The sequence below is a fragment of the Coptis chinensis genome, chromosome 4 (genome assembly GCF_015680905.1).
Source record: "Coptis chinensis isolate HL-2020 chromosome 4, ASM1568090v1, whole genome shotgun sequence".
NCBI lineage: Eukaryota > Viridiplantae > Streptophyta > Magnoliopsida > Ranunculales > Ranunculaceae > Coptis > Coptis chinensis.
In genome coordinates, this window is record NC_141459.1 from 78,598,953 (window position 1) to 78,669,481 (window position 70,529).

A 70,529-nucleotide genomic window follows, 5' to 3' on the forward strand; every position below is an offset into this window, starting at 1 on the left:
TCTTAGGATAAGAGTTGCCTACGTATCAAGTTTCTTGGGGTAAACTTGAATCAAGCCTTACGTAGTTCATCTCTCTCTACTTATAGATGTTTGAGCTGACCTTCCTTATTTGCTCAAGGCCGTTATGAAATGTAGATCCACTTTGTGTGTTATCTTGGAGACTCGCCATTACTCTGATGTTACAAAGTAAATATCTCCTTGATTGTTGCGTTAACTGAGCTCCAAGATTGCACTAGCTGATTTGCTTCCATAAATGGCTGTAACTGATGTTGGGGACGTTCTAGGTTTGGGTCGCTGGTATGCTCTGATGAATTGGTACGAGCTGATAGATTACGACCTGGTGTGTGGACATGTGTACTGTAGTGTATAACGGAGGGTACTTACAATATGCAAAACTGCATAAGGACGTAGATTGTGATTGAATTACAAGAGAGAAAATTTTAATGTGACACTGGAGCAAGTGAATGCGTAAATTGGTGTGGATTTGGAATTGCATTGCATTCAACTGCTATCGAAAATTAATGAGAGCCCAAAATAAAATCCACATAATAATGAAAATAAATGGAAGATATAAGAATATAATATTATTCTAGAATGGTAGATTAGGACATTCTAGAATAGTGGAGATCATAAATTGATTTGATAATAATCTTGTTATTCTAGTTTCCTTATTAAGTTTATTGGCTATCTATATAAACCCATTTAAAGGAAGGGAGGGGTTCTAAGGACATATTTTATCTTGACACGTAAACAAACTCAAAATCGCTAGGGCATTTATAAGTTTCGGATTAGGTCATAATATTTTGTAGATACGATCTCCTAACTATTCTAAATATTGTCACAAATAATAATAAAAATCCAAAATTTCTAAACTTGCCAAATATAGTATCAAAAATAGTGAAAATAAACTGTCTAGAATTAGCTAAATTTTGTAAATTGTTAACTACATTTGGTAAGTTTTGATTTTTTTTTTTTTAATTTTTTTGATTATTTGTGACAATGTTTAGAATAGTTAGGAGATCATATCTACAAAATATTATCTAATCCGAAACTTATAAATGTCTTAACAATTTTGAATTTGTTTATGTGTCAAAAAAAATGAAATATGTTTGATGTAACATTGTAATCATCCTAATTACAATAATAAAATCCTATTCTTATTTTCATTACAGAAGTGATCGATCCTTTACAAAGGAGTCTATAGATTCTAGAAATTTATGGGTTTCAATCAATGTTTTGGAAATCAAAATTGAACCACCCTAAACAATGAGGGAAAGATGGACGATTCATCCATGGACCACGGCATCATTCTATCAGCACCTAATCAAACTTTTGTCAAGTCCTGGTTTTGCACTTTTGCTACGTGCCTACGCTGCTTACTGGTCGTATAATGGGCCGAAATTAAAAATGTCTGATCCACTGGTAACTGTTAAATTAAAAATGTCTGATCCACTGGTAACTGGTAACAGCAGATATCCTGGGCAGCCTACCTTATGGGCTTCTGACCATCATTCAAGATCACAAGATACTGAATTCCAAGGAACACTAAATAAGTAAGGAATAAAATGTTGTATATATAACATATTGACATCTTAGAATCGAAAATAAGTTGTTTTATTTCATTCCAAATCAAATGCCATAATTATATTAAATAACTGTCTTGACAACATTAGATTCATAAACTCAGATTTCCTCAGTATGTTGGCTATTCCAAAATGTCCTAACTAATTTCTTGACAACATTCGGCAGATCACCCATACCAATAGCATCCAACATGGCCCTGCCCGCTTTATCGACTTCAATCACCTCCAAGTTCAATGCTGATATATCAGGAACCACGTCCATTCGTCTCTCCCTCTCCTCTTCTTGCAACTTCAATGAGATACCGCGAATGCGTCCCCCACGTTGAATACGCTTCAATGGCTTCATCAAATGTGTAGTATATCCGGCAATCTTATTCCTAAGACGCTTAGAAGGAATGACTGCTACCTCTTCCAAAATCTTCTTGTTTGTATGGAAATCTAGTGTCATTCTAGAGTAATACCTCTCTATCACTTGTTTTGACGATTTTTTCACTGTTTTAGTCCTCACTCTCCCCATTTGTAATCTCTCCGGCCTTCTTTCACAAATGATGCTACTTTGTCCCCATATATACAGGGAAAATTCATGGGCTTTTCTTGCATCCCAAGCAAATCCACGGATCAAAACTAAATCTTTTTGGCCCAGTACGTGGCAAGCAAAGGATTATGGGAGTTGGCTTCCTACTATAGTACAGATAACAGTAGATAAAAACCTGAAAAATATATAGAGAATCTAAAGAAAGATTTTTTCTTCAAGTAATGAAAAGTTTATAAAAGCTACTCATTGTTCATCAAAACTAGACTTTATAAATTTTTTTGCAGCATGTCATCAGAAGCAAAACTCATTTGTTGTTAACAATCAATCCATGGTGAGTTTTGCTTCTCCTTATTATTTTGTCTTGTTGAGAAGACCAATTAAGTAGAGACTGAGAATAAGAAAAAATGACTAAGAAGAGGAAATCTGAAGCTAGTGCTTTGAATGAAATAGATAGGCCTATTTATTCAAGTTTTAGTACTGCAGCAAGTGGTCTATCTCAATTATACTCACAGTCAGTTAATCAACACAAGTTGGCTTTCCAAGCTGGAGAAAAACATGCTTTGGTAAGAAATGACTTTTTCAGCAGTTGTTTTTTTGTTTGATTTGCTTGTGTTATTGATATTTGCATTAAAGTTTAGATTTTTAACAATTTAGATTTGATTCTAGTTGAATTGGTTCGTTTCCCATTTGAGGATAACTGTTTTTATATGAAATTGTGTGTTATTGGTCTAACTGCAGTTTGTGTGAGGTTGGAATAGAGATTGCTTGTGTAAACCCCCATTGTAGAACAAGTTTGCTTCTGTAATTTGTTATTACATTCACTGTTCAAGTTGAGATTTAAGATGTAAGGAGGCTTTTGTGTACAGACTCTAATTTCAAGTCTGATTGAGTTGAATCAATGCCCATTGGAAAATCGATGTTCTTTGGGTAAATTTTTATATGGAATTTCGAGGAGTTTTGCATTTTAACTTGTATCTGTAGACATATCCATTCTTTAGCCTTGTTTACTGGTTTTGGTTTTTAGATGATGCAATTATAGTACTGGATGAGTATGTAATACTGTTTTGTATACATACTATATCTTTGTAGTTTATCTTGTTTCTACCTGACTGCTTGTAGATTGCACATGACCAAAATTTATTGGTACACATCTAATTACGAATGCTAGAAATATGTAGACTATCTAGGGGTAATTACTGGTCAGAGCGATTGGAGATTGCAACATGTTTACACCCAGAAATAAAGTGAAAGTTAAGTATAAAATAAATTTGAGGAAGAAGAAAGAAAGTTATATGTTGGTGACTGATGCTTATTGACTTTTTTCTTCTTAAATCTCTAAATAAGCACCACAGTGGTGCCTGTGGCTCCGTGAGCATCCTCCCAGTGCTGGAAGTTGGCACTCCAAATCCCACTACTGAAAATACAGTAGTCTATTTCTTTAAGTTAAAGCCTATCAACTGTGAGTAAAGAAACCAGCGAGATACGAGTATATGACACTTGAACTTTTCGTTTTCACTTAAGCTTCACTCAGGGGCGCTTGTAAATATTTACCCAAGCCTTGACATTAAAGAACTGTCCAGATATTCCATGAGCCGTCTACAAGGTGAAAAGTTGTGGAGTATTAAACAACTTCACAACACGCAATGTCGAGATATCTATTAGGGAAAAAGCCTTCATCAATTGGAGTATATGGATCTTTCTTGGCGTCATGGTGCTCAACTTGCCATGGCCATGTCATTTAAAATAACATGTTCTTTCCATTTGTTATTCAGGGCATTGGGTGATGACGGGGTCAACCAGTCTTTACACCCTAGAGCATTGCTTGCCCTGAATGTCCCAAATTGGAAATAAATACCCATCTCATTATTTCACGCACATGGACTTTCCAGAATTCCCTAACAATAGGTTAACTTGTATGTTGTATCCTATATTGTATTTTCTTCAGGAACAACTGTATAGCTGGATGATGACAAAGGAAAGGGAGGGGGCAGGAGTATCAGCAACAGATGTGTGTGTATATCTTCAGGTTAGGCTTGTAGTTAAAATCCCTCGGTAATTCAGAAATATTAACAGCTGATTTTGCTTTAAAATGCATTTTTTCTTCTAGCAGGTTCAAACATAAACATTACTCATTTTTTCATAATAGCTTCTTTTATGCTTCCATACTTTGTTCACAAGAGATCAAACAATTTTTTAAGTGTTAAACAGTGTTAAAGAATAAATGGTTAACAATTCATGTTATATATACTTTTGTATGTCTGATTTCAAGTTACATAAAAACCGTGGTCATTGGTATGTGTTTGACATGATAAACTTGCACCATTTATGCTTATGGTCGTACTTGAAGCCCACCTATTTATACAAATAGATAGTTGAATAAGCAGTCATGTAATTAGAATTAGGCAGAGCGCATTGGCAAAGGACAATCCTCTGATTTCAAGTTTCCATTGAAGAGTAATTGTGTGTGCCAACATTGACTTGTCACGTCAGATCTCAGAAATGACTGCTATGCCAGACTGGTTGGGAACTTCAGATTAAATTCATTGGTAAATTTTTTTGACAGATTATGGAAGTGGTTATGGACAATTAAGAGGTCCAGAACTCTAGATTGATGCAGCCATTATCCTTTTTTTGGTATCATATGAAAGAGGACATCAAAAGGTCTACTACATTTTACTATGGTTGCTTGGAGCCTTGGAACATAAAAAAATCCCAGATGAAATGAAGGTTCAATTAGCTGTCATGTTAAACAAATGACATAAAACTATCAAATGAACTCGCCATGTTCTGCTTTATAATTTACATTTGTTGCCTCTTTAAGGAAGTGACCTTTAGTAGTAACAGTTTATACCTCTTTACGGAATACTATTTTTATATCATTGCTGAAGTCCAGTTTCAATGCAGAGCTTTCCCCGTGGCTCTGAGGCAATGACTGAGATCGGATCACAGAATGAAAAGAACTTTGCAAGTCCTATTCCGCAGGAATATAGTGAACGTCAAAAAGGAGCAGCAAATTTGGTTTGTCCTCTTGCGTCAGAAATGGACATTAGTTAAAGCTGACAACACGGTGGTGAAGAGAGCAATGGTTCACCACCCGCATTCATTCCATGTCAATATTGTTTTTTTTTTCTTATTATTTTTATATTTATTTTGTGGTTGAATTTCTTATATGGATTAAGGAATGCTATTAGTCGTGAATGAAATTCCATAATTTACAGTGGTTTACATAGTATCTGCATATACTGAAGGGTTCGTTATCTTATATATGTGAACTTACATCTGCGTTGTATTAGTTGTATCAATATGCTATATTGATGTTGGGGAACAAAAGAAATTAGCTGGTAATTGGTAGAAAGACTAGAAACTGCGGTGAGATCAACTGGGAGTTGGTTGTTGACACTCCAATGGTTACAACAGCTTGCACCTCGCTAGTGCAAAAAGTACAACTCTTAGGACGCTGCTTCAGTGAATCACTTGAGCCCTAATACATTTTCGGTGCTGTGGAGCTAGACCACGTATTTTTGCATTGGCCAGCGTTGACTTTTGGCCCTCATTGAGTAATCGCCACTTCGGCACTATCAAGATAATTTTCAGTTAAATGTATTGGGGAAAGGATCTATTGCGTTAACACACAAAAAGACCTACGCAAATGAAAGTTTAAATGGCCACATTGTACGTTCACAATTCAATGCCAATTGACAAAACACCCATCAAATAGCATAAAGTAAAGCGAATAGTACCAAGCCTTTTACCCTTATAATACTATAGATTACATGGAACTTCCTATACATAATACAAGATCACACAGAAGTTCGAACTGAGACAAAGTTGCTTCTGAAGGAGTACAAATCCGGTGTGAATTCCAACTTACCTAACTTGTTGATCACTTTCAAGTTTCGTGTACTAATGTTGTACGAGGATATCTTCCAGTAGCCTCTCACCTTAAAAGACAACACCACTACGTCTCCACCTTCAAACGGCAATGGTATTGGCCGTTTCTTACCAATCTTCAGAGCATTGTTGTTGTTGTTGTTGTTCTCAACTATCTCCTTCAAGCTCAAACTGTGTTTTTTATCCCATATAAACTCATTATCTTTATTTCTCAAAACCCATATATCTACAGTCGTCCATGTTATCTTCGTATAACTAAGCTCACCGTTGTCGTTTCCAATCTCAAAAGGTTGGTCATGCACTCCATCTGGAGCAGCAACAATGCCTGCATTGTCTCCCTTTACGTCAAACCACAATACATCCTTAAAAAGTTTCCAATAGAACTTCCCACCAATAAAAACTGATCGACTTGTCCTACTTGAACTTTCTAACGAGAACTCACTCCGACATATATAAACATTTGCATTCGAATTGCTCCATGCTCCCACGTTTTGTGATGAAGATACTTTGAAACCAATTTCAACTTGATCATCAATGCGTTCAGAAATATATGGGCATACTATTGTATAACCACTCGAAGGATCAAAATCCAATCCAACAGCTGCATACACTTCAGGCTTAGGAAGAAATATCCACTCTTTAGTTATAGGGTTAGTCAGGTAAAAGAAGACGCGCACAAAGTTCCTATAAAGGCCGCAAAGAATGCCATTGCTAGAAGCATATACCTCGTGAAAGTGAAAATTAAAAGAAGAATCACTGCTAGGAGCGAAAATATAATTTAGTGATAGAGTACCCACTGAGTATTTGTCACCTTCGGTGGAGAATAAGCTTAATTTTTTATTTCTTTTTTCATGCATCATTATTACATGTGGAACTTCTAAGCTTCTTTGGTATTGAGAAGCTTTGAAGAAGACATCTGATGATATTAACTTGTTCCAATCTTGACAAACCACCTTGAACCTAATTAAACTTTTAAGAGGTACCCTAGGTAGGATATTGTATTTAATTATCTCTTCAAGAAGAACACATTCTGCAAATTTAATCTTTTTCCTCGCCATCTCGATCTTAGAAGAAATATTTTTAGTTTTCCTTAGTAGTAAGTAATTCTATATATCACTGGTGGCTGGTTTTTCACTTATATAGCGAAGTAAACGTGTTTTTGTTTTAGGAAACACCTATAGATTTGAATTAGGAAACCTACTCTTTCGTTTTACATGGGTACTTAATTAGGAAACTGACTCTCGAACAGATTTGAATTAGGAAACCGAATCTTTAAAATTCAATATAACAAGCCCGACAAAATATACAACTTTCATTCAAAATTCATAAACTAACAACCGTAAAATTTTGTTCTAATCTAATTTATCATTTTCTTTTCTTTTTTTTCCCCTCAATTCACCCATTAATGGACTTGGTTAAAAAAGATAGAAATCTACGGCGATCAGAAATTCAGAATGAATCACCTGAGAAAATGGAAATATCAAGTATCATCAAGAAAGACCATTCTTTTATTTGATTTGATTTTATCTTTTCTTATCAATCATCGATTATCTACAGGAATACAGGATTGCATGAAGGTATAACCCTTTACCAATATGTTGTGTGTTCTGACCAAAAATTCAAAAAATATGTTGTATGTTTCGTTTTAATAATCATGAATATATACACCAATGTCCTGGCAATATGCACATTTCCCTTCTAATATAATAAACAAAATAAGGGGGAACAACTACAACTCAATTAAATAAAAGGAAAAATGATATACTCCGCGTAGAAGAGATTCCAAATAAACCGATAGAACCCCAAGATGGCATCCTGCAACATAAAATGATAAACAATATCAGTGACAGAATGTAAAAGGTGTCGTCTATATTTACCAGTCAAAAGATTGTTTCGCAAGGCATTTGACAGAGGCAGGTTCTCGGAAATATTTACTCCACGAGTTCATTACCACTTATTCTCACTTCATTTTTATTCAATGCTAGTACGTCCTATCTTGTATAGTCCAATTGCCAAGTTTACTAGTAAAGAATATAATTGCAAACGAGGACTGTCTCAAGGCGAGTGACGGTTCAAGGGTCCTACTTTGGAGGATAAATAGGTCTCCAAAGACTATATATAGTGACTTATGTCCCTGAACATATAGTGCGGACAGATGGTAGGCAATCTTCCTGAGTTCTGAGAGTCGATTGCTAATTGTGGTATGAATGACGAGCAGGACACAGAATGTGGAGGACTCACTTTACTCTGCAGTCAATGTATTTATGTACGAGGGTTTTGGAACTAGGAGTGAAGAGGTTGGAAGAAATGCAGCTGGAAAATTAAAACTTTCAAAGAACTCTGACCAACTGGAAAGGGGGCAAGATTAGGTGAAAACATATGAGCGGTGCTAACGAGGAGAAAAACATTCAGCACTTGTTTTGGGATTATTCATTTATGAAATAAGGTTGGAACTGGTTCCTTGGATCTTTAAATATAAACAATCTATGTGGCCAGTATAGCTGACGTTCTAAGCTGTTGGACTATTCTAACTTCTCAGCTTTTCGGTATCTGTTCTGGAAGGTTTTGTTTCGTTATATTTGCTGGTCAGTGTGGGTAGGCAGAAACTAGAAAACCTTTAATGACCTTCAGTCGAGCAACTTTGCAACCTAAAAAGGGTACGATACGGAGATGGATACTCACCATCCGCCTGTGAGGCGTCTAAGATTTGAATATTTTACTATCCCATGGCAAGATGTGATCCTACCTTATTGTAACTTTTATGTACATGAAGCCTGTAGACCCTCTTCATGAGATAAGTCTGTCTTATCTCATATAATCAATAATGCCCAGTGTTTTTTCTGAAACAAGATAGTCTACTAAACAGCTAAATAAAGACCCACTTACAATAAAGGATTTCAGAATATTAGCTTGTTAAAAATCATTGAACATGAGTATTACCTTGCTATAATTTGTTTGTTCCAATACCCATGTCTGCCAAGAGATATATGTTAGATAAATAGAATCTGATAAATGAACTTTAAAAAAAACAATCATCTCTTATTATTTTTATACCAAAAAAATTTAAATAAATAAATGAAATAGAAACATTAAAACACAACAATAAGAACACTATGACGACAAGATTATGAATGTAAGAACTAAGATATCATGCAGTATTGAACTTACTACAAGAAAACAGTAGAAATGTCACTTTGTAAGCAGAAACCTTTTCGCAATTAAGATTAATCTATTCTCAAATTTTTAACTTATATTTCATTCATCATCCTGTCTCTAAAGGTTTATACTTTTCTGTTGATCAGATCAAAAGTAAATTACTGCAACAGCTACATCACATTTTTCAGTAGAGAAAATAAATAAATAAATCATGGGGCACCTTACTGCGAAGGAAAGAAAGACCAAGTTTTGTGGCCCGCATCTTCCCTTTACAAGTTAAACCTTGCTACATGGGTATGCGTGGGATACACAGGTAGCTATGCATTGTTTGCAGTAGCTATCATATAGGATCAGTTATGTAACATTTGCAAGGAGTCTATATAACTAGTTTTGAAATCAGAACAAAAGGGACGAGAATTATATAAAATTTGTAAGTGTTGTTAACCTAAAGGGGTTTTTGGGTTCCCCTCGAAGTGAACTAAAATGGGAGGAGTTTCTGGATTTCCCCTGAAGTAAATTAAACACTAGATACAGGCTTGTGTCATATACTACTACTACCTAGTAGCATCTAGTACATTCATTCCAGAACCATTGCTGTATTTTGCATGTTATTACATCCTACTATCGAATAAATCTGTGACATACGCCTCAATTGCCTAGAAGGTGACACCTTGCCTTACATGATCATTATGCTTGAAGTGTGTCTTATTTTCTTGAAGTTGAGCTCCTTGCAATACGCAAAATATTCATTTCTTCAACATATGTACTTGGCCGATAGGACGTTGGTAAAATAATTATGTCCGCGCATACAAAGCATCAAATCTTTGGAATAGGAATTAATTGTGACTCTTGAATGTCTCCGAGTTAAACAATCATGAGACAGCAATATTGTATTTCCAAAAAGACAGACTTTCACAAAGATTTATGAAGAAGTAAAAACAGAACGGTAAACTTTTATATTATGCTTTTCCCCTTATCAAAAACACTTGCAACATCCACAGCATGACGTCAATATAGATTTTAAAATAAACAGATGCAAGTATGCAAGCAGTTCATATGACATATTTTTTTCGATAATTAAAGCAGTTCGTATGATATTTTTTATTTTTCTGGTGTTAAGAGAATAGCAAGTCCTCAGAACAGAACCTGGAAAATTAATCCCAAAGCTAAGAGGGTATGTGCAGGTATCATTAAACTCCTTCTAAAAGCCTGCACATAATATGCATTGCGGAGTTAGTATTTGAAACAATCTCCGTGAAACATATATGGACTATACAAAGAACTGAAGTTTGAGCGACAACTTAAAACAGTTAAACTTAGTACAGGCTAATTTAGATGCATTTTGGAACTGAAAGGAACATAACATCCACCAAAACCACCTGTACCTGAGGCAGGTATATTGCTGCAGAGATGGCACCAAGATAATTTACCAGCAGAAGCCCAGAACCAAGTAATGCAATATTTCTAACACCAAGCTTTGTGGCTAATGTTGATATCTGAAACCTGTAAACATAGTAACAATCAAACATTAAAAAAAATAAAAAAAAATGTTTTGTATGGGAGGAAAAAGAAATGAGGAACATTCTGGTTCTTTTTCAAGAGAATTCAATTATCTTTACATAGGTTTCAGTTCTTAGAGAATCCAAGGGATTTCTCCTGAGGATTTTGTGCTTAGGTACAACATACTTAGCTTCTTCTTCTTTAAGGTATATCGACCTAGCTTCAGCATTCTACCGGTGTACCTTTATCTAATTCTATATACATTGTTCTCAAGGGAGAACAGAACACTACACTAGGGAATATTTATTGGCATGAATGCATGATGATTTCATGTCTGTCTCAGTATCAAACTACAAATTTAAAATAATAGCTCACAACATATATTACACAAACAAAAGAAGCTTCCATGCTATGCACCCGAATTTGGATCGATGTTTTGGTACTTACTTGCGATCTCCCTCTACATCAGGAAGGTCTTTTGTTATGGCGATGACTAATGCAAACATGGTCACAAAGGTTGTGATGAAAGCCACAGGTGAACTGCAGGTAAAATTAGGTTGTGGCATTAGATATTAGAGCAAGCTTGATGTGTCTTTTAAAGTAGGAAGCTTTATGCAATCAACCTTCAATATTAAGTAGTTAATGACAAATGGTAAGTCACCTCCACTCAAATGTCAGCCCAAGTGCAGCTCTTGTGGCATGATATACTCCAAAATTTAGAAGGAAACCACGCACCTGAAAACGTTTAATTTAACTTGAAACCCATATTACATCAAAAGATCACTATTTTAAGGTTTTCATGTATTGCTGTTTCTGATAAAGATTCAAGTCCAAAAAAGGAGTCCAAATTCCAGTTCAAGTAAGTTGATAATATCACATATTGTGGTAGACATAGTAGCATTATAAGATAGTCGGACTTATGTGAAAAGAAGTATATCCTAAAATAACAAATAATCAGTTAGAATAGTAGTCTCCTCAGCTTAGGGAGCTACCTATCTGAATTGGCGGTGTGCAGTGCTAAATCTTGTAAGTTTGGCTTACAAAGCATGATCAAATTGCACACTGTTTCTATCATGGTAATGACAATATTATCAGCCTCCAACTAAAATATAATAATAGTATCTAGATGACGCTATTTGCTCCTTAAGATAATGATCGTTCAATTAGAATTACAAATCATACTGATAAAGTGATAATCAAGAAATTCAGATGATTAACACTTTTATCCGAATAGAAAATACGAGAAAATATATTTAAAATAAAAAAAGGTAGGGAGAAGAAGAACTAAAAGCCATTAACTTACAGTTGCAATGATAAGAAATGCTGCAACGGGATATTTCTTCATTCTAAAAGGAGGAATAGAATATATGGTCCCAAGAAAAAGTCCAAGGCAGTACAGGGAAGTAATGAATGGACCAAAGTTGAAGCTAACGATCGAAACACCTGCAACCGCAAAAAATAAGACCAAGGACCATGCTGATTGAACTGAGAGATCCCCTGCGGCTATAGGTAAATAAGGCTTGTTTACCCTGAAAACAACAAAATGCATCGAACCTAAAAATAATAAGAACTATGTAATATATGCTTATATCATATAAGGTTGCGCATCATTAAATGATTAAGACGAAGTAAAACAGGAACGCGGATCATTCTGTATTTGCTTACTTGTCAATACCAACATCATAGATCTGATTAATGCCCACTATATAACCATTACCACATATAAGAGCAAAAACACCACATAGTGCCCTGAACAGCAATGACCACTTAATTAGATCCGTATTTTCAATCAAAGCTCTTGATACCAAAGCACTGCAATAAAAACAAACAGATGAACAACAATCATTACTCTGGGGACTAACATAAACAGTAAGCAAGGCCCAAATATATGTTTGACAGACAAGTTATTAGCAAAGCACTAGCATGATTACTACTTACATAGAACCCAACGCAGTCCCCCGTATTGTATGTGGCCTTAAGAATCTCCAGAATGCATCTTTGAACACTAAAATCTTTTTTAATAATGGATCATCAGATCCAGCATCTCCAACTTGAGTAGAGGCCTGCACATGATATCTTCCACATAAGCTTTATGTCTATATTACAAGCATAGCCATATAGAGTACATATCAAAATGTGCAAAATTAAACCCGAGCTTAAAAAAATGATTATGAAAAAAACAAAAGCATACCCAAACAGAGAAATGCCTCGTCCTTCGCCTTGGTATCGACTTAGTGAAGTTTCTACTGCTAAAACTGGATGAATTCTTGGTGGAATTTGTGGAAAAATGACTAGTTTTCAAGGTAGTAGACTTTATCCGTATCTTATGATGATGATGAGAAGTAGTGATGCAATGGGGTGGAGCTATAGTTGAAGGAGTGTATAAGCAGAGTTCCATTGAGGGAGTGGAAGTTGAAGACTTTTGAGGACATACTTCAGTTCGTTCATTGTTTTTGCTATTTATGGGTTCAGTGGATATCGAACTTGAGGCTAAAAGAGTAAAAGCATTGTGTCTACAGATCCTATGCTCCCGAGAGTTATGTGTGTCTTTTCTTTTATTTTTTGGAAATAACAATGCTAAAAATTGAAAAATATAAACGAATGACTTTAGCCTATTAGGTAGGGGTGGCAATGGATTAAAGGGTTACATATCGACCTAAATTAATCCATAATTCAATTACATATCAATGAAAATTAAATATTGAAATATATTTTTATCGAATGGACCAATATAAAAATTAATATTTTTCTTTTAGTCGTTTATTTTAAGTAGTTGAGATGATAAGATTTTAAAAAATAAAAAAATATATCTTAAAACAGATTAAAAATGTCACAAGTTGATGACCTAATCCATTAACTGGTTATTTAACATATGTGACTATAATCCAACCCATTCATTTAGTGGGTTCGACGAGTCAACCCTTAAATGACCCAAAAATTTTTTTTTCAATCCGAACCGCTAATTTCATGTTGGATTCGGGTCGGGGTTAACAAGTCATGTACAAAACTATCACCCCTACTCTTAGGACAAATCGGGGGAAAAAGTAATTTTCATAATCATTTTTTTAACCACTTACAAAGATGGGGTAGATGAAATATCAAATATAATATATCCTTGATGCGAAATTTAAAAATGGCTCGGGGTAGATGAAATATCAAATATACCCCTAGCATGAAATAATAAACAACTCAGCCCAACCGAAACGACCCAATGCATATAGCATGAACAATCATTGTCATTGTTTGTACCTCAACATAATACATAATTAGTAATAACACATATTGGAATATGAACAATCATTGTTTATACCTCAACATGAGCTATGAACAATCATAATCATTGTTTATACATCAACATATTGTATGAAGTATGTTCATCTATTTTAGTATAATTATTGTTTATACATCAACATAAAGTATATCCATACCAAAGTGACATAAAGGGTAAAATCAGAAAACAATTATTACGATTTATTTTCACTCAAAAATTGGTTTTCCAAAGTAATTTCCACTCGAGAATTGTCATTGAGCGTGATTTAAAAAAAAAACATTGTTTCTAAGAGTGATTTGCATCCGAAAATGGGCCTTGGGACCAATTTTTTGAAATATAAATTTAAATTTTTAATTCGAATGTGAATGTTGAAAATCTAGTTTTTGGAACTGGTCAGAAATCCAGATTTCTAAATCCTAGACTATTGTTACAACTTACAACTTATAATTTGTGGGTAATAGGAAAAAGTGGGAAAAACCATACCAGTCCCAAAGGACCATAGAAGTATTCTAGTACTCCCAACCCTATCTCCTAAAAATCAACTAAAATTCCCATCCGTTAATCTCTACCAAACTTTTAAATTACCCACCAAAAAAACACAAACACCAATTTGAATGAATGGCTTTCTTACTCTCCCCACCACCCTTTCACATACTCCATCTAAAAACTCCACCCAAACTATCATTCCTTCTCACAACTCATTCTCAACACTTATCCATCTTCCCATCCCCACTCCATCGTATAACCAAATCCCAACACGTGGCAAGAAACAATTGGTCATTTGAACAAAGAATGGAAGAAGCACTAGATGTACTAGACCTTATGGAAACTCAAGGAATGAAACTTGACCCCAGATTAATCTGCATTCTACTCAAAAGTTGCACCCAAGAACAAAACCTCGACTTCGGTAAAACGATACATTCTAAAATAGTTGGAACTGAATTGGAAACAGATGTTTACGTTGTCAATAATTTAATCAATTTTTATGCAAAATGTGGCTGTTTAAAAACTGCCAGAAATTTGTTTGATGAAATGCCTAATAAGAATGAAGTAACTTGGACTAGTATAATTTCGATATATAGTCAATCGGGTTTTGTTAAACATGCACTTGGGTTGTATAAGTTGATGAGGTTGGAGTCTTGTGTTAGGCCCAATGCGTTTACTTATACTATAGCTTTGAATTTATGCGCCAAGTTGAGGAATTTGAGAGTGGGGATTGAGATTCATGAAGATATTGTTAAGGATGGGTGTGAAGGGGATGAGTTTATTATTACTGCATTGATTGATATGTATTCAAAGTGTGGAAGAATTGATAATGCATGTCGAGTTTTTAGTAAAGTAAGTGAACCTACGATTGCGGCTTGTACGACAATGATAGATGGTTATAACAATAATAATCAAGCTAAGGAGGCAATGAGTTTGATTAGGAGGATTTTGCATTTGGGCTTGGATATTAAGGTTGTTAGAGAATTGGGTTTTACATGCATGATTCGGTCTTGTACTATGGAAGGGGCATGTCGGCAAGGGCAGGAGATTCACGCCCACATTATTAAATTTGGATATGAGCTAGGTGCGCAAACATTGAGTTCTCTTATACTTTTATATGATAAATGTAATAGAATGGTGCTTGCTCGATGCCTCTTTGACAAGTTGGTAGTGAAGAATGAGGGATTATGGCAGAAAATGATTTCGGGCTATGTGAGGAATGGGATGAACCATGAAGCTTTAGAGCTATATGTTGAGATGGTGTATGCAGATGTTGAACCAAGCTCATTTGCGCTTTCTTGTGCTCTTAAGGCTTGTGTAGGCATATCAGGTTTGAAAGAAGGGAAGGAGATACATGGGCAAGCGATTAAAGTTGGTTATGGTTTATCTGATGATTCTGTGGTTGATATTCTTGCTAAGCTGTACAGTGTGTGTAGGCTTCCTGAGGAAGTGCAGAAGGTTACCAAATGCGAGAAGAGTTGAAGGTAAGGATATTCTTCGAGGTACTGAAAAGTTGTCTGTAAATTGTAGCATGAACAACTTTTCTTTGTTTTAGGTTTTCTTCTTCCCCTTATTTACTAATCATTGCTTGAAAGCTCAATGTGTATGACTGTATCTAACCTAATGAGCACATAATAACTTTGAGCTCATGGATAATTTCTCCCCTTGGTTTTTGTTGTTATGTTTCTGTGTTTATTCACTTCTTACACAATCTATACTGGTATTTCTCATGGTATGAACAAGATTTGAGGATTTCAACTTAATGTGATGTATGTCTAGAGTTTATATTGATCTGCTTTTATGCTTACATAATGAATTTGCAACATGGAAAATATCTTGTCCCATAAGCATTTATCATTGTTTTCTTATTAGAATTTTCCTGACCAGCCCATCTTTTGAGCAAGCACGTAAGTTAGAGTTGAGACAATTCATCCTGCAGGCCTGAATATTCTCTAGCAGAGTAAATCTTGATAAGAACTTAAAATCTGTTTGGACAGTCTGACCATGAAATCAGGCCCAAACCTAGCCAGAGATTCATTCATTTGAGTCCATTGTGCTAAGCTGGGACTGCACAAATTCTGCCTAGCTATTTGTTTAACTATTTAAGTAGTTATACTTTATGTGACCAAAACTTGGGAGACAAAGGTTGGTGACAAGGTCAGACTATGAAAAAAATAATCACATATATATGTTTCCATGGCTACTCAATGCCATTTGGCTATTTCCATTGGTTGACATAGCATACAATTATGCGGATTCTCCTCACAATTGGATAGCAGGTTATAGGAGAAAATCCAAATGGATCATCATCATTATAATCAATCTAGCTGCAATAGATCTTTAGTTTAAAATCATGTATCCAAATAAGACAAACAGAAACCGCCCTAACATGGCAACTTTTATGTACTTAGATCTTGTGTTTGAAATAGTCTTCTATTAGTTTATTACACTGCAGTTTGAAGTAGATTTGGAATAATTAAGATGGCCATTTCAGCATATTAGACGGCAACCTTAAGTTAGTCCCTCCTCTTACATGTAATGAGTGTGAGCCGCTTCTCCTCACTCTATATATACAACTCAATACTAGCTTGTTTTATTCACTACTCAACCCAGATTTTCCATAACCTAGGACCCAATTTATATCCTGAATATGACGGCAACCCCTATTATCTTGTGTGGGATTCTTGCTCTTATTTTTTCTGTTGCTCTAGCAGCTGATCATAGTCCACTCCAGGATTTCTGTGTCGCTGACCTTAAAGCCCCAGGTAATAGATCTGTCTTTTAACTCTGTTAATGTACTATGCAGAATATATTCATTTATCCAGCATTTCACTCGGGTTCTGACCCATCTTAAAACCATGATGTTTATGTGGTACAGTCATAGATACACATTTAATACATTATTCATAAGCTTCAAAACACTTCATACTTTCATTGGGCACGTCTCATATCATCATTTGGAAGAGAACCCTTTTTTCCTTTAGGGTGATTTTTTCTTGAGATGATTGAGTCAATGTTTAGATATTCCATAAAAACGTATCAGGTCAGTATGCTTCTTGCCCCATCAATGTACTCTTGCATTCCTATCCTGTTCCTTTTTGTTGTGGAGTCCATGATCAAATTTGGTGGGGCTGGAACGTTCAGGGCAATCTCATATTGTGTGAAGACAATTTGTTTTAGTGATCATCCCGATTATCACAAGCCTATTCTAACGTTTGTTGGCTCCCCTGACTTTGACCCTAGTGTTTCATGAAGTCTACCATACACTTCTACCCTGATTCTTTATCTGATTAGGTGTGTTTTTCTTTTTGGTCTGGCAGTCTTAGTGAACGGTAGAGCATGCAAGGACCCCAAACTTGCTCAAGCAGATGATTTTTTCTTCAGTGGATTCCACAGGGCAGGTCTCACAACAAATCCAGTTGGCTCTGTTGTCACCCCAGCGACTGTGGCACAAATACCTGGACTCAACACTCTAGGCATTGCCATGGCTCGTGTGGACTTCGCTCCATGGGGCATTAATCCACCACACTTCCACCCTCGAGCCACTGAAATCTTCACTGTCCTCGAAGGCACACTGTATGTCGGCTTTGTGACATCAAACCCTGAGAATCTTCTATTTAGCAAGGTCCTTCAGAAGGGTGATGCATTTGTGTTTCCGGTTGGTCTCATCCACTTCGAACGTAATATCGGAAATGGTAACGCTGTTGCAATAGCATCTCTTAGTAGCCAGAACCCAGGTGTCGTTACAATTGCAAATGCAGTCTTTGGGTCGAAGCCTGATATTTCCAATGACATTCTTGCACCTGCATTTCAAGTTGGGAAGAATGTAACAAATAGAATCAAGGCGCGTTTCTAGATGAGCAAGTGTAATGGCAGGGTTCGATCGATTCCCTTAATTGTTTTGGCGTTTCCTATTGTTTATTTTACTAAGGTCTCTGCTTTATGTTGCTTTGTTGTTTTGATTCAATTTATTATTCTTCTCTGCCCAAATCAAATTATTCTATTCATTCATGCCCTTCATACTCGGCAATGATATAAAAACATAGTCCTTTTTCTTATTCCTTGTGGTCTGGTGTGGCAAATGCTTTGAAGTATAAACTATGACGATGTTGGAGTTGGAGTAAAATATCATATTATATGTCGTTTGAACTTTGGAGTGAGGTTTTGGGAATCATGAAATATAGAAATAAGATTATTATTATTTTATGATAATTAGAATTTAATTTATTGATGAAATTTGAAAATACGATGAGACTACTTAAATGTGAAGATTACACATTTGGCATTGAGATGAAATCTTCAGTAATTAGAAGAGATGTTTCATTCTCATTATTTTGATGGAAAAATAGTATTACATATCCGACCCCTGTTTAAAGGTAAATCCTGAAGAGCTAAATGATATACTCAGATCGGATGTTTTCATTAAATAAAACCTAATTTGGTATTGCACACAGAGCGCCTGTAGCTCAGTGGATAGAGCGTCTGTTTCCTAAGCAGAAAGTCGTAGGTTCGACCCCTACCTGGCGCGTTTACCTATCAATTTTTTTTTTTTTTTTTTTCCAATCTAACTATATTCCCTTTTTTTTCTTGCTTGCAATTAAGATCGTATCTTTAGCAGAGCTACCAAAAAAACACTAAAATTTTGAACTAAAAAAACACCAAACAACTTTAGGAGTAACATCAAATTTTCACCATCAAACTACGCGGTTTTGGATAAACCGCGCCATATAACCCACGCAGTTTTTCCAAAACTGCGCCACTAAAACCCAACTGATAGGCCGAAGCTCAAAGCCCACGCAAAATTTTGAAACCCAACTCGATAGGTTGGTCACGTTTTGAACACCGCGTGCTACTTCTATATAATCAGGACCAAAGCCGCGCACTTCAATCACTTTCAACTCTTCTCTCAATTATAAACCCTCTCTTTATTAAAAAAAAAAAACAAAAATCTACCTAAACTCTTGAAATTTGATATGGATTATTTTAAACCTTTCGAGGGTGATGATTGGCAGTACACAAACGACATTAGCGATGAGGGAGAAGAACCCGATAAAATAGAATACGGTATGGGAGAAGATAGTAGGGGAGAGAACCCGATGATGTCGCGCCGACTGATATACATCCCTATGCACTGGAGTATCAAATGAACGACTTCAATTGACAATTTGCATCCGGTGAAGTACTGGATATGGAAGTTGTGTCTTCTACACGTGATACAAAACACGTGTCGAGTGCAGTGGCTAATACTCATGTAATTAATTAGTTTTGATTAAATATTTTGAATATTATGCATTAATTAGTTGAGTTTGACCAATTAATTATTTATCTTATATGTATTATTTTTTTTCCATAATATCAGCATGTTATTGACTACCGAGTTAGATCGGTTTTACATGGTGTTAGAGAGTAGTGGAAGGTTATTAAAAGTTTTGATGAATTTGTACATATTAGAGATATTATTTTGTATACACATTTGGGTCTTTTGGGTTTTGATTGGTTTATGTAGATTATGATAAGGCTAATTTCATTTTCCTTTGATTATAGTTTTAGTAGAAATGATTTATGGTGGAGTAGAACTTTTTCATACATTTATGGATTTCCCTTTGGATGCGGATGTTTATGATTCTTTTGGTATTAAGTTAGGGGTTATATAAAACACTAGATCTTCACTATGATTTATGGGTTAGAGTCGGTTTCGGCTAGTCATACAAATTATGAGAATATGGATAGTATGCTTACGAACATTTAACCTTTTGGATATTATTAAGGCCGGGAAACCCTTATTGGATCCCAGGCCAACTTTAAGGGCTTTAGATACCTTATATATATATATTTTTTTTTACTACATCGGTTTTAAAACTTCATTTATATTACAAAAATGTACAATAATCTACAAACTCAAAGTCCAACCAATCTAAGTAATAATCCCCAGTATAAGTCCAAAATTTAAAATGCACATCCACAATCTAATGAACTCCAAGTACATCGAGAGTTCGAATTTGTTCTTCCTTGTACTCAAACCTCACTAAAATTACATTTAACATTATACATGAAATAATTATATTATCATTTTAAATGAAGAAGTAATAGATATAAAGAAGAAACATAATAGTTTTGGTTAAGGGTCATGGGATTGTTAAACTATTTGTAATATCATAAATTATTTCTATAATAGATTCAAACAAATATAATATTACCTTTCTTCTAATTTAAAAGTGATTCAAGCTTTGTATATGGAAATAAAAATATTGGCTTTTGAACAAGTGATGGAGAAAGGTTTGAGATTACAAATGTCATTTTTCCTCATGAAGGGTTTTTTTGGTTTCATGTTACAAATGTCCGCTCAGTATTTTGCTTTAATGGTGTGGAAGGAAACCTTTAGTTTTAGACTTGGCTTGGATGTGAATAAAAATATAATTTATAAGAAATAAGTTTTGAAAAAAGAAATTAAGAATAATAAGTTATGGACTTTGACTTGATGATCAAAGGAATAAATTCTTATTTTTATTAGGCTAGTTCTCATTGTTTTTGATCAAAGGATATAAATTTTTTTTTATTATAGTGCTCAAAACAAGTTTTTGTTATATAAAACAAGTTATTAGAAGTACCACTTAAGTGTAATAAATTACAAAGGACAATGTTATTTTAATTGAAAATATTTAACAAAGAGTTGGACAATTATGGTATGTGTATTTATAGTGAAAGTATGAAACGGGGGCGGTTAGGGCTTGGTTAGGTCGGGCCTATGTTTTAGAATCTTATTAGTTTAGATTTAAGCAGGGCCATTACCTAAACTCCTCGGAGGGCTTTAGTTGTGAGGGCTTTATATGGCTTAGGGTCTGGTCGGTCGGTAGGGGCGTTAGGGTCGTTAGGGCCAAATTCCCATAGTTCTACCTAGTAGTGAGGGGTTCATGTATATGTTAGGGTTTTGATGTTTTATTGGGCATGTTATGTTTTCCAATAGTCATTCTACAGTACGACTGAGATATTATGCTTATGTATCTGATTTACATGCTATGAGAGATTATGACCTGGGTAGCTCAATATATGCCACATTGATAGCGGCGTTACATAAAATTTCACAGACATTCGGAAGTAGAAGTCCTCAGATTGCAGGATTCACATGACTTTTACAGATTTGGTTTTATGAGTACTTTCGAACTCTTTGTCCTAACATAGACATGATTGCTGATACTCGTCCTAGATTTGATAGTTGGTCAAGGCCTCACTTGACTCGTAACAGGGGGCAGATTAGAAATAATATCTATATGGCTCGTGCTCAGATTGATATTAGATCATTGTCATCTATTGAGTGGAGACCTTGGCATTTGACTACTGCTTTTGACGATCCAATTGTGTAGCATGCTTGTGTGTTGTCACATCACATAATTATTTTTGCCGCATGTGACTGTATGGTTTGGTACTGTGGCAACAGATGTTGGAGGCAGATGACTGGACGTTATGGAGTTCCATGTGCTCCCATGCTAGATGTTAGTGATGCGAAGTCGTGGGGTAGAATTTAAGTTCATGAAGTTCATGCCATATGCGTATTCTTTTGTTGTTGAGCAGATTGCTAATCAATATTATAGATGGTGGAATCGTGTCTCTATGGGTCCGTTGTTACCCCCTGTTGGTCGGGCTAACAATTTCGAGTTTGTGGGCCTGGAAGGGATGAGACGTGAGCTATGTATTCCTCATCCGCCCACGGCCCGCTTATAACCCACAACCTCTCGAATGCATATCATCCAAACTCACCGTGGTTCCGCCAAAAACCTTAGATGTTTGCCGTGTGTGGACCTGATGGGGAGGCTACTTGGCTACTTACATTTCCATTCTTGAGGTGCCTCGTGCTCATTGCCATGAGTTAAAGCCGCAGATTGATCAGTATACCACTGTGAGTTTAGTTATTTTATTTTTTTTTATTCATTATATATATAATATGTACTCACAATGTATTTTCTTGGATTTTCAGGCTGAGATTCGGGAAAGATATGAGAACCAGATTTGTATGTTTGATGGGATGAAAACTGCCGTGTATCATTATAGCCAAGAAAGGGAGAAGACATATTCTCAGACATATTAGCAATCCTAACGTGCGTATGACGAGATTCGAAAAGCGTATGAGGATATTCAGCAGATGTACACGCAACAACATCAGGGATAGGAGGAACTTCAGGCTGAGGTAGTTAACCTTCGTGTAGACAGAGAAGATCTTGATTCTTAGGTTAGGAACTTAGATGAGCAGCTTAGAAATATCCAAATAGAGAGAGGAGAGGGATCGAGTGGTAAGGGGTGTAAGAAAAAAGCTAAATAAATTTTATGTAATATGATAGGTTTTGGATCATTTTGGATATTATATCATAATCATAGATTTTGGACTTCATAATCATAATCATAGGTTTTTAATTTTTTTAATTTTTTCGATTTTGAATCACAATTCTTAATTTCTTCAATTGCACAATTATTAATTTCTTAATTTCTATGCACAATTTATAATTTCTCAAGTTCTATATACTATAGTTCTAATTTTCAGAAAAAACGCACGCGGTGTTGGCAAAACCACACCCATAGAAGCGCAAGCCCACGCGGTGTTGGAAAAACCACACCCATTTGATACAACACACCGAATCCCACGCCAAATATTAACCGATTGGAAAAACCGGTTTGGTATTTGAGTTGATTTTTTATCAATATGTGACACTCCTAAAATTGAAAAACAAATATTATTGAATTTTGATTTGGTATTTGGTTTACTCCTAAGATTTTTATCAATATGTGACTCTCCTCGAAATTGAAAAACACTATATTGTTGGAAATTTGGTGTTTAAAAAACGAATTTCTAATATTAAATATCAAATTTCTAAAAAATTTACTTAGATTTCGCTCTAATCTAGCTATATGTTTTGATTGCAAGTTTTTATTTTTTTGGTACAAGTATTTACTATAAGGAGAATCTGGTAATGTACAATAATGTTTAGCACAAATGTAGAAAAGACAAGAGAGTACTGCTTTGCCAGAATATGAGAATGTTTGAATCTGAGAATTTGTGGTGGTGTTTTGCTGCAAAAGAAAACTTTATACCTGCAAAAGTCACTTGTAATTGGTCAGAATAGGATAGAGTGTGTCAGAGTACTAGAATCTGGATACACCGGCTCATAGATTCCCTTTTAGAAAGCTTTAATGTGAACAGGGCGGTTTGCTCACCCAACTCGATAAATGCCATAGAACAAACATATAATAATATAATAAAATGGTGGTGGTTTGCGTAAAAAAGAAGAAAAAAAAAGGCGCAAAAAAGGACAAGTTTGTTAAAAGGTTAAACTCGAGACAAGTGACAACACTTTATATCTTGTCGCTATCACTTTACCTGAAAACCTCTGAAACTCTCGTCACTCCCAAAAACAAACTTCTTCTTCTTCCTCCACGTGTAATTTCCATCACGTGCTCCATTCTAGAGATCCACTCTTTCTCTCCTTCTCCTTCCTTCTCGTATGTTTTCATTTCACGGTTTTGAGTAGCAACAAAAAATCCAATGGCAACACTAACGCCAGGAGTACTAACAAAACTAATCGCAAACTCAAAAAACCGGTCAATAAAAGTCTTGCAAAGTCAACACAGATCAGCATTGTTGCAAGTAATAGAAATTTTACCGTCACTAGTTAATAATGAAAAAACGGATCCGTGGAAAAACAAAGGGTTTTATTTAAAAGTATCGGATTCATTAAACTCAACTTACGTATCGGTTACAGATAAAGAAGACATTGAGTTGGTGTTTAATAATAAGATACAACTTGGTCAGTTTATTTATGTGAATAGGTTTGAGTTAGGGACACCGTTTCCGGTTTTGAGAGGAGTCAAAGTTGTGAATAACAAGTGTGCTTGTGTTGGGGATCCGATAGATTTGGGGTTGAGTAGTGGGGTGGATTTAAAGAAAGTGGGGGTGGTGAAAATGAATTTAAAGAGAGTGGGGAATGAGGACAAGGAAATTAGGAGGTTGAGTTTGGATGGGGTGAGGAGAGGCTGGGACAAGGGTGTTGGACTGAAGAAGAATGAGAATGGGAATGGGAGATTCAAAGAGAGAACCAGGCCGAGTTCTTCAGATTCTGCTTCTGTAAGTATTCATCTCTTTTTTTTTTTTGTTTGATTTAGGTTTACATTGTGGTTTTAGTTAGTTATTTGGAAAAGTAATTTTATTTTTTTCTTTTTGGTAGTAAATGTAGGCATTTGTACTGATTTTGGTTGAGAGAAGCAGAGAGCAGAAACTCATTGTCAAAATTAAACCACTGTGTGTAATGAAACGGTTTAGGTTATTTGAAATGTAGCTTATGTAGGATGGGGTTGAAATATTTAAATAGACTCGTTGGTGTACTTTTGTATTGGATGATATGCTAAGAATTTCCGACATTGTTTTTTAGAATTAAAGGATTAGAAATTCCTTAATGGTCTGAAATTTAGGTAAGTTGATCTTGATGACTACACATAATCATCTTCCCTGAATATGAGAGCCAACTTATTTGGATAGGGAATACCTGTACTATTATACTACATATATGTCATTGGTTATTATTATTAGGTTTTCTACTAATAGTATGTCGTCCGACCTAATATAAGATGACATGTTTGTGCAACATAATAATATCTACATCTTCAGGTTCTGTCAGATAATAAAGCCTCTTCTCCGAGGAGGGATACATTGTTGAAGGATAGAGTTCTGAGTAATTCACCATTGAAATGCAAAAGTAATAGCCTGTCATTGAATATGGCAAACAAGCCTTTAAAGAAAGATATCAAGACACCAGCTAAGGAGGCCACTATCCCAAACCCTCTTGTTAAGGTGCCTCTCAAGTTCCAAAGGTGGTCTGATCAGAGCATTTCTTGGGATTTGCTTCCATCCAGTATTCATGATTCTGGCAAGGTATACGGTATTACTTGTATATATGAGGCTTTAGATGTTCAGATTCTTAGCTGTTGATGGTACTTTCAGGATGCTATACGTTGCAGAAATAGTGCTTTTCAGGCTGCTGTGGATGCACTCCATGAAGCATCAGCTGCAGAGAGTGTTATTCGATGCATGAGGTACAACTTTCTATTCTTTCTTTTTCTCCTTTGTTATCAAATTTGTTGACATTATGGTTTTGCAATTAAGATGTCACGTTACAATTCTTTGTATAGTCTCACTCATATGCACGGTTGCAGTAATATGGTGTAATGGTTTTCAATATTCTTACATAAATGTGACTCAAAGACATAGGACAGGGGTTTTACATAGTTGTGCTGAGCTCTAGGTTTTAGTATTTGGAGTTTTAGTTGTAGGAGCTTTATGGGTCTGAAAAATAGATTGTTTTGTTATATGTATTGCAGTGTAAGCTGTTGTAAAGTTTGAAAAGGTTGGAAGATCTTATTAAATGTTTGAGAAATGGAAATTGTGTTACCTCCTAGTATTATATGTCCAACAGGAGAGTGCATGACATTGTAGTGGTACAGTATAATGGGTCTCCACTGTGATTGCCACTTCTTTTCGTCATGACATGTTGTTGATATTGATTGGGGCTCAATAGGATCCGGAGAGTGGGAAAGTGGTTACCGGATTTCTTTATTAGAAAGGGCAAGCAAAGCCCGAAGCTTAAAGGATGCTCTGTAATCAGAAATATCTTTTCTTCTTTGCTAGGTATTGTTATTTAGCGAATTAGTTGAGAAGATTTTGCTTATTGTACGCTTTCTTTGTTTTTTCTGTTAACACTTTCAAAATTTATTTAGGTGCTTACAAAATGAGTTAGTTGTTTGATCCTGAAATTCTGTGCAGGCTTCTGGTTTTTAATACGAGATTCAGAGATTGGATATGACTGTTCATTCAATTTCATATAATGTAACAACAATCGTTTATCTAGTTATCTCTGTGCATCCTAGTCCCTTTCCCTTCTTTTTAGTTTTCTGTAGTTGCTTCTTTGTGCCGTGACGATAAAATTATGTTTCTTCACTTTTTCCAGCCGGTTTGCCGAATTGTGTGAGTCTGCCCCAAGAGATTCTCCTGGGATCTTAATAGGCAAGTTCTTAAACGTCCATCAAAGCATGCAGCGAAAGGCATCTGTGGTTGATGCGTTACTTAAAGCAAGATTTGTTGAAGCAAGAACTAGCGTGGCAAGTAGCTCTGAGCTTTCCTCACCAGAATTGCTCAAAGTTTTCCTTGATAAAAATTTGGATGCTGAATCATGGGTCCAAGCTGCAGTGGATACTGACCTCTCCAAATTTTCTCTGCTTAGCAAGCAAGACAAGATTGGGAATCAACTTGGAAATCAGTGTCACTTTGTTGTCTTAGAACCTAGCCCAGAATTAAGAGAAGTAAAAGTTACAGATCACTTTCCTCAGGATAAAAGAAGCCCTCAGAATCAGGGGCGCATGCTAGATTCCAGTGCCAAAGGTACACCTTCTCCCAGAAGACGGCTAGGGCATTCGGTTTCAAAAAAGACTAACGATGAAAATGTGGCATGGTGTAAGGGAGGAGGTTTGAAGGAGGTGGCTTCTTTGGTAGAAAGACTACTCTTGACATCTCGTGGATGGTTTTTGAAGTACTTGGAGGATTCTTTGAATGTTGGATTTGGATTGAGCAGCAAGGAAGACGACAGCGAGGTCGGAAGTCTCCTTGGGCAGCTTAAAAGAGTAAATCAGTGGTTGGAGGATGCAACTGGGGATAGATTTGAAGTTGATGAGAAAGTAGAGAAGCTGCGGAAGAAGCTTTACGGGTTCTTACTTGAGAATTTGGATTCAGCTATTGTTGCCAGTAGATAAGAGTGGAATACTAACTCATTAAGACGCTTACTTATGCAGATTCTGTAGGTACAGTTTGACATAACTATACAATAGCCAAAGATCTAACCTGCATTTCTTTTTGCCTTAAAGTTGGTGGAGCTTTGTTAGATTGGTTGCAGTTGCTGTCCAAAGGTATTTCCTTATTGTATCTGTTTCAGTATAGAAACCCTAATTTTGTCAGTTCTGATTGCCAAGTCTGTACTCGGTCTTGTATCTTTTTTCATTTCCACTGGAGAATTTTCTGTAACACATGTAGGACTAGATTATGATCAAAGTAAAGTTCTTCGCATTGAGCACTTTTGTTTTTTCTGTTTATTAATATTGAGTAGCTGTAAGTACTTAACAATTTAATATAGGGTACCAGTTCTAATTGGGATGTCATCTATTACAATTCTCTTGCAAAATGAGAGGGCAATAAAAGGACTATAGTCTATAGAGGTTTATGAATTGCAACTGTACAAATGACTTTAGGTAGCAGTGTTATGAACAAATAGCCTGGCTCTTCACCTTTTTCACTCTTCTTTTCTTTTTACATGAAGGAAGCAGTTCTATAAGATCTTGAAACCAAATCTTTGAACAAAAAGAAAAAAGAGAAAAATAAATAGGACAAAAAAACTTGTTCTTTAGTAAGCAGCTTGGGGTTGCTCCTTTAGTATTCCCTCTGTCGAAATATCAGCTGATGACAATTTTCTCAGCACGGTTATTTCCAAAGCTTTTCAATCCTTTACAAGACTTCATGTGAGTATGAAACTTCTCCGGTTTAAATGCCTTCCCACATTGCCTGCAGTGTAATTTCATGGAAACATCACTGTAAGCATTATGATGCCTATAATCAGTCTCAAGGTTGGAGTGGGAGATCCCATCGTCCAGTTAAGCACATGTCACATTGCTCCTTCATACCTTCATGTGGCAGTGTTATTTGTAGATATGCAAGAAAGTAGTAGATGAAATTATTAATCTACTACTTAGTGCGATTTTTTTCCTCCAGAAAATAGTTCATAACAACAACCATCTCACACTCTGTAGTTTCTGACTTTCTGTATAGACCTTACAGAAACCGACTTGTAGTTGTTGACTTGTTTCTACTTTGTACTTAGTTTCTCGATTATCACAAGGACTACAAAATACTCAAAATAATAGTGGTATGACATGGAGCTATATACTGCTATAGAGTTGAATAAGCTACCAATTATTTTGGGCCACGACTTTCATTGTGCAACTCCATCTTTGTACTATAGTAAAAGCATTACCAATGTGTTGTGTAAATTTATACAGCACATAGGTTCACATCAGAGTCACATGTGTTTTTTTAAATAGATTTACACAATGAATTTAATGGGTAAAAAACATATATCCAATAATGAGCTAAAAGACTTTTTTTTTTTTTTTTTTGTGTAAAATAAATAGTGTTGATTTTCCATCGATTTAAAATAATGAGAATGCAAAACTTATGTAGTCCCATTTTTGAAGTAGTGGTTAGTTAGAACTAATTGAGTTTAAAAATGTGTAAAATTATTTTCATTTTTAAATGTGTTTACACAATTTTTAAAATGGGATTGTGTAAACCACTTTTAATGTAAATTTAAACATCCAACTCTAAATTTTTTTTACCAATGGAGATGTGTAAAAACACTTTTAGTTTAAAAATGTTTAATTAAACACATATTTAAAATTAAAAATAGTTTTATACATTTTTAAACTCAATTTGTTCTAACTACCCACTATTTCAAAAATGCACAGGACTCCATAAAATTTTGCATTCTCATTATTTTAAACCAATGAGAAGCCAACACCATCCGTTTTTTCACATTTTTCTATTGGTTCACTATTGGATGTGATTTTTTGATTTGGGCTACTACGAGGATATCCCTATAGGGATGAGTGTGCCGATACCGTTGGATCCGAAAATCAAAAACAAAAAGGAAGAGAGAGAATGTGAATTTGTTTTTGATTTTCGGACCGTTGGATTCGGTATCGGATGTCGTCCCTATAGGGATATCCTCAGGGTAGACGAACTCTGATTTTTTACCTATTAAACTCATATGTGGAGCCTATGTGGCTGTACAAATTTACACAACCCATTGGTAATGCTCTAAGGGTGTTAATGGGTACCCATTTAACCAGAACCGTAGAAAAAATTATGGTTCCAGTTCCTACTTTTAGGAACCATTTAAGAATGGGTACTAAAAAAACCGAACCATATAGAACCAGAGCCGAATGGTTTTACCAGAACCGCAATCGGACTAGAACCGAATGTTATCGTACATTTAACATAAAAAATATCAAAATATAAAATATAAAATTTCAAAACGTTCATTTATATATTACTAAATTATATTTATTAATGTAATATATGGTTTTCATAGTATTTAATGTTATAAATAATATAAAATGGGAGGGATAGAGCCACTCCCGAGCCACTCCATCGGCTTACAAATTGAATTAAGACTCGATTTTTTGTATATATAATCTTCTCACAATGGATAACATGCCCAAAAAATTCCATCCTATTTAGATATGTCTAACATTGTGAAAAATAGTGTTCAATTTTGAACGATTATCTAACGGTCCAGAATTTTCTGATTCCATAATAACATTTGATTAGATTAGACATATTTGAATAAGTCGAAATTTGGTGAGCATATGTTATTCATGATGAGGAAAATATATATACAAAATATCAACTAGTAATTCAATTGGTAGGATGAGATATGACTTTGTACGTTTTGGGAGTGGCTCTATCCCTCCCAATATAAAAATATAGCTTACAAACTTAAATAAAATGTTTTATTTAACTTATTATTGAATGACATAATTAATTATACTAATATTTAAAAAACAACTCATTCATTGCAGTATTTTGTGTTTTTAATACACATTTTTTTAATAAGACCGATAAAAAAAAGTGTGTAAATACTGAATATATTAAGAACCAAAATGAAAAACCGAAACTAGGAATACGGAACCGGTGGTTATGGGTAAAGGTCCACAATTTTAAAAATCCGAATCGCAAAATTAAATGATTTTTGGTTCTTACACCACTAAGAACCAGACCATTGACACCCCTATAATATAGTGTTTTAAGTCGATTGAGAAATCGTGATTGTTGATAGTTCATAAAAATATACTTTGTCACTGATTTTGAGACTTTAAATCACGAAATAGTTCAGCACGATGCAACTGATTCATTGCCTCCCTTTCATTGAAAGTTCAGATAAATCAAAGGTGGGATATTGGTAACATCAGCTGATTTTTTTTTCGGATTTAGATGATAGTATTATATTAGCATGTCAAACATTGGCATCAATCTAGGTAACGTTAATGTTGTGCACTTGTTTGGTCAAATATAAAATCACATAGGTAGGCCAATCAGGTAATATGCAGGACTGAAATCAGATTACAAAAACTTTTGGATTAAGCTTAGATTGGATTAATATGATGATTGATGAAGATCCAGCCTTTGACTCAAAGTTAGATTTTCTATTTTATGTTGACGACAGTGTCACCCCTAACTCACCCAATACAGCATGCAGTTTGCCTTTGGTGATATATTGGTTAAGTCTGCAAAAGTTTGACGTTTCAGCTAAACTTACGAGCAATGTGGTTCCCGCACAGGTTTGTAAGCAGCAGAGATCTTATTCTTGTTTGCAAACTCATTTGATTTCTTCTTACTCCTTGTCCCGCTAAAACTTTTCCTGCAAATTAGTGACAAATTAAACATGAATGAAAGGGAGAGTGATTAATCATTAATGGGCCAACATAAAAAAAAACATTTGAGATCTATGTCAGAAGAAACTCTTCTACTCATTACTCTCAATCTGCATTTGTACCTGAGCTGGATGCTTGTCAAAAGGTCTGATGAATGATACACTTTCTACAAAAATATAATAATTTCTGTTTGCTATGCTGCAGACTTGATTACTATAGGTCTATAGTACTAAATTACTAATAGTAGTATTATACCAGTCCTAACTGAAGTATAGCATGACCTTTTATTGCTTTACTACTTTTTAAATATCTATCTGTGAGCATGCAAGAAGAAGGCAAGAGCTCTAATGTACCTGGCGTATTGTGCTTGCTGCTGATTCCAAGCTGCAGCACTAACGATCCTCTCTGACCCACCCAAAGTGTCCACCCTACAAATCTCAGAAGTATTGTTCAAAGGACTAAAAGTACCAAGAGGCCCACTCTTATTTACCATCATTATAGCTGAATCATTCGTCTCGGTTGCACCACAATTCAAGAGATTTCGAAACACATTAGAACCCCCATTTGAATAACTCTTGCTCTTCCTTTTGTTAAAAGACCATGCTTGTTGTCTGGCTTTCTCAGCTTCCTCCTCTTTATTCAAGTAACACTTCTCCACAACATCCTCATTCAACTCCTCTATTTCTGTTGATGCAGTGTTGGTTTTCAAATAACTTGATATGTCAGGTGTGAAAACTGCACTTGTTTTAAATGATTCCTCTGTTGATGCTGATGTCTCTGAATCCAATGGACCTGAATCTTCTTCTGTATGAGAAGTTTTGGTACTTGATGTGTATGAATTGTTCTGTTCTGTACTTTTAGTAAGAGCTTGTTCGGGTTTGCCTTCATTTCGTATCTTTTTGCCACATGAGCAAGAATCTGATGATCATATGAAAAAAACCTTACGGATGAAGAATGGTAATCAATAATTCGGTATTATGAATATACACGGTAAGATTATTTAGAATTGTAAAACCAAAAGCATTACTTAATGCATACAAAGAGTAAGTATTTGTGGTCCACCCCAAAATCATACAAATCTTATAAGATGTTTTCTTAGGATCACCATATGTCAGCCTCGATGCAAAAAAAAAAAAAAAGGTTGACGTGTTGTGTTGCGTGTTTTTAAGGATCAAGATGAGCTTCTCACCCAATTCATGTTTAACATATCATTATCATTAGTACCTACTATTTATTTTGGACCCTAGAACAATTCTTATCAGTAGTACCTACTATTTAATTAGGAATAAGCGTAGATTGTATTTTAAAATCAATACCACTATTACTTACTAATTAGTATATAAGTTGATAATAGAAGCAACAACTCATTACAGTATTACTTAGTAGTAATGTAATCAGTCCATTTATGGAACAAGCATGCTAAGCATCACAGACATCACACAATAATTCGTTTAAGGGCTAAATAATAAGATTGTGCTCACCGAATGAGATTGCAGGAATTTCAGATCCTTTTAGAACAAATTCATTGTCGGAAATGGGAGTGATGAGGTCTTCGTCCATTAGATCTTGCCAAACGTAACCACTCTTGTACTTCCTACATATTCAACTCGATGATTAGTGCGCAGTGACAAGATTTTGACTGTTGATGAACTGAAGGTTATAACTGTTGTATAGGCGTAAAAAATGTATAAATTGATATAATCCTCCTCGTTGATCGATAGAGAAAAGAAATGCTATAAAAAAAAATTGTAACTCTGTGTAACGCACTTTTAGTTACACTGAGTTATGTGATAGTAAGTAGTTGGGAACTTAGAGGGGTTAGCTGTCGCAAGGAGCATAGAATATCTTAGAATGAGATGCACGAACGCGAAACCTAGGCCAGCTACTTACGTTGTATTTCAACAGAAATCTGGAAAGAGGAAGACACAATAATTGAAGTTTCGAACCTCTTGTAAGACCAGGAGAATGAATCAGGCATATTTTTCCCACGTAATTCAGACAGCCATCTCTTCACATCTAGAAAAACAGAATCCACAACGAGAATCCATCAAAATACACAATTATTTGAAAACAGAACAACACATAGAAAGTTACAGAGGAACAAGTGAAAATGTGAAATACCTTTTAAATGAATGCCATTTCGACTAACGTGATGGACTCTAATGAGATGAGGTTGTTCAACTCGACCCATTCGACTCAGAAAATATATGATATGAACTCTTCTCACTTCACCACTTTCTCTTCCATCATTACCAACTTCTCCCTTCCCTTCCATTCTTCTGCACCAACATCAAAGAGCAACAACAATAATTCTTCTTTTTAGACAAAACCTGGTAACATTTTTCCAAGCAAGAAAGTTAAAAAAAACTGAACCCCTATTAGAGAACACAGAATCTGCAGGCCTGTTTAGTTCAAGAAATTCCAAAAACAAAACAAAATCTCATGTTTTGCAACAAGTTGGTCTTCAACAATATAAAAATGCAAACTCTTGCAGGCATGCAAGCCTGACTAATATAAAACTATGAACATTCCTCTCAAGAATCTAAAAGAGTGTATTGAGAAGTGAATCACCTAATGTTCTTTATCGAAAAGTGTGAAGCAGATGGATTCAACACATACAAAAGAGTTAAAAATGGTGAGCAGATCCCATGCCTTTTATAGTGTTGCAGCAGGACTAAGTCATAAAGCTTATTCGAGAGCTATTTTAGTTGTAAGTTGATTTCCCGCGAGATTTTGGGCCAGTTTTGGTAGTCTTTGACCCGTTTTTACCAAAAAAAACTATACCATTTATTTCATTTCTTTAATTAAGTTTTATGATTTGTTCATGGGAAAAAATGTGAGTAAGTTTTACAAGCTTGACCTGTTAACCAAAATGGAATTGATTATGGTTTTTATGGAATTTTATTAATTTTAATTTTACATTTAAGGCAACTAACTAAACCACCTGCTTTAATAGACTCTAAAATATTTATCTGCACAAAAATACCATTTTTCCAAAATAATGAGCAACTGCAACATTTGCCATCTGAAGGGCAAAGTTGGTATTCCGTTGAAATAAAAGCAACTATGATAGCCAAAATTTGAGATTCCCATGTCAGCCATATAGGAGACACATTTGGTAACCTAAGTTACTAGTTTCAGTAACCAATTGCAAAAAGCCCTTTATTTTCATTCCTTCCTATCATTAAACTTTTTTATTTGCCTTTTATTTTGGTTCTTTTTGTTTTGTGAAGTGCTCTAAAGTTAGGTCACCTGCTATTTGCTAAGCTACTGATCGAGCTAGAGTCGTTTTCAATTGGAACAAGCAAAGAGCAAAAAATTGGGGAAATTAAAGAAGGAAATTTTTTATACATACTTAATTGCATGCCGCAAGGTCTAATGCATTTTAAAAGTTCGTAACGAGTTCAGTATAATATTAAGTATAGGGACCCTTAAATATATACATCATCCGATCCATAATGTCAACAAATGTTTAAATTTCTAATAGCCTGAATATCTTATGAATGCACGTGAATGCACAGAAATATAATAACGGCCATTTACCTAAGAAAAAAATATAGCCAAATATTTTAATGTCGGGTGATATATGGGACTTTATGAAAACTTATATATATTGGATATATCGATATAATATATCAGTAGATATATATATATATATATATATATATATATATATATATATATTTTTTTTTTTTTTTTTTGATTAAAATTTTGTTTTCTATATCGATATATAGAAAATATTATTGATTATATCAGAAATATCGTTGATATATGAATAACAATCAGTTAAAGGTCGGTCAAATTCAACAAAATTAACGATATTTATCGTATATATCAATCGATATATATTAATATATTAGAAAATATATATCAGACACAAAATGTATTAATATATCCATCCGATATATCACAATATATTCATATCGAATATCTAAAAAATTGAGATATATCAGTGATATTTCGGAAACAAATGAGGAACTATGTACTAAACTACTAATCCAAAACAAATGAGGAACTATGTACTAAACTACTAATCCAAAACAAATGAGGAACTATGTCCTACGAGACACGAGTTGGTCATTGTCAATATCATCTACACTTCATTCCATACATTCAGCCAATTATCAGGTGTCAATCTTATGGACTTTGTATAGCTATACAAAACATTACATTCAAGTATTCAACAACACCTACGTTACCCTCTATTCAAAAGACATTTTAAGTTATTTGGTAACAGTAGCACTGTTGTAAATACCAAGTGAAAGCAACAGATCGAGGAATGTTTGTCATGCTGCTTTCCTAAGCTTTAGACCTAACCTTAACTATTAAGGGTAATAACCAGAAATGTTGTTAAAATGAACAAAAATTTGGTCGATATATTTTGCCTGAATTAGATACTAGTAGTACCAATATTTCAAGCCAATAGATAAATAATTTGAAGCAATTTTTGTTTTAGTAAGTTATGCTCCAGTTCAAATTGACCTCATTTACAACTTAACTTGTATCGTGTAGTTTCTTAATTTAATGTGTGAAAGAGGCATAGCTAGTGTTTTAAAGAGCTGACATATCTATCGAGCGTTTTACAAAAAACCGCAAGATAAATTTTTAAAAAGATGTTTAGTTGTTTACAATTAGCATTTATTTTACATATTTACCTTCCCATTCCCACTAGCCTACTTTTTTGTTTGAAAAACAAAGTATTGTTTCTACTCCATTGGCCTACTCGAAATATCGATTCCCATGTGGTTTTGTTCTAAATCCTTATCTCTGAACAGTGTTCATAAAAATCAAGGTTGGATCGTCTGGTCTTTTAACAGTAACAACGACTAGATTACTTTACCAAAAAAACAAAAAAAAATTATTTTAGATTTTTAGTGGCCTAAATTAGGATTTAGGACCGAGAGGGTCTGGTCGATTATAATGGACCGTTTCCGCCCACATATATTGTCTTTATAATAAAGGCCCAAAGATTGGTTTGTCTCATTAAAATGGCCCATGAACATGTCTCTATATATGGCAGTTACATAAGTGGTTTTCTAAACATTGTTGTAAGCACAAAACAAAATGAAGAAGAACATGAGTGAGTATGAGTATGTAGTAAATCAATCTGCAATCAAATAACAGTAATTTTGATGTTCTAACCTTTTTATCATCGCATGCCTTATCATAAACGCAGCCTCTTTTGAAACTTCCATTGCTTAACTGAGATTAAATTACTGAAAGAAAAAGAGTAATGAAACTTCATGCATAAATGCGTTTAAGATGAGTTGTGTAGATTCTATTTCTTACATGTCTTCAAAGATGTTCGAATAGAAGTGATCGTTCGTTCTCGATCACTTGTTCTTGTCTCTGTCTTGTGTGATACTTTATTGTCTACTTCGAAGGTAGCAAATGGCAGAATGTCTCGAGAGAGTTTTTATAGTTGACAAATGTGTGGATAAATTCCGATATATATTTTTAATACCGAAAGCTGCGATCAGGCATTTTCAACGTGCCGTATGGATTGTTTACTGCCTTTACTGGTACGTCGATTATAACATGAGAAATCAACATAAAATGTTCTACTCTCTGTCTTCTCTAAGGTGGGGCCCATATAGGGTCCAAAAGTATCCAATTACTGGTTTATCAGATATGTTGGGCCCAAAGGTTTTGGGCCTCTGCGTAATTGACGTTGGACAACGCAATCCAAGATTGAGTGGTGAAAGATGGACAAAATCTTCAAATAGAGGTACCTCATAATATTTTTGGTGATTTTGATCTTGAGAACCTACCCTGTATAAGGCGTATTGTTTGTTGCTGCCTCAACGACCCACTACATGCATTCCGCTCAAGTTACGCCACACTTGAAGAAGCGTCTTCACTCATTTCTAATTGCCAAGTTTCAGGCCTGTGGTATTGAAATTATGAGAAGATTTTCATAGCTTAATTATTCATGGATATGGACAGTAATTGTGAATAAAGAGTTTTATCAAAAAAAAAATTGTGAATAAAGAGTCACTTGGAAATTGAGCACAAAATCAGAAAGGGCCCCAATCACAAATGCACCATGGTTACTTATGTTAGTTATGTGCCAACCACACATCAAATCATGGGCGATGGTTCTATTGCTGTCCATAAAAATAGTCAAGCAGTCAATTGCTCAAAGTCTCTTCATGTTCACAAACATCGACCTGTTCAAGCTTCTGCTGCAAAGACAGCAGTAGTAGCAATGGAAGCTGTCACAGCTTCTACATTCTCTTCTTTACTCCTCTCTATAATCCCAACCATTCCATCTCCAAAACCCGTTTTCTCCAAACCCTTTAAACTCCATGTACCCAAGTCATCCCTCTCATCAAATACCAGAAACAGAACTAGTATCAAACTTAACTCCGCTACTTTCTCCACTGTTTCAACTGAGCCCAAAGACCCAATTGCACCAAAGGTTGAGAATGAAGTACAAAAAGAAAAGTTTGATTGGTACTCACATTGGTATCCAGTTAGAGCATTTGCAATGCAAGTCATAACTTTCACCCCCTCTATCACCGCCACCTCCTCACTTTTCACCCCCTCTATCACCAACCCGGTGATAAACAAGGTGAAGCTGTGCAATGCAAAGGTGATAAAAAACATCTCGGGACGGGATGTTAGATTCCGCACTGGAGTTTTTTTATACGAGGCGGAATGTAACATCCCGTCCCGATATTTTATAACGAGGCGGGATGTAACATCCCCCCGATGGCTCAATACCAACGACGAAACAAGCGGCTCCATTTTCACTTCATTTCCAGCCAAAATTCCGATTTTGTAGCCTCCATTCACAACCTTTGAACACAAATTTCCATTCATAATGACTTCTCCATCCCCCAACCCATCCCCACCAACCTCACCACATCAAGAGCATTCCCGATGGTTTGGAAATGTCAAAATTTCCAAAAAAAAGGGGCAAAAAGGATCGTCGTCGAGAACGCGTAATGTGGGCGAGGAGGACGAAATTGAACTTGGGTTTAATTTTCCACCGCGTTGTGAAATCGAGGACCACCCACCATTAAGCGTCAACATCGGTCCGGTCCGACGTAGCAAAAATCGAGTGGCGGAATCTCAAAATAAGTTTTGATTTTTTTTTTTTTTTAAGTTAATTATTATTATTTATGTTAGTTTATATCAAGTTTGTTGTTGTTTGAATTTGTCGATTATTTTAGTTTGAATTTGTATTAGTTTATATTAGTTTATTTTAGTTTGAATTTGTTGGTATTATTTTTAGTTTGAATTTGTATTAGTTTATATTAGTTTATTTTAGTTTGAATTTGTCGATTATTTTAGTTTGAATTTGTATTAGTTTATATTAGTTTATTTTAGTTTGAATTTGTCGCATTATTTTTTAGTTTGAATTTGTATTAGTTTATATTAGTTTATTTTAGTTTGAATTTGTCGTTATTATTTTAGTTTGAATTTGTATTAGTTTATATTAGTTTATTTTAGTTTGAATTTTATCGTTATTGCGTGTTTGTTGAATGTAGGAAGTACACTTATGGAAAGTCGTTGTGCACTTTCAAATGTTAATGTCGTGGTGGCGTTGTATGAAATCAAAAACGGATCCTAATTTTGTCACGATTCTGGAGATATTATATCCGCCACACCATTTGGGAGTTTTTAATTGTAATTTGGGACAAAATGATCGAGCGTTGTTGTTTGGGATAGTTGAGCGGTGGTGGCCAACTACCCACACATTTCATTTCCCATGGGGTGAGCTTGGGATTACCCCTCTTGATTTCCTGATGCTCCACGGGTATCCCAATTGGTTATGGAGATGCCGTTCCTTTTGATGAAACTTTAGAGGTTTTACTACGGCGATGAGTTTCTTTGAATGTTTTGATTTGGTTGAAGATGATGAGCAAGACGAGTTTTGAGATTATCGGCCGAAAGCGGTTTAAGGGAGGAGCTATAAATATGAGTTGGTTTACGGCCAGATATTTGAATAGACTCAAGGAGAAGCCGAAAGACTATCATATTGGTGAGGAGTCGATCCACGAGTATGTCGTGCCTTCCTCTTCTACTTTGTTGGTGCGGTATTATTTGGATATCTTTGATAGTTATTTTACGATCGGTGGATGGCCATTGTCTCGGGGCGTAGAGGATGTGGGATTATGGTAGGGGTCAATCCATCTTAGCATACCTTTACCGGGCTAGACCTCGCTGATTGAGGCGAAAAGCCGCTAAAAGGCAATTTGTGCGGCTTTGTTTGGATTATACCGTAAGTCTTATTTATTAAGTTATTGTTTCATTTCATTTATTTATCTAATTATTAATGTTGACATGTTTATATATATATTGATATTGTATTTTATCTATTGATGACAAAGATATTGGTGAATGCGAGCATTTTAGGTGTGATGCATCCCTGTGTTGAAGAGGTTGGAAGAGGATGAGACTCATGACCTGATTCCACGTATTCAAGCATGGGGGGCTTCATCGTGGCGAGGGGGTATGGGGACCTATCACATAATATTCATAACACTTCGTCCGCCAGATTGAGCTTTTAGGAGCTAGTCGAATTGAGTGGCAACCCTGGGCCGAGTCCTTCATCTTTCAGACCCCTTATGCGGATATTCCAGATGTTCCAGAGAACAGTGAGTACCGTAGACTATCATATATGTGTCATAGAGCAAGGTTTCTTTCTCAGCGGCGAATGATACTTATAGGGTCAGTCACTGCATGGTACCTTGGGGACAGATGTTGGCGGCAAGTATCTGGAGAGATTGTTATACCTTACCCACCACCTATGGATATGGCGACCTCGATATTCTTCCTGCTGTTCTTTCACACTATAGAGCAAACCCAAATGAGTGGCCAGACGCATCAGCTTTCAGTTTTACGGGCGACTATGACTTATATTGGAAGAGGGTTGGTCGAGGTCTCTTGCTAGGTGCGTTATACCGGGGCACCAATTTTGAAGGGGTTACTACGGAGCATTGAGGCCCGACATTCATTTCCCAGAGGAGTGGAGTTACCCGCGATCCGACCCAGGTGTTTCATGATATTCGGATGCATAAAGAACTCCACGGATATTTGATGATGATGACCTTTGGCATTGGAGCATGATTACTTCGGGGGCAAGATATGAGAATACCTATTCCACCGATAGATGCCTTGATGGTAGCAGATTTGTGTGATCTGATTCGGCGGTTAGCGAGGTTAGTATGATTTGAATTTATTTATGATTTGTTATTATTAGTATTCACTATAACCCCAACTTGCATTTGTTTTGTTAAACGGGATGAAGTAAGGTCGAGCTCCTTAACTACAGCTCTCTCACTTATGCCATCGTGAGTCCTTCATGGAGTCCTCTCAAATTCCGCAGTTTGAGTACTTACAAGAAGAACGTGTCGAACTTTGGAGCTTGAGGCGTGTGCAAGAGTTGGAGAATCTTTGGAAGTGGAGTACCTCAAGCTCAAGCTCAACCGAGAGAGGCAATAACGACGTAGGGGGAGAGCTCTTGACCGGCCTTCGTAGGGGAGGAGGTCTCGATGGAATATTTTTTGTAGTTTGTAATAACCGTATAGCCATTACTTGTCTTATGGCGTTTGGGATTGTTGTTTGTAATGAATTTTTGATTAGCGTGTTTTTCTTTGATGAGTTTTGGATATGAATATGTCATTAAACAAAGGAGGTTATGTCCAATTTTTAAGAAATTATAAGTTAGTTTTTACCGAGTTTACGTGTTAGACTTGGGTGTTGTTCATGATTGTTGTTTGTCTTCTTTATTATTTTCAAAGTATATTAGCAGGTTTTTATATGAATATGTCAATAAAACAAATGAGGTTATGGCAAAAAAAATTAAAAACTTATAAGTTCAGTATGTTTCCAAAATGGAACATTAGTTTATTTCGTTTCACATTTGTTTCACTCATTTCTGTCATTGTTGAAACAAAGAAAATTTTTAGTTTGGAATATCACTCATTTTGCGGTGGTTTGGTTACGGTGTTCGGCCAGAATAGTGTATGGGGATACCGGGCGGAATGTAACATCCCGTCTGGTTTTTAGACCGAGACGGAATGTAACATCCCGCCGGTTTTTAAAGCCCTCCTCCCTCGCACATTTTACTATTCCAAACAATGCAATTATGGATGGTGGCCCATTTGGAATTATTGAGGGTACATGGATAGACATTTGGATACAATGTGTTTGTCACTTGGAGAGTGAACAAAAATCTAATAAAATGTGTTGTCAATTGGTAAGTGGACCAAAATCAAAGTATCACATGTGACCTTATCATATGTGACCTTACCTTTCATATTTCGTTTTACTCTTCTATCTTTTATATCAAACAAACAACATAGCCATCTTCTTCCCCACAACCAAGCTAAAAATAGGAAAAATGTCTAGAGAAGAAAGAATTACATATAACCAAAGGTTATGGGGAGGATCTAGTAGTAATAGTTAGCCTCTACGGTTTCACCGGGTCGTTAGATGTACTTATACGAAGATGACTACATGGAAAAGAGTAAGAGATGAGCATAATGATATGATGAGGTGAAGGAGGAGGAGGAGGTTGCGGTTATTATCCATCTTTGGGGCATTAATGACTCAAGCAGCCATTGAAATTGAAGATGTGGATCTGAGACAAACGCGGTGGATCTGCGGCAGGAGAGAGTACACGTTTAGAGATGGTGGTGATTTCATAAACAAAAGATAATGAGGGATTACTTCACAACACCTTGTAGGTGGCCTCCTCATAAGTTTAGGCGAAGGTGCACAGGGATGACAAGAGAGCTTTTATGTATATGTTGCATCTTGTTGCATCATTCGACGATTACTTTAAAGACAAGGTGGATGGATTGGGCGGCAAGCAATTTACGGGTTACAAAAGGGACTAGCTGCAGTTGCACAATTAGCAACCGGGTTGTTCTTCTGATTCAACGGATGAGTATTTACAAATTGGAGATTCCACAGCAAATGTATCTATGAAGCGTTGGTGCAAGGCAATTATCACGGCGTTTGAGGAAGAGTACTTGAGACGACCAAGTGAGGCGCATTAATCGCTAGGATATTAGCTGAAAATGCGACAAGGGGTTTTCGAGGAATGCTTGGATCAATCGACTGTATGCACTGGGTGTGGAAGAATTGCCCAAGTGGATGGGCTGGAACACATGTAGGGTACAAGAAGGAACCAACTTTGATACTTGAAGCCGCTGCGGACAAACATTGTTGTTGGATCGGCATTGCTTCTTCGGCCTACCAGTTCGCATAATGACATTAACGTGCTTCATCGTTCTCATGTTTTGAATCATTAGAGCAAGGTGAGGCTCCCTGGCTGTTGCATTTAATGTGAATGGTAATGACTATGATATGGGATATTATCTTGCTGATGGTATTTACCCAAAATGGGGCACATTTGTTCAAGCCATTCGTTATCCAAGAAATAAGCATGAAAAGATCTTTACTCAACGCCAAGAAGCCGCAAGAAAGGATGTTGAAAGGGCGTTTGGAGTTTTGCGCAGGCCGCGATGGCATATTGTTAAGGCTTCGCGTTGTCATAGTGTTGTTGTTCTTGGAGATATAATGAAGGCATGCATTATAATGCATAATATGATTGTTGAGAATGAACGTGAAAGTGGAGTTTGGAATTGGAAAGGTCGAGGAAAGAAACAATACCTGCGCTCTTCGGGAAGATGATGGTTTTCATTTTGTCTATCGATGATTGAAGCAAGAAATAAGATCGAAAATGAAGTTACACATACTAATCTTCAAAAGGACTTAGTTGAACATGTTTTTAATTGGGTGGCATTGAAGAAAACAGCCCGGATCCGGTACCAATTTATGATCCAAATTGGTCGGGATCCGATGAGGGAGAAGGAGGCTGAAAAAATTAAAATGGAAATGAAAATGTATTTCCTATGTATTTCCTAACGTGAACTATTAAGTTCCAACGTATTTCCTATGTATTTCCTATGTATTTCCTAACGTGAACTATTAAGTTCCAACGTATTTCCTATGTATTTCCTAATGTATTTCCTAATGTATTTCCTATGTAGTTCCAACGTATTTAATCAGTTGTATTTTAATGAACTATATTACAATGTATTTTAATTTGATTGGTAATTGTATTTCTATGAAAATAATTATATTGGACAGAACATACATAGTGCATTAATTAAAAAAAAAAACAGTTAGATAAAAATACATAGTTCATTAATTAAAAATACAATGAAATTAAAATACATAGTGCATTAATTAAAAAGACAGTGAAATTAAAATACATAGTGCATTAATTAAAATACATAGTGCTTTAATTAAAATAAAATACTAGATAATTAAAATACATAAGCTTAGTTAGAGCTAGAACCACCTCTAGCCCTTCCCCATTCAAAGACGTATTTCAGCTTGTTGTTGCTCGATTATAAAAGCGGTATCGGGATGGAGGACACTTGTATCGGTCGCTAAAATCTTAGCTTCATATTGCATCTTTTGAAGCCGATTTTTTTCCAATTGAACCTGATTTTTTTTCTGCTTGAATCCGATTTTTTTCTTCTCTTGCCATCACAGTTCTTTGACCATATGCAAGTTCCCTTTCCCTAAGTTCTAAGCATTTTTGTGTTTCATTTGCATCATGTGCAAATGTATCCTCTAAACGTGTAAAGTAACCCTCCAACATACCAAATGATTTTTCTTGGTTCCTTTTGGACTTGGCTTTCTTCGATCCAAGAGGACGCTCCATTTCTTTTGGACGCTCTATTTCTTGAGAACCCTCCAATTCAACTCCACCAACACTTGGTGAATTAGAAGTTGAATCTTCACCATCATTTTTTCATACCTTTTCCTTTGTGGGCGGCTTGACCTTGCCTCAAAAAACGTTACTCCACTTTGGATTATCCTTGAGTATAACGTAACAATGATCAAGTGAAAAAGCGATTTTTCTTGTAGTTGGTACGTCATCCTTGCCTCGGACAACTAAAAAAAAAATGGTGGTAATTAGACTAAAATAATCACTAGGACTAAGATAATTAAACTGCAATAATAATTAGACTAAGATAATAATTAGACTAAGACTAAAATGGAAATAATAAATACACTAAGATAATTAGGCGAAGACGGAAATAATTAGACTAAGACTAAGATAATCAATAAATTCCAAATTGACAACGTTGTAATTACCCGGCTTTGTATTGTTGTACCACTTGCATGTCGAGCCTCCACCGCGATTCACAATTGCAACAAATTTGTTCATCATTTTTGAAATATATTTCCACCTTCCGCTAATTGAATCGGAGACCTATCCGACCCGTGCTTGATTGAACTTCGTTTGTTACACGATTCCAAAATCCTTTTGCATTTTGGAAAGCACCAACAATAGAGTCTTCACTAATTTTTATCCAAGCAAGACATAGAGCTTGATCATCGGACATGCTAAAGTGAGCTCTCGCTTTTGCTTGAGTGCTACCACTTGCTTGAGATGCTTGAGTTGATGCCATTTGATATTTGGTTTTTAAGAACTGATTTTAAAGAAGAAGAAATATGATATATGATTGTTGGAAGTGTGAGTTGAAATGAAACAAATGTTGTATATATACCAAAGTTTTTATTTTGACCGTTTTTGACCGTTCGACTTTTTGACCGTTGGTAGCCGTTAGGACTCGGACGGGATGTTGGATTCCGTCTGGTGAGTTTTGTAATCCGTGACGGAATCCAACATCCCGTCCGGTTAACAAGTCGATGATAAAACTTCGGTGGTTGGTTTCACCTCGTTTTGAATCGGGATAATTATCACCTTCATTATCACCTGCATTGCACAAAGAGTTTTGGACCCAAGTAGGTGATAATTATCACTACCCCCTCTCTATCACCTGCATTGCAAATGCTCTTATGCCACTTTGTGACTTGGACAAAAAAGTTCCACATGCTAAGAAAGTGCTGGGCATTGATATTGTAGTATGGTGGGATAGGAATGTGATAAGGCCTGGCACACAGCCTGACCTCGAGCCTTTATGCCCATGGGATAACTTAGTACCGATATTGTCCCCCACTTAACCACCCATTGGGCTTGGGCCACATCTTGGCCATAGGTGTGGGGTTTTATCCGAAAAGGCCTCGGTACTAGTTAGTGAGCTTCCCACTTTATCAACCCATGATGAACTCATTTCTTCTCCCATGTGGGACTATAAGATTTCAGGTTCACAATACCCAACAATCTCCACCTTGAACCGAAATCCAAGGATCTTCATTTGTTCATCACCATTGCACGATATCATGCCAGACTTTGTAGGTGTTGAGAGGACAAGCTCCACCTCGAAGATCATTACATGTCGTTGGATTCCACTCGGGGTACACTCTCTCGAGCATCTACGACTTCCAAGAGCGCCATAGTGTACAGGGAAGCAACTCCATCTGAGTTGCGCCATCGTTTGGCAGCTCCACCTTGAATAACTTCGTCTTCAAATTCTACATGATCTGTGCCGTTTGTCCCAGCCAAACCATCGGCTCTGATACCATTTGACAAGGCTGCCGTTTGTCCCAGCCAAACCATCGGCTCTGATACCATTTGACAAGGCTTGGCACACAGCCTGACCTCGAGCCTTTATGCCCATGGGATAACTTAGTACCCATATTGTCCCCCACTTAACCACCCATTGGGCTTGGGCCACATCTTGGCCATATGTGTGGGGTTTTATCCGAAAAGGCCTCGGTACTAGTTAGTGAGCTTCCCACTTTATCAACCCATGATGAACTCATTTCTTCTCCCATGTGGGACTATAAGATTTCAGGTTCACAATACCCAACAGAATGAAGAGAAATGGCAAGTTTTTGATGATAAGTGCCCGCATCGCTTGACCCCGCTTTCCGAAGGAAGGATTGATCAGTGGGGACGTTTGCAATGTGTATATCATGGTTGGTGTTTTAATGGAAGTGGTGATTGTAAGTTCATTCCTCAAGCACCACCTGATGGTCCCGCGGTAAGAATTCTTCAACGAAAAATGCTTTAATTGTCGGCACGTGTGTGGTCAATTTATATGTACAAGTACTTTATATGTACAAGTACACTGGCACGTGTGTGGTCAGTTTTTTTTTTTTCTGGCAGCACAAAAATATAATTGTCGGTCAGTGGCAATCTCGTAGTTGTCTGTAATATTGAGGGCAAAACGCCAAATCAGGAGAGAGCTGCGCGTGATTGTCATAAAGTATAGTGGCAATTTTATAATTGTTTGCAAAACTGATGGCAGTGTGCTAAAATGAAGGAGATGCGTCAGAATTTTACTGTATAAATGAACGGTTTTACCCCTCCCTCAATTATGATATTACAAATATATTATTTCTAACATGATTGTAATAATTGAAATTGTATAGGGATAAAATAGAAAAAATCTACTGTTTACGAGACAATTCTCTTTAAAATAGTTAGATTTGACAATAAACTCGACTACATGGTAAAATGTAAATGCATGTGGCGTTGGTACTCTAGTCAATACTAGTGCCTACGTACTAACACACGTAAAAGTGATCGCCTCTAAGCAAACTAGCTTCTTTGTACGTGTCTCTGCCAAGTTAACAATCTCTGATTTTATTTTATTTTTCATTAATTTCTAGACGTGTAACTACCATTTTACCCTTGAAAAAGACAATAAAAAAAACAAAAAAATAGCATAAACTGTAATATTCATGTTTGGAAAAGAACAAAATTGGAAAAAAAATTAATGCCGTGATGAATTCACTGTTGAAGCCCTCGTTTTCTTTAAAGTAGTTAGATATCTAGTAACACACTCCATTTGGCATGCATTCGACACTTCACTTACATTCTCGCCATGTGACTTCATTAATCCTGGTCAAAGTTATGCTTAAGCAGATTCTGATAGTGACTCTACTTACTTGCATCTACACTGCGGACTTCACTCACGGGTAATGCGTTAGTCACTAGGAGTGCTTTGCCTACAACACTAATCTTGTTAATACCTCTGTGCACATAAATTTTAATGGACCGATTCAGGTTATAAGATTTCCGGGATTACCTCGATGCAACAGTTTGATTAACCTTAGCGAAAAAAATATGCAGTCAACACTTCCAAGAAGGCGTGTGCGAAATGTTTATCCAAGTCTTGTACAAAACAAGATTCTTTGGTTTTGGCCAAGCACCGACTCTCGATACAAAGATGTTGCAACAAAAAAGAAAAACCACCTTACATCCCAGAATTAGATGATCCATCTTATGCATCTCCGATGGGAAATAGAGATATTCCATATGGGTATGTAATTTGTATCAGCCTAATACATGACCACTAAGACGACTGGTGGGTTCTGGGCTGGGGCAACATAACGGAAGAAGACGAATGAGCACGGGGTATAGTCCGCGGATAATGTGAAGGCCCCGGACTCTAGAAGTACGAGAAGATCAGTGGAGTTACTATGATTTGAGGCAGATGTTGGATAGGGAAAGAAAGAGCTAGAGCACAGTAGCCAAGACACGATTTCTGAGGAGACATGTGGACGGTTCCAAGACGTGGGACATGGAAGGAGATCATGGAAATAGAAGAACGGTTAGAGAAGATGGGAGCGGTTAAAGAGAGAGGGCGGTTAGGAGGTATATAAAGAAGAGAGAGATAGAAAAGAGAAGGAAGAGAAAAGGAGAGAAAGAAGGAGTTTATAGGTTGTAATTCTGGACAACACATTTGGCGCCGTCTGTGGGGAACGAGAGGAAAGCATACGATCAAGCGATTGCTAAGAAGAAGGTGTGAAGATGGCAACCATAGTGAAGAAAACAAGAGGGAGACCCAAACAAGTGAGGACTGAGGGGGCTGATGATGAAACCAGGAGTGTGGAAATGGAGGAGATGGAGGAGTTGGAAGAGGAAGTTCCCGAGGTTGCGGGGGAAGCAACCAGGCTGTTACAGGAGGAGATAGGAAGGTTGAGAAATGAGAATGACAGTCTGAGGAGAGAAAGGGAATCCACACAGGGGGAGGAGGAGATAAGGGAGCCAGAAAATAGTGAAGTAGAAGGCCAGCATGAGGAAGTGCGTCATAAACCAAGAGGCGATACGGGGGAAAGTATTACCATGGAGATGGTCCAGCGATGATCGAAAAAACGCGAGAGAAATGAATCGGGGCGGAGAGGGAAAGTCAAGTGGTGGTGAAGAAGGTGGTGGCTGGACTCAATCAGAATCCGCTGGCCGATGCAGTCTGGAACGCCGAGGTACCCAAGCGATTCGCGTAACCAAGATTCGAGAGATACGACGGGAAGGGGGATCCTGCGGACCACTTGCACCATTTCAGGCAATAGATGCCGTTGTGGCAAGAGATTAAATATGATGGGCTCCGTTGCATGATGTTTCCCGCCAGTTTGAAGGGTGGAGCGTCAGACTGGTATTATAGGTTGGCATCGCGGAGTATAACTAAGTTCGAGGAGTTGGAGCAAGCATTTGTAGACCATTTTATCCATCAGAAACGAAGGGTAGTGGATATTACAGATCTATTTAACGTCAAACAGAAGTCCGGCGAGACACTCAGGGAATTCTTGTGTAGATTTAAGGAGGAGACCCTAAAGGTGGAAAGTCTGGACAAGCACACCGCAGTCATTGCTTTCCAGCACGGGCTGAAGCCGGGAACCAGAGTCCACGAATCTGTATCCAAAATTGAGGTTACAACGTTGCATGCGTTGTATCCGAAAGTGGAGAAGTACATCCGCTATGAGGATATGTTGCAGAGAAATGCTAAGGAGCCGAGGAAGTCAGAGAAGTCAATACAGAGTGTAGAACAGGAAGACCGGAAAGACAAAGGGAAGGCTGCGATAAGAGAAGGGGGAGCCTATAGAGAGGCGGCACGCAAATCGGAGAGAGGCAGAGATCAAGTTAGGAGGGAGATCCGCGAATGAAAACCATATCGCGATGTAGAGTCCACACCGTTGAACAAACCATTGGACGAAATCTTGCCACTGATTAAAGGGATGCAGCATTACGAAGGTCCGCGAAGCATACCCAGGGAGATAGAAGATAAGCCATTTTGTGCTTACCACCAGATCAGAAATCATACTACAAATGAGTGTTTCGCACTGCGATGGTTGATCGAAAGAATGTTAGAGAAAGGATTGTTAAGGGAGTTTATCAAGGAGATACACCCGATTGACGAGCACCGGTAGTGGCGAAATATATTAGGAACAATCAATGTCATATATAGTGGGGAGACAATGGGGAGGAATGCACACAGGGATAAGGTGCGGAGGACTGCCAGCTTACAGCAGATAAATGAGGTTTCGTGTGTTCCGCGACCAGTGCCAGGGAACGCCCTAGGAGACGAAGGATAGAGTTCACCCCGAAGGATCTGGAAGCAGTAACCGCGCCTCACACGGATGCATTGGTGATTACGGTAGCAGTGGGTAATTATATGGTGAAGAGGGTTTTGATAGATTGTGGGAGTTCGATGATTTTATTTAAAGGCGCGATGGAGAAATGTGCATCGAGCGGGCGGATGAAGCCCCAAGAACAAATTTGTTTGGATTTAATGGCAGCAGAACCGAGCCCATGGGGGAATTATTATTACCAGTAACGGCGGGATCGGTGACGGTATTCACTCGGTTCATGATAGTGGACGCCGCTTCACAGTATAATGCAATTTTGGGGAGAAGATGGATCCACGAAATGAAAGCGATTCCATCCACATACTACCAGGTGATCCGCTTTCCGACTAATGGGGGAACGTATGAAATAAGAGGGGACCAGGTCGCGGCTCAAAATATTCACCAGGTGGTGGTTAAAGAATTGACCCGCGCACCAGAGAAGGAAGTGGAGGGGGAAAGCGAGTCCCCAGCATAGCAATTACAGACTGCGATGGCTAAGGGAGATGGGTCTGTGGGAGGAAAGACCTTGGACGAGACTGCGACCGTGAATCTGGGTGAGGGGGAAGAGGAGAAACTGGTGTCTGTTGGGGCTGAGTGGCCAGAGAGTTGGAAGGCAAAGTTAGTTGATTTGTTAACAGAGAACAACGATGTTTTTGCGTGGTCGATTGAGGACTTGATTGGTTTGGATCCCGAGTTTGCGTGTCACAGGCTGCACATGAGAGTAGAGGCCAAACCCGTCCGACAAAAAATGAGAGGAATAAGACCGCAGTATGCAGAAGGGATAAGAGAGGAAGTGCAAAGATTGAAAGCCGCGAGGAATCATCCGAGAGTGTCAGTTTACGAATGGCTCTCGAACATCGTTCGCGGTACCAAGAAAAATGGGAAGGTAAGAATGTGTGTTGATTTTACTGATGTCAACCAGCAGTGCCCGAAAGATTGTTATCCTATGCCGCGGATAGACGAACTGGTGGACCGAACGGCCGAGTTCAAATTTTTCTCATTCATGGACGCCTCCATGGGGTATAACCAGGTGGTAATGTATGGCCCAGACTAGGTGAAGACCGCGTTCATTGTCGAGGGAGGAGTGTATTGTTACACCAAAATCCCTTTCGGACTGAAGAATGCAGGGGCAACTTTTCAAAGGGTAGGGGAGAAGATGTTTGAATGCAAAATCCGGAGGAGTATGGAAATATACATAGATGATATGGTAGAGAAGAGCATGACTGAGGAGGAACATCTGGGGCGATTGAAAGAAACCTTCGCGATATTGCGAAAATATAGGCTGAGGTTGAACCCTGAGAAGTGCACATTTGGGGTGACTTCTGGAAAGTTTTTGGGATATATCGTCACATACCGCGGAATAGAAGCCAACCCAGACCAGATCAGAGCGTTGGTGGAAATGCAATCGCCCCAAAATGTGAAGGAGGTTCAAATGGTTGCGGGAAGAATTGCGGCCCTCAACCGGTTCATTTCCAAGTCGTCAGACAAGTGTAGACCGTTGTACCGACTCTTGAGAAAAACAACTGACTTTCAGTGGACCAGAGGCATCGCGAGCGAAATTTCAAAGAGTTGAAGATTTATTTGGGAAAGGCTCCTATTTTGTCGCGACCGGGGCAAGGGGAAAAGCTGTATTTGTACTTGGGGGTGTCAGAATATGCTATTAGTTCTGTGTTAATAAGGGTAGTGGACAAGGCAGAGAGGCCGGTGTATTTCCAGAGCAAAACAATGTTAGACGCAGAGACCGATCTGACAAAAAGTTGAAAATTTGCATTGGCCTTGGTGTTTTCTGCGTTAAAATTGAAGCCTCACTTCGATGCTCATTCTGTGGTTGTGGTGACTAACTTGCCTCTCAAACAGGCGTTAAAAGCGGACAAATCAGGGAGAATGCTGAAATGGGCCATGCTGCTGAGTGCATATGACATTGAATTCCAAATCCGGACAAAGGAAAAAGCACAAGCTATGGCAGAGTTTTTGGCAGAGTTCCCCGCCGAAGACCCAACTTGGGGGGACAATATGATTATGGAGCAGGAGGGAGAAAAGCTGTATTTGTACTTGGGGGTGTCAGAATATGCTATTAGTTCTGTGTTAATAAGGGTGGTAGACAAGGCAGAGAGGCCGGTGTATTTCCAGAGCAAAACAATGTTAGACGTAGAGACCAGATACAGCAAAGTTGAGAAATTTGCATTGGCCTTGGTGTTTTCTGCGTTAAAATTGAAGCCTCACTTCGATGCTCATTCTGTGGTTGTGGTGACTAACTTGCCTCTCAAACAGGCGTTAAAGGCGGACAAATCAGGGAGAATGCTGAAATGGGCCATGCTGCTGAGTGCATATGACATTGAATTCCAAATCCGGACAAAGGAAAAAGCACAAGCTATGGCAGAGTTTTTGGCGAGTTCCCCGCCGAAGACCCAACTTGGGGGGACAATATGTTCATGGAGCAGGAGGGAGAGATCAAGCAAGATGTGTTAGACCCATGGGACATGAGAAATGGATGGAGGGTATTCACAGATGGGTCCGCAACGGACACAGGAAACGGGATTGGAGTGGTGGTAGTCACCCCGGAGAATAATCGACTTGAATTATCGATGAAGTTGGGCTTGCGGCTTCAAACAATGAATCGAGTATGAAGCGGTGATAGGCCGGGCTAGATTTGGCCGCGGATCACAGGAGTGAAGGAGGCTGGCGGTGTATTCGATTCCAACTTGGTAATTTGTCGATGAATGGAGAATTCGCTGCCGATGCCCCGATGGCAAAGTACCGAGGTATTACTGAGGAAAGCGAGTGAGTTTGGCAAAATCTGGTTCGGCTCATTTAGGGCGCGGTGAAAATAGACATCTTGTCGTTGGCATATGTAGCCGCGGTGCTTCTTCGGTCCGAGGGCGATCAATTGAGGTCGGGGTGTTAAGCAAGCCAAGTACCTCGTGTGAATGCCGAGGTAGGAATGACCATGAAGGAAAAGCGAGGTGGATAGAGCCCATAAAAATTTCTTATTGGGGAGAGAGATCGAGGATAGACGAGAGCGAAGGAGAATGGAGCAGGTATCCCAAAGATACATTTTAATGGAAGGAGACCTGTACAGACGGAACGTCAGTGGACCGTTGTTGAGATGTTTAGCTTCGCGTCAGGCGAAAGAGATCTTGGCAGAAGTTCATGAGGGGGACTGTGGGAGCCATTCGGCAGGAAGAACGACGGCGCATCGGGTGTTGTCCTAGGGGTATTTCTGGCCACACCTGAAGAGAGAAGCGACCGAGTATGCTAAGAGGTGTGAGAAATGCCAGAGATTTGCACCACTGATACATGCACCCGCTGAGCCTTTGCACAAGGTATATAGTCCTTGGCCATTCGCGATGTGGGCACTGGATATTGTAGGACCGCTACCGATTGCCAGTGGTAAACGAAGGTATATGCTAGCAGCGACTGATTATTTTACCAAGTGGGTAGAGGGTGTGGCACTCCAATAGATCAAGGAGGAACAAGTGAAGAAATTCCTATGGGAAAATATAATATGCCGGTTCGGGTTGCCACACACCATAATCGCCGATAATGGGACTCAGTTTACGGGTGGGAAGGTGCGAGAATTCCTCCAGGCGTTCAAGGTAAAACAAGGATTCGCGGCTCCTTATAACCCAGAAGGGAATGGGCAAGCAGAATCCTCCAACAAGACAATCATGGATAATCTGAAGAAAAAACTGGAGGATAAAAAGGGTTCATGGGTGGACGAGTTAAATCATGTGCTGTGGGCATATCGAACTACACCGCGAACATCCACTCAGGAGTCGCCATTTGCCATGGCATATGGGGTAGAAGCAGTGATTCCAGTAGAGATGGTGGCAGCTACAACCCGGACAAGAGCGGTGGAGGAGGGGATCAATGATATGGTATTGACCGCGGATCTGAATCTCAGGGAGGAGAGGAGAGACGCTGCCCGCATCCGATTGGAAGAATATCATAGAAGGTTGCAAAGACAATATGACAAGAGAGTGAGGCCTCGACAGTTCCAGGTAGGGGATCACGTTTTGAGGAGAGTAACATCGTCAACTAGGAAGGAGGTGGACGGAAAGTTAGGGCCTAACTGGGAGGGACCTTATACTGTGGCAGAAAAGGGGAGCACATGAACATATCGGCTGCAGACACTTTAGGGAAAGGATATCGCGAGGCCTTGGAACATCAGAATGTTAAAAAGTTTCCATGAGTGACAACATGTAATGTGTGGGAATCAATGGCCAAGGCAGCGGCCTCTAGTGATGTAGCGACATTTTATTATAATGTTTAGAGTATAAAATTTATCAATGAATATAGTGTCATTTTGCCTATTTGTTTGCTGCGTTGTTAATTGCAAGGGTGTAGAGAAATTGCCCATGGATGATGAGGTCCCACTTTAATCAGGGGCAAACCGAGTTGCCTTCGTCATTTGTTTTTCACGGTACCGGACAGAGATATAAGCGGGGAGCCGCCCAGCGGACCTGAAGGTCCAAATCTGACTTGGGGGCAAATTGAGTTGCCCTCAATCGAGCCCATCCCGAGATAGCGGGAGCCCTTCTCGGACAAAGAGGTCCAAATCTGACTTGGGGGCAAAATGAGCTACCCTCAATCGAGGAGCCCATCCGAGATAGCGGGGGAGCCCTTCGCTGCGACAACGAGGTTAAGTATCCAACATGGGGGCAAACCCAGGCCCCCCAAGGATCTTCATGTAACGAGTTTAAGTTAGGGCAATTGAAGCGAGGGGTGAAAACGCGGTTGTATAGTATGGTTCAAACACGGTGCCACGCGAAATAAAAAGAAGAAACTACATGAAATGGATGGTTAAAATGAAAACATAAGTGTGAGCCGGCTTTGGGATCACCCGGAAATCTGAGGACATAAAGTACATACAAAATGAGTGAGAACAAAATATGGCTAGGGCTAAGCGAACACAAAGAAACAATCTCTAGTTTAATGTTCAGCAGCAGCGTCTTGTAAAGTGGGGTTCCTAGCTACGTCTTTATAAGGAGAACCTTCAGATATTACCACCACCGCGTCTTCTGCCATGGAGCCAGTGTTGAGATCACCCGCAGGGGGCGGCGAAGAGGCCATTGAAGGACCAACCTCTGGAACAGGGGCCGAAGAGGGCGAGGGGAGTCTCCCAGCAGCAGAGAGATCGTCGAGCTGACGCTGCAACTCTCTGGCTATCTTCTTTTCAGCCAAAACCCGAAACGATCGGACGCGAACCTTCAAATTGCTCGGTTTAAGCAGGCGCCGCCTTTGTGGGCTGTCTTCTCCCCCCATCTTGGCTCGCAGCTCGAGACAATTGTTGATTGAAGGCCTCCTCCGCGGTCCGGTGAAGCTTATGGGATTTAAGAGCGGGCGAAGCGAGCATTATCGCGATCTTTCTCGGGCGCTCATATCGTATTTTCCGGACCCGGGCCCATGAATTTCTGCTTCACCGCCTCGAGTTTCCGAGTGGTAATCGGTCGGGACCCCAGGATGGCGTAGCCTACATCCGAGCTTCAATTTGTACACAAAGGAGACGTTAAGTATCTTATCCACAAAAAATACCAAGATAATAGGGGACTAAGACATACCTTCTCCCAGCCGGTATAGATGGCAGCGCGGTGGGCAGCGAAGGTCCCAGAGTCGCCATAGGCTTGGTCACGAGGTAGATGGGGGCTGAAGAACAGAGTGGCAGCGACTGCAGCGTTATCCAGAGCTGAGTCGCGGGTGGTGACCGCCCGATCCCTAGCTTTGAATTCAGGGCGCCAAACCTCAGGAGCGACTGGGGCAGTTTCCTTGCCTGGACGACGAGTAGAAGCCGAGGGCCGCGGCAATACTGGTGCGGGAGCACAGGGGGTAGAGGAGGTTCCCGCCGTTCTGCTTCTCTTGGCTGGTGGGCTCTTGGCCGCGGAATCAGATTCGCCCTCTTCTTCGTCACTGTCCCACAATTTCAACTTGGTGGCATCCATAGCTGGGGTGGTGGGGGGAGTAGGACCAGCAGCTTGAAAATCGTCCTCCCAATCAGCGATGGAAGAGTAAGGGGCCGGGGCACTGTGGGTGCTGTTTGGAAAGGTTTCAGAGGGGCGTTGAGATTGTTGAGTGGCCGCAGCCCGTTTGGCAGCAGCTTTGGAATGGGAAATCTTCTTGGTATATCCCCTCTTCTTGGGTTTTGGGGCAGCCTTGGCAACCTTTCTTTGGGAGGAGGTAGACGGTAGAAGGGGCCTTGGTACTTGCCAAAGTCTTTGAGAGATGGGTCCGAAGAAGAGAGGAGTGCCTTTCTCCGGATCGATACCTAGAACTTCCTGCTTGATCACTTCCCGTCGCGAAGATTCCCCGGAAGATGGCGAAATTGACAAATCAAATATAGGCCGGAGTGTGAGTCCGGTCTCCAACCTGTGACCATGCAAAGAACATTGGGGTGAGCGATGGGAATACTTAAAAAGAAAACATAGGCGGGCGGTCCATACTTACCGCTCGAGAGAAAATGTAAATGTCTCAGAGATACTTCGATTAGGAAGGTCGTGGATAGGAAGCTCCGGACACATACAAATGGATAGTGGTGCCACACTTTGTCGGGAAGAAGTGATGTTGAGAACAAAGGACTTCTTCGACGACTCTGAAGGATTGGTAGCCTATACTACCGAATTTGGTACTCTTCTTTAGGTAATAGCGGGAGATCATGTCGCGGAGTTGGATGGTTGGGGAGTTGGTTTTGTTATAGAAATTAGCGGCGTACATAACACGCCAGAAGTTGCCAATACCCTGACACGGTGGGATATTGATGAAATGGTTGCAAACTTCTACGTCTAATAGGGACAGAGGAAACCGAAGACCGGCCACGATTTGCCCTACGGTAGCGACAAGAGCGCCTGGCCGAGGTTTGACCAAGTGTGGGAAGTGAGTAACCCCGGGCACATGCTCCAAAATCACATCATCTGGGATACCATAAGCCGCCTTGACCGCAGCCAAGTTGGGTCGGCGGTAGTGTGAAGGGGGCGGAGGGAGTTTGAACGATCTCCCAGACGTGGAAGGGATAGCGACTGGGGAGTCTGAATCTGAGGCCGCGGACTCAGATCTCTCAACAACAGGGCTACTGGATCTGGAGGAAGGAGAACTAGATCTAATGGATCTGGCGGCGGAGGTGCTTGCCGACTCAGAAGCCGACATGATGCAAATTACACTAGTCGTAGAATGGAAAAGATGAAAGAACTAAGCTACGCAAATGGAAGAATCCACAAAGCACTAGAGAACAACCAAACCAATGGTATAATAAAAGTTTGAGAGATAAAGGAAAGAAGAAACGAACTGATTCTGAGGCGCAAGAAGCAAAGCAAAGAGATTAGTAAGAATCAAATCAGGAGCAAAGGCAGTAGAGATTCACCGAGAGGAAGAAGGAAGATAGGAAAGCCAGACGATCCCAAAATGAAAAACAGAGAGAGGTGAAGTTGAAAGGTTTAAGTGAGAAGAAGCAAAAGGGAGTGAGAGAGAAAAGGAAAGGTTGGAGAGAGAAAAGGAAGGGTTTGAACGAGTTTCGAAGCGGTAGGGGTAGAGCAGTAATTTCCAAAATACAAAAATCGAAGAATCAGAAGGAGGGGCCAGCAGGGGGTGACACGTGGAGGGGCTAAGAACGAGGCGACAGGTTCCGCACGCTATCATAATTGCTAGAGGCGTGCGAGGCACGCGAGGGGTATAGATCTCTCAAATCAAAGTCAGGAGAACACGTGGCCTTAAAGAAAGGACCCAACACTGGCTAACCGGACCCCTTCTTCTGGCTTGGTGATGGGCTCTAGGACAGGTACCAGAGATCCGCGGCTTCAGTTGGCAGAAAGTATCTCGGACCCCGAACTAAGGGTTCGAGGACCGAGAGGGGGCATCTGTATCAGCCTAATACATGACCACTAAGACGACTGGTGGGTTCTGGGCTGGGGCAACATAACGGAAGAAGACGAATGAGCACGGGGTATAGTCCGCGAATAATGTGAAGGCCGCGGACTCTGGAAGTACGAGAAGATCAGTGGAGTTACTATGATTTGAGGCAGATGTTGGATAGGGAAAGAAAGAGCTGGAGCACACTAGCCAAGACACGATCTCTGAGGAGACAGGTGGACGGTTCCAAGACGTGGGACATGGAAGGAGATCATGGAAATAGAAGAACGGTTAGAGAAGATGGGAGCGGTTAAAGAGAGAGGGCGGTTAGGAGGTATATAAAGAAGAGAGAGATAGAAAAGAGAAGGAAGAGAAAAGGAGAGAAAGAAGGAGTTCATAGGTTGTAATTCTGGACAACACATAATTCCTGATATGTAATTTGCTTTTTCTTTTACTTTCGGAGAAACTAGATCTTATAATTAGCTGAACACGTCTGCCAATAGCCTAATACACTATGACCCTTTTAAACAATTAATAAAGTGGCTTACTTTCTTCTATTCATTCATCACTTATATAGAGTTTTACATTGTGTATGAGATCCTATAATTTAGGAAGCTCTGTACAAGATAACTACTGAAAATATATCTATGATATCCAAGATACTGGTGAGAATATATCCAAGATCTCTAGCTTATCCATACATAGGAGGTTCGTCAATACTCCCCCGTAAACTTGGCAACATGTTGACGAGTTTGGAACGTAAAAAAATCAAAGCGTTGTCTGGAAAAACCTTTGGTTAAGATGTCTGCAAGTTGGTCTTGGCTGGACACAAAAGCAACTCGATGGGTACCCTTTGCAACTCATTCTCTAACAAAATGATAGTCTAATTCAATATGTTTTGTGCGAGAATGAAAAACTGGGTTGGCAGCCATGTAAGTTGCACTAAGATGTAATGGAGAACATGTAACAAATGATGCTAGCCACGTCAGCTCAAGGCAGTTACAACAGAATCAGAGTTAGTTAGGAATAACATAATGTCAGAATCAAAATTAGTTAGGTGTAACAGAATGTCTAGTTACCAGTTTATGTAGTGATTGTAAAAGTAGTATAAATACAAGAACTGATGTAATAATCATAAGTTTTTCAATTCAATCTTTAGTTTTCAGAGTATTACTCATTTTCTTCTTTATGGTATCGGAGCATTTGCTCAACAGCTTAGATCGATCCTCAAAACTCTAGTCATTTTTTTTGTTAATCAATTCAATCAAATCATCAATCAAATTCATTATTTTTGGGTAAATTCTCAAGAAATTCATCAATTTCGGGTAAATTCTCAAGAAATCTTTCATCAGAATGACGAGAACGAATCAAGTCTCTGTAAACAACCAGATTCAAGGTCAGAATATCAACAACAACAATCAAATTCAAGGTGATGCTTTAAATCAAATTCAAGGTGATGCTTCAAATCAAATTCAAGGTGATGCTTTTAATCATGGGGTTGCTTCAAATCATGGTTTTTCATCAAATCCATTCAACACAGTGAGTTCTTCATCTATGATTCAGAATATATCCAACTTTGTTACTATCAAACTTACTAGAGAGAATTATATGCAATGGTGTTCTGTGTTTATGCCTATTTTACGTACTTTTAATCTTCTTGGAATTGTCAATGGAAATGAACCATGTCCAAGTGAGTTTTTGAATGATTGGAATGGTAATGTTACATCACAAATGAATCCTGCTTATGCTGATTGGGTTAAAAGAGACCAGATTCTACTTATTTGGATCAATGCAACACTATCTCCAGAGTTGTTGTCTTACGTAGTTGGAATACCAACTTCACGTGCGCTGTGGATCAATTTAGAGAAAAGATTACAAGATTACAAGATATGAAAGGCTCATGTTAATCAGTTGAAAGGAAGTTTACAAGATATGAAGAAAGGAGGTTTATCCATTACAATGTATCTGCAAAACATTAAGCATATTGCTGATTCCTTAGCAGCGCGCAGCTGGATCACCTCTTCAAGATGATGATCTAGTGTTTCATATATTGAAACGGTTGCCAAGTGAATATAAGCCTCTTACTACATCTATAAGAGTTCGCTAGCAAGAGGTTAATTCTGACGAGTTACATGGTTTATTGCTTAGTGAAGAACTGTCTATTGAGGATATGCATTCTAACACTCAATCTTCAGTAGGGTAGGGAATCGGGTTGGGTTTGACCCAAATGTGACCAGACCCGAACCCGAATAGTTCGGGTATGAGTCGATTTTTATATCCGTTTATTTATTTGGGTTGGGTTTGGGTTCAGGTTCGGATATGTTTTTCGGGGTTTTTTTTTTTTTTTTTTTTTAATTTTTAGTGTTATCCGATCGGGTTAATCGGATTCGGTTGGGTTCGGGTCGGGTTCAGATATTAAATTTCGGATATAATCGGGTTTGGGTTCGGATATTATAAAACTATTCGATTCGATTCGATATAGCCATATCCGACCGATCCCGCCCCTCTCCTCGTCTCTCATGCCTTCTCCTCAACAACTCGAATCGAGTTTCAATACTTACAACGGGGAGGTTATAATAACAATGAGGTTCTTTTCAAGATAACGAGGGTAACTATAGAGGAAAACCAAGTAATTTCAGAGGGAACGATAATTTTTGAGGTTATAATACTCAAAGCAGAGGCGTTATAACAATCAAGGAAACAGAGGCGCTATAACAATTAGGGCAACAGCCTATTTGTCAAGTTTGTGGAAAGATAGGTCATTTAGCAATTGATTGTCACCATAGGATGAGTGCATGCATATCTTTGGAAAAATACCACCGACTAAATTAGCTATGATGGCCGGTTTTGAAGAAACAAATTGAAACTTGCATCTTTGGATCTTCTTATGATTCGAGACCGAGGATTTTATGATTCAAGATCGCTTTTCGGGAATTATGATCACGGGACCTTCAAACTATAATGACTATAATGATCAAGGTAATAGTTTCAATCCATATGAAGATAACAATGTTGGTTATGAAGGAAGTCATCCTACTGTCAACTATGCATCATTTCAAGGAACTAATCAGAACACCAACTATGCTGCTCATCATCCCAGTTCCTCTTCTCCAAATTGGATTGCTGATACTGGAGCATCTCATCATATCACTTCAGATCTTTCTAATATTCAATTAGCATCCGATTATAAAGGCAAGGAAAAAGTCATGGTGGGAAATGGCCAAGGTTTGCACATTTTACACACTGGATCCTCTTTACTTACTCCTACCCATACAAATGCATGTTTTAAAATGCATAACATTCTTCATGTTCCTCAAATGACTCATAATTTACTTTCAGTTCATAAATTTGTCAAAGACAACAATTGTTCTCTTACGTTTGATTCTTCTGGCTTTACTGCGAAGGACATTGCCACTCAGAGGACAACGTTCCGAGGAGGCAAAACTGAAAATGGCCTTTATCCTTTCACCTTCAACACATCTGCTTTACAATCTACTTCACCTTCAGCCTTTTTGAGCACTAAAGCCACCTTTTCTACATGGCATCAAAGGCTTGGACATCCATCATCTGCTATTCTTCATCAAGTTCTTAATCAAAATAAGTTGATGATACAACATTCTGAGAAATCAAGTTCTTTTTGTAATGATTGTCAGTTAGGGAAAAGTCATAAAATTCCTTTTCAGTCTGCTGTTTGTAAAACAAGTTGTTGTTTACAAATGCTTCATATCGACTTGTGGGGACCTTCTCCTATCATTTCAATCAATGGTTTCAGATATTTTGCTACTATTGTTGATGATCATACTAGATTCTGTTGGATTTATCCTCTTAGTTCTAAATTTGAGTTCTATGATATTTTTGTTTCATTTAAATTGTTTGTCGAAAAACAGCTTAACTCTCCTATCAAATGTGTTAGAACTGACTGTGGTGGTGAATTCACCAGTCACAAATTCTTATCTTTTCTTACACAACATGGCATTCAACATCAGTTTTCATGTGCATACACCCCTGAACAAAATGGCACAGTAGAAAGAAAACATAGACATTTATTAGAAATTACACGAACTCTATTAGCTCAGTCCAATCTTCCTCACTCATTTTGGCTTGATGTAGTTCAAACTTCTTCATATCTTATTAATAGACTACCTTCACCATCCCTCAAGAATCTATGTCCCTGGTAAAAACTTTTCAATCATGTTCCTGATTATTCCTTTCTTAAATCCTTTGGATGTAGTTGTTTTCCTTGGATGAGACCATATACTAAGAACAAGTTTACAATGAGAAGTAAACACTGTGCTTTTATAGGTTATAGTTCTCAGCATAAGGGCTATAAGTGTTTAGATCTCATTAGTAAAAAGATTTTTGTGTCCAGACATGTCATATTCAATGAAGCTGATTTTCCTTTTAAATCCCATAATTTATCCTCTACTAGTTCTAATTTAACTAGTTCTACTTGTTCTGATTTCTTCTTTAAATCTCCTCATACTCATTCTATTCCAACTAGAACGTCAACTCTTTCATCATTTTCAAATTCCCAAACTTCCAATTCAAACACTTCCACCACTTCTCCTCCTATTAACTCTCCAATCGATGACTTAAATTATCATGCCATGAGAACAAGGTCTAAACCTGGTCTAACCAACAAACATCCTCTGAAACTTGCACTGTCTACTACACTTCAAAAACTACCAGTCACTCCAACCACTTATAATCAAGCAGTCAAGGATCTACTTGGAGAGCAACAATGGCTGCAGAATTTGATGCTTTACAAAGAACTAAGACTTAGATCTTAGTACCACCTCATCCTACTCAAAATGTCATTGATCACAAGTGGGTCTTTAGGCTTAAGCAGAAGCCAGATGGTAGTATTGACAAGTTTAAAGCAAGAATGGTTGCTAAGGGTTTTTATCAGCAATCAGGCATTGATTATACTGAAACCTACAAATCCCAGCTAAGCCAACCACTATAAGAATGCTCATATCTGTAGCAGTGCAGAGAGATTGGGATATAAGGCAATTGGATGTTACAAATGCATTCTTGCATGGTCATTTACAAGAGGAGGTTTACATGTCACAGCCAAAAGGTTTTATTGATGAAGAAAAATTAAACCTCACTATGTCTCCAAGCTTCAAAAGTCAATTTATGGTTTGAAACAAGCACCTCATGCTTGGTACCAAGAGTTAGTTCAAGCACTTCTCTCTCATGGCTTTACCACCACTAATGCAGATCCATCTCTATTTGTAATATTTCTCAACTCAACTACAACTTACATCTTAGTGTATGTTGATGATATTCTGGTTACAAGCAGCTCAAAGTCATATTGTGAATCTCTGATTAAACAACTTAGTGTTACATTCTCTATGAAAGACCTAGGTTCATTGCATTTTTTTTTCTGGGAATGGAAGCAAAAAGGGATTCAAGAGGTCTGTTTTTATCTTAAACAAAGTATACTTATGACTTGTTAGAAAGAGCCAAAATGACAGAGGCTAAACCTTGTTCAACACCTTGCTCTACTTCACTCAAATTGGATCCATACAGTGGAGAGTATCTTGAAGATCCAACTGAGTATAGATCAATTGTGGGTGCTTTGCAATATTTAACTTGGACTAGGCCAGATATTTCTTTCTCTGTGAATCAAGTCTGCCAATATATGCACAAGCCTACTACTAATCATTTCACTGCAGTTAAAAAAATATTGAGATACTTGAAAGGTTCAGTTGACAAAGGACTTCATTTCACAAGAGGATCTTCACTTCTGACAGCTTTTTCTGACGCAGACTGGGCTGGCTGCCCAACAGATAGAAGATCTACAACTGGTTTTTGTATATATTACGGTTCTAATTTGATCTCTTGGTGTGCAAAGAAGCAGACAACTGTGTCATGTTCAAGTACAGAATCAGAGTATAGAAGTTTGGCCTATACTGCTGCAGAAATCTACTGGACCTATATCCTCTTGAATGATCTCAAAATTCCATTATTGAAACCTCCATTACTCTGGTGTGATAATATTTCTACTATTTCTTTATCTAATAATCCAATTTTCCATGCTAGAACCAAGCATGTAGAAGTGGATTATCACTATATCATAGAATTAGTCACCAACAAACTTCTGGACATCAAGTATGTGTGTACACAGGATCAGACTGTAGATGTGTTCACAAAAGGTTTGGCTACCACAAGATTTCAAGAGTTGATTACCAAGCTTTTAGTGAGAACATCTCCCTTCAGCTTGAAGGAGGGTAATGAAGAACATGTAACAAATGATGCTAGCCACGTCAGCTCAAGGCAGTTACAACAGAATCATAGTTAGTTAGGAATAACAGAATGTCAAAATCAGAATTAGTTAGGTGTAACAGAATGTCTAGTCACCAGTTTATGTAGTGATTGTAAAAGTAGTATAAATACAAGAACTGATGAAATAATCATAAGTTTTCAATTCAATCTTTAGTTTTCAGAGTATTACTCATTTTTTGCTTTAAGATTATCACAATAGATAACTGTTGGAGAGTGGAGTGGAATGCGCAAGTCTCGAAGAAGATGTTAGACCCAAATAGTATCGGCACAAGCATATACAAGGGCACGCGTTTCAACCCGACGGAGCGAGAGATCCGTGGGTTGCTTTTTGGTGACCAAGAAATTAAGTTGGAACCCAAAAAATAGACGTAAAACCAAGTAGTAGAGCCGCCGATGCGGGTAACCATCCCAATCTACGTCAGAGTAAGCAACAAGCTTTAAAGGGTCAGGTGAGCGCCGAAGGTATAATCCATAACCAAGAGATCCTTTAAGGTAACGAAGGACTCGTTTAGCTGCAACTAAATGTAAGTCACGAGGGCTGCTCATGAATTGTGCAAGGTGGTGAACAACAAAGGCAATGTCAGGTCTTGTGAGCGTCAAATACTGAAGAGTACCAAGAAGATGACGGTATTCAGTCGCATCTAAAAGAGGGTCTCCACTTAACGATGATAATTGGGTACGGGCTGCAAGAGGTGTGGAGCACGACTTACAATCTAACATTTTGCTTTGACAGAGCAAGTCAAGTGTGTATTTAGTTTGGGAAAGATGAAGACCATTGGCATCACGAGTGATTTCTAATCCCAGAAAATAGTGCAAATCACCGAGATCTTTAATCTCAAATTCAGCCCCTAAGGTTGCAATAAAAGATTGTAATTGTTGAGTAGAATTGTCTGTTAACACGATATCATCCACATAGAGAAGAAAAATCATTACTGAGGAACCATTATGATACATGAACATTGAGGAGTTAGCAGTGCTTTGAACAAAGCCACAAGAGATCAGAAAAGAGCTTAGGAGTTGAAACCAAGCACGGGGAGCTTGTTTGAGGCCATAAATTGCCTTGTGTAATTTGCAAACATGATGAAGACGTTTGGGATCAACAAAGTCTGGCGGTTGTGTTATAAAAACTTTTTCAGAGAGGGTGCCATGCAGAAACGCATTCTTGACATTGAGTTGGCGAAGTGGCCAAGAAGAAGAGACAGCCAAGCTTAAAACAGTGTGAATGGTTGTTGGTTTAACAACCGGACTAAATGTTTCGTCATAATTAATTCCTGGTTGTTGGTAACAGCCCTTGGCGACAAGACGAGCTTTAAGACATTCAATGGTACCATTAGATCGCCATTTAATTTTGAAAACCCATTTTGACGGGACTTTGTGCTGACTTGGATGAGGCGGAACAAGTGACCATGTGCCATTTTTCAGCAAGGCATTAAATTCCTCATTCATTGCTTGGCGCCAATGTGGTGATTTTTGTGCTTGAGAGAAACATGAAGGTTCCGTCTCTTTGGACAATTGCATAGAAAATGCTACATGAACGGAATGTCGGGTTGCAAAATTAGCATACTGTGCTGGCTTGAAAAGTTAAACACCAGCCTTTATTCTGGTGGTCATATGATGCTCTGTAATTAGTGGTGGAGCAGTGGATGAAGAAGGAGCTGGAGCAGATAATTCAGGTGTTGGGGATGGAGTAAGTGATGCTTGTGAGGGAGAAAATGGTGCTGGTACTGGTGAAGTATCAGGCGATGTTGGTGGTGTCTCTAAATGTTCTTCAGTGAGTGGAAACTCTAAATTTGATGTTGGTACAGAGAGAGGAGACGGTGGTGATACCTCTAAACTTGTTGGTGGTATATGAAGAGATGGAGTCTCCTGTGCAGTAATGATTGGAATGATTGGAATGATTGGAATGAAGACCAAAGAAGAATAATCAGGCACCACTACTGTACTAGATGAATCGGTTGAAGCTGTTGTATATGAGAAGTTGGATTCATCAAATACCACATGACGAGAGATGTATAAGCGCCAAGTAACCGGATTCAAGCATCGAAACCCTTTGTGACAAGAGCTGTAACCAAGGAAAACACAAGCAGCAGATCTAGGCAATAATTTGTGAGCAGCATAATCTCCAAGATATGGATAGCATGCATAACCGAAAATACGTAAAATAGAGTAATATGGGGTGGAATCGAACAAAGCGAGGAATGGAGATTTGAAGTGCAGAACTGGTGTTGGTAACCTGTTTATTAAGTATACAGCAGTGCAAATCGCCTCAACCCATAAAGTGAGAGGAATACGAGCAGTAATCATCAAGGTGCGAGCCATCTCAGAGATATGACGGTGCTTTCGTTCTGCAAGACCGTTCTGTTGGGGTGTGTGTGGGCATGAGAACTTGTGATGAATTCCTTTATTGGTGCAAAAATGATGGAAAGACGAGTTATCATATTCGCCACCCCCATCACTTTGAAAACACTTAATGGTAGCAGAAAATTGATTCTCAATGGAATTAAACAAGTGAACAAAGTGACTGAAAACTTCAGACTTTAGTTTCATGGGAAACACCCATGAGTAACGAGTAAAATCGTCAATAAAAAGCACATAATAACGGTAGCCAGAGACAGAGGAAATGGGAGACATCCAAACATCACTATGAATTAAATCAAATGGTGTAGTAGTACGATGTTCATGAGTAACAAAAGGAAGTCGTATAGACTTTCCCATGGCACAGGCCTTACAAAATTGACATTGACTAAAGGAAAATGCACCTAAACATTTGTTATTAAATAATTTTTGAAGAATAGAAGAAAGTAAGCCACTTTATTAATTGTTTACATCGTGTATGAGATCATATAACTTAGGAAGCTCTATACAAAATAAGAGAATATATCTATGATATCCAAGATACTGAGAATATATCCAAGATCTCAACTATATCTATGATATCCAAGATACTGCCTGAGAATATATCCAAGATCTCTAGCTTATCCAGACATAGAAGGTTCGTCAATACCTTTCTCATGGACCCTGCTTCTTATCTCTTTTTTAAGTACATACACATTAACTGACTAGAACATTGGAATTTCTAGGTACGAAGTTCTGATTGAAAATCTCATGGATCCTTCTCATGTGCCATATGCACATTATGGAATAATGAATGTTACTAGGTACGAAGTTCTGATTGAAAATCTCATGGATCCTTCTCATGTGCCATATGCACATTTTGGAATAATGAATGTGCCAACTGACAAATCCAGATAAGCCCTTCTCTTACTTATGTTTTGGCGCTGAAAGGTTATAGTAGATAGTCATCACTTTTTAAGATTATATTCGTATATGTTAAGCCCGTCTTACTAATAAATGATGTCCTTGCACACCTAAGGCTGACAGAGAAGGAGGGAGGCCCATGGAGATAGAGGTAAAGAAATTAGATATAAATGGTTTCTTTGCGCAGCAAGAGAGGGGTTACCAATGAGGTTTCTTTGCGTATTCTATGCAATGCCAAAATCTGCGGCAAATACTGGATATGCGTCTTCAGGGGGTATCAATGAGGTAAAGCATTTAGTTTGCAACGAGCTAATGAGGTTTATCTATTGAAGTTCCATCATTTTTACCTTGTATATCCAGATTCATATTTTACTTTTGGTTTGTTTAGGAGACATCAGAAAATGTAAAAGCACGATGGTTTCTTTTGATCTTTATCTGTGTGCCTGTTAGCCCTGGTAACAGCAGATTGATATGGTCCTTTCCGAGAAATGTTGGAGTGTGGATTGATCAAGTAGTTCCCCGATGGATGTTTCATGTTGGACAAAACTTGATTTTAGATTCTGATCTGTATCTTCTCCACTTGGAGGTAATTTTGTACTCAGTATCAATTATAATGGTTCATAGCTTTCAAATGAAATGGGAGGATCATGCTTAACGGTATAGCTTCCAAATGAAATTGGAGGATCATGCTATCTTTTATAAGGGATTGATATTTGTTTGTTAAATACTCAGTAGTATTGATATTGATATGAATGACAGCTCGTGTTAACATTTTCTCTTATTGTGTTTCTTATAGGAGCGTAAGATTACTGATATTGGCCCTTCCAATTGGCAAAGGGCATGTTTTGTTCCGACCAAAGCGGATGCTCTTGTGGTTGCCTTCAGAAAGTGCCTAAGAAAATACTCAGGTGGTCAAGTTGATTTTGGTACCAAATACAGCGGTTTACTTCCCCCATCTCCTCCTAAAGAACAGTTAATGGACAGGTAATTGTCTCCAACATGAAGGATATAGTGTGAACACATTCATGCTAAGTCACCACTGCAGATATGTCATATTGTTGGAGTTATCCCTCACATGAGGAGAAACAAAAACAGAGAGAAATGGGGCTTAATTCGGCATCGCGACATGTCGAGCGCCAGCGCTCGAAGGGCGACTGCGTGCTCGAGAGTTACAAGATTTTAGGCTCGACCAGGCTCAAAGGGGGCCCATTCGCTCGAACTCCAAGACGTTGAAGCGCCAAAGCCAGCCCAATATTTGTGGGCTTCGCTACAAGAATAATGAAATTTGGTTTTTGGAGATAAAAACCAAAATCAAGGTTTTGGAAAACCTAACCTAATAAGTCAGAAGGATTGAAATCCAGACTAAAACAAAGAGAGAGAAACCCAATCTTGAAAGCTATCAAGATTGAGAGATAACCTTTACAGAGATACAACCCTGTAAAGAGATAAGAGTGATCTAGCAAGGTGAGAGACTGAAAGAAGAGATTGTAATCTTCTTTCCCACTTTATTAAGAACCCTTGTGGAAGTAGGCATCATTGGCGAACCAATCGTAAATCTTTGTGTTGTGGTTTGCTTTTACCGCTTTTACATTATTATCCGTTGTTAATAGTTGTTTCAAATGAGTTGGGCATGTTAGTATAGGTTGTAGTTGATATTTAGATTTTGTCCGGAGTTGAATTGTGTTCAAATACAAGTTATCCGTGTAGTGGGGAATCGATTGGTATTGGTATAATCCCCAACAAGTGGTATCGAGCCTTGGTTAGAATAGCCTTTGGGTGTTATCCGAATCTTGGTCGGGAAGGTGTTTGTGAAATTCCCGAGAGAAGATTTGAGGTTAAATAACTTGTAGAGATGGACCATTCCGTGAATACTGCATGATGAGTTTGAATAGGAAGAACTACACCATCCGGAAAGCCAAGATGGAAGACTTGCTATAATTTGCAAGGACTTGGCACTTCCCATTGAGAATGAGGGAGTAAAACCGAAAAAAGATTGATGAGGGCGAAAGTGGAAAAAGCTTGACGAGAAAAAGCGATTGGATACATTCGGCGGTGGATTGATGATGTTGTCTTTCACCATGTGTTCCAAAGAGACTACGCCCGGTCTATGGAAGAAACTTCGAAGACACGTATGAGAGGAAGTCGGGTGGAAACAAAGTGCGGTCGTTAAGTTTGCGCACATGAAGTACCAAGAAGGTTCTTCAATGTCCGAAAGCATCTTAATGAAGTACGTAATATCATCAATCGATGCATTTGATGAAGATCAATTTGGGAGACGAAGTTGAGGCTTTGTTTCTATTAGGCTCTCTACCGAAAGTTGGGAGACATTAGCGGTTCTCTACCTGAGCGGAGCGCCGAGGATGGAATTGTTACCATGGAGATGGCTACCACGCCTTTGTTGAATGAGGAGACTAGAAGGAGTGCAAAGCGGCTCTTCTCACTCGAGAGATCCTTTTCACGAGAAACGGGGAGAGGTCGAAACAGAAAACCATCTCGCTCTAGAGGTGATGACGTATAAATCTAGGGGTGAAGCTAGAACTCTAAGGCGGAGGGCAATGTTACTATTGTGCCACCAAAGGCCACTTCCGATATGAGTCGCGAGAACACTGAAGAGGGATGAGAAAGAATAACCGTGGGTACATGAAGACATGGTGCGTAGAGGAACGGAAACACAAACAGAGATACTACCGCACTAGTCGGCGACCTAGTGGGGAATTGTGTCGATGTGGTGTGTCTTTGCCTTAGTACCTCATGTCGGGATACGAGTGGGTGATAGATACGAGAGCATCCTATCACGTCACACCGCGCGATTGGGGATTCTTCACTACCTACACCGTGGGTGAATATGGTGAAGTAAGGATGGGTAACGATTGAGTCCCTCAAGATTATAGGCATTGGAGATGTTCATGTAGAAACCAATGTCGGCTACACCTTGACACTCAAGGATGTAAGACATGTCCCCGACATACGACTAAGCCTAATTTCGGGGGAAATTAGATGACGATGGCTTTGTAAACTCGTTTGGTAACGGGTATGGAACCGAAAGCGTTTCCATTGAAGCGGCCGGAGGAAAGAAAACTTGCTCTCTTTACAAAACACAAAGGCTAGTTTGTGTAAAGCGAAGTTTAAATCGCGCGAAGAAGAAGCTTCATCCGAACCGTGGGTACAAGAGACCGTGGTCACATGGGCATAAAAGGGATGGAAGTTCTTGCTAAGCAAAAGGCGTGCATTACATTAAAGGTACACATTTAAATACATATACTCATCGTTTGGTAGGAAAGCAACACGCGGGGTGTCTTTCCAAAGATTCCCGCCTCTCGTAAAGGACATCGTCCCTGAACTAGTGCACCTGCACTTATGTGGTCCTATGAGAGTGAAGTCCCACCAGAAGCTTCGTACTTCTTGACATTCATTGATGATCGTCCCAAGAAAGATATGGGCCTATAGTCCGAAGACCAGGATGAAGTACTTGGCGTGTTTGAGAAATTCCACAAAGATGGTGGAAAGAGAGACCGAAGTTGTTGAAGTGTATTCGCCGGATAATGGGGGTGAGTACATTGGGCCATTTGAAGAGTATTGCCGAGTCATGGGATTCACCATGAGCGCACCGCTTCCCAAGACACCGCAAATGTAATGGAATAGCGAGAGAATGAACCGCACCATTGTAGAGGGATGAGATGCATGCTATCTCACTCTAAGCTACCTAGAAGCTCGGGTAGAAATGCGCATACCGCAGCATGTGATCAACCTGTCACTGGCAAAGCCTCCTCAATAGTGATTATCCGAGGAGTATGGTCGCAGAGATGTTGATTATGGATACTTGAGGGGTATTTGGGTGCGGGCATTTGTGCATATTCCGGGGATGAGAGATCCAAGCTTGATGACAAAGCCAAGCGGTGCATTTTTCTCGGGT

At 38.4% G+C, this 70,529-nt stretch overlaps 7 protein-coding genes, 1 non-coding gene and 1 pseudogene across 10 annotated transcripts; 6 read left to right on the forward strand and 3 right to left on the reverse strand.

The window, feature by feature from the left end:
- Window positions 1-1,683: 1,683 nt before the first annotated feature.
- On the reverse strand, window positions 1,684-2,100 carry LOC147504939 (small ribosomal subunit protein eS17-like). Its single transcript, XM_086605411.1, has one exon. It carries the CDS (start codon window positions 2,098-2,100, stop codon window positions 1,684-1,686), a length of 417 nt encoding a protein of 138 aa, XP_086461537.1.
- A 204-nt stretch (window positions 2,101-2,304) lies between these two features.
- LOC147504940 (uncharacterized) lies at window positions 2,305-5,343 on the forward strand. Its single transcript, XM_086557594.1, has 3 exons — window positions 2,305-2,681; window positions 4,064-4,144; window positions 5,023-5,343. The coding sequence occupies exons 1-3, from the start codon at window positions 2,523-2,525 to the stop codon at window positions 5,170-5,172; spliced, it is 390 nt and encodes a 129-aa protein (XP_086413720.1). The 5' UTR covers window positions 2,305-2,522; the 3' UTR covers window positions 5,173-5,343.
- A 2,284-nt stretch (window positions 5,344-7,627) lies between these two features.
- LOC147504941 (homogentisate prenyltransferase) lies at window positions 7,628-13,108 on the reverse strand. The gene is made up of 10 exons (XM_086557595.1): window positions 12,857-13,108; window positions 12,604-12,728; window positions 12,331-12,477; window positions 11,969-12,194; window positions 11,327-11,400; window positions 11,113-11,205; window positions 10,551-10,668; window positions 10,312-10,374; window positions 8,950-8,982; window positions 7,628-7,824 (listed from the first exon to the last, which is right to left on the reverse strand). Exons 1-10 carry the CDS (start codon window positions 13,061-13,063, stop codon window positions 7,750-7,752), a joined length of 1,161 nt encoding a protein of 386 aa, XP_086413721.1. The 5' UTR covers window positions 13,064-13,108; the 3' UTR covers window positions 7,628-7,749.
- Window positions 13,109-14,728: 1,620 nt separating this feature from the next.
- Window positions 14,729-15,904, forward strand: LOC147504942 (pentatricopeptide repeat-containing protein At2g03380, mitochondrial-like). The gene has a single exon (XM_086605412.1). The coding sequence runs from the start codon at window positions 14,729-14,731 to the stop codon at window positions 15,902-15,904; it is 1,176 nt and encodes a 391-aa protein (XP_086461538.1).
- A 185-nt stretch (window positions 15,905-16,089) lies between these two features.
- On the forward strand, window positions 16,090-18,480 carry LOC147504943 (putative germin-like protein 2-1). Its single transcript, XM_086557596.1, has 2 exons — window positions 16,090-17,187; window positions 17,743-18,480. The coding sequence occupies exons 1-2, from the start codon at window positions 17,073-17,075 to the stop codon at window positions 18,276-18,278; spliced, it is 651 nt and encodes a 216-aa protein (XP_086413722.1). The 5' UTR covers window positions 16,090-17,072; the 3' UTR covers window positions 18,279-18,480.
- Window positions 18,481-18,877: 397 nt separating this feature from the next.
- TRNAR-CCU (transfer RNA arginine (anticodon CCU)) lies at window positions 18,878-18,950 on the forward strand. Its single transcript has one exon. It is a non-coding gene; the product is annotated as a tRNA-Arg (tRNA).
- A 4,862-nt stretch (window positions 18,951-23,812) lies between these two features.
- LOC147504945 (protein CORTICAL MICROTUBULE DISORDERING 7-like) lies at window positions 23,813-27,523 on the forward strand. Its single transcript, XM_086557597.1, has 4 exons — window positions 23,813-24,533; window positions 25,074-25,337; window positions 25,407-25,498; window positions 26,410-27,523. Exons 1-4 carry the CDS (start codon window positions 23,955-23,957, stop codon window positions 27,206-27,208), a joined length of 1,734 nt encoding a protein of 577 aa, XP_086413723.1. The 5' UTR covers window positions 23,813-23,954; the 3' UTR covers window positions 27,209-27,523.
- A 115-nt stretch (window positions 27,524-27,638) lies between these two features.
- Window positions 27,639-36,333, reverse strand: LOC147504946 (protein SOSEKI 1-like). Of its 2 annotated transcripts, none has more exons than XM_086557599.1 (8): window positions 36,227-36,333; window positions 36,080-36,153; window positions 33,059-33,216; window positions 32,884-32,953; window positions 32,419-32,531; window positions 31,291-31,855; window positions 30,823-30,924; window positions 27,639-28,010 (listed from the first exon to the last, which is right to left on the reverse strand). In XM_086557599.1, the coding sequence occupies exons 2-8, from the start codon at window positions 36,130-36,132 to the stop codon at window positions 27,902-27,904; spliced, it is 1,170 nt and encodes a 389-aa protein (XP_086413725.1). In that variant the 5' UTR covers window positions 36,133-36,153; window positions 36,227-36,333; the 3' UTR covers window positions 27,639-27,901. The 2 variants fall into 2 exon arrangements, with proteins under 2 accessions (XP_086413725.1, XP_086413726.1); XM_086557600.1 differs by having other exon boundaries at window positions 33,059-33,267; window positions 36,227-36,289.
- A 10,660-nt stretch (window positions 36,334-46,993) lies between these two features.
- LOC147504947 (protochlorophyllide-dependent translocon component 52, chloroplastic-like) lies at window positions 46,994-67,605 on the forward strand (annotated as a pseudogene). Its single transcript, XR_015193154.1, has 5 exons — window positions 46,994-47,148; window positions 66,439-66,606; window positions 66,725-66,901; window positions 67,005-67,202; window positions 67,413-67,605. The product of XR_015193154.1 is annotated as a protochlorophyllide-dependent translocon component 52, chloroplastic-like (transcript).
- The last annotated feature ends 2,924 nt before the right edge of the window (window positions 67,606-70,529 follow it).

What these genes read in the sequence shown, in the direction of transcription:
- LOC147504946 (XM_086557599.1), bottom strand. Translation starts at nt 36,132, where the DNA reads ATGGAAGTTTCAAAAGAGGCTGCGTTTATGATAAGGCATGCGATGATA. An exon ending in CAGCAAGCACAATACGCCAG is followed by an intron (nt 30,925 to 31,290) that starts GTACATTAGAGC and finishes ACTAATTTGCAG; the next exon opens with GAAAAGTTTTAGCGGGACAA. An exon ending in GTGCGGGAACCACATTGCTC is followed by an intron (nt 28,011 to 30,822) that starts GTAAGTTTAGCT and finishes ATTACACTGCAG; the next exon opens with GCAATGTGGGAAGGCATTTA.
- LOC147504943 (XM_086557596.1), top strand. Translation starts at nt 17,073, where the DNA reads ATGACGGCAACCCCTATTATCTTGTGTGGGATTCTTGCTCTTATTTTT. An exon ending in CGCTGACCTTAAAGCCCCAG is followed by an intron (nt 17,188 to 17,742) that starts GTAATAGATCTG and finishes TTGGTCTGGCAG; the next exon opens with TCTTAGTGAACGGTAGAGCA.
- LOC147504942 (XM_086605412.1), top strand. Translation starts at nt 14,729, where the DNA reads ATGGAAGAAGCACTAGATGTACTAGACCTTATGGAAACTCAAGGAATG.
- LOC147504939 (XM_086605411.1), bottom strand. Translation starts at nt 2,100, where the DNA reads ATGGGGAGAGTGAGGACTAAAACAGTGAAAAAATCGTCAAAACAAGTG.
- LOC147504940 (XM_086557594.1), top strand. Translation starts at nt 2,523, where the DNA reads ATGACTAAGAAGAGGAAATCTGAAGCTAGTGCTTTGAATGAAATAGAT. An exon ending in CTGGAGAAAAACATGCTTTG is followed by an intron (nt 2,682 to 4,063) that starts GTAAGAAATGAC and finishes TATTTTCTTCAG; the next exon opens with GAACAACTGTATAGCTGGAT. An exon ending in ATGTGTGTGTATATCTTCAG is followed by an intron (nt 4,145 to 5,022) that starts GTTAGGCTTGTA and finishes GTTTCAATGCAG; the next exon opens with AGCTTTCCCCGTGGCTCTGA.
- LOC147504941 (XM_086557595.1), bottom strand. Translation starts at nt 13,063, where the DNA reads ATGGAACTCTGCTTATACACTCCTTCAACTATAGCTCCACCCCATTGC. An exon ending in TATGATGTTGGTATTGACAA is followed by an intron (nt 12,195 to 12,330) that starts GTAAGCAAATAC and finishes TGTTGTTTTCAG; the next exon opens with GGTAAACAAGCCTTATTTAC. An exon ending in GGGCTGACATTTGAGTGGAG is followed by an intron (nt 11,206 to 11,326) that starts GTGACTTACCAT and finishes TTTTACCTGCAG; the next exon opens with TTCACCTGTGGCTTTCATCA.
- LOC147504945 (XM_086557597.1), top strand. Translation starts at nt 23,955, where the DNA reads ATGGCAACACTAACGCCAGGAGTACTAACAAAACTAATCGCAAACTCA. An exon ending in GTTCTTCAGATTCTGCTTCT is followed by an intron (nt 24,534 to 25,073) that starts GTAAGTATTCAT and finishes CTACATCTTCAG; the next exon opens with GTTCTGTCAGATAATAAAGC. An exon ending in AGTGTTATTCGATGCATGAG is followed by an intron (nt 25,499 to 26,409) that starts GTACAACTTTCT and finishes CACTTTTTCCAG; the next exon opens with CCGGTTTGCCGAATTGTGTG.